The sequence below is a fragment of the Acomys russatus genome, chromosome 29 (assembly GCF_903995435.1).
Source record: "Acomys russatus chromosome 29, mAcoRus1.1, whole genome shotgun sequence".
NCBI lineage: Eukaryota > Metazoa > Chordata > Mammalia > Rodentia > Muridae > Acomys > Acomys russatus.
This window is the reverse complement of record NC_067165.1, coordinates 19,164,813-19,226,118: the sequence shown is the minus strand read 5'-3', so window position 1 is coordinate 19,226,118 and position 61,306 is coordinate 19,164,813. Positions and strand designations below refer to the sequence as shown.

General features: G+C 50.8%; 1 protein-coding gene across 1 annotated transcript; it reads right to left on the bottom strand.

Moving 5' to 3' along the window:
* Positions 1-17,125: 17,125 nt before the first annotated feature.
* On the bottom strand, positions 17,126-40,639 carry Rspo1 (R-spondin 1). Its single transcript, XM_051172048.1, is given in 6 exon segments — positions 17,126-17,298; positions 17,915-18,103; positions 18,382-18,531; positions 20,557-20,748; positions 35,662-36,007; positions 40,480-40,639. Coding segments are annotated over 5 exon segments (798 nt in total). The 5' UTR covers positions 35,756-36,007; positions 40,480-40,639.
* Between the last annotated feature and the right edge of the window lie 20,667 nt (positions 40,640-61,306).

Genomic DNA, 61,306 nt, shown 5'->3' with positions numbered 1-61,306 from the left:
AGGATCACCGGCATCAACATCACTTGGGGGAGGGATATAAAATGCAGCCTCCTGGCCGGGCGTGGTGGCGCACGCCTTTAATCCCAGCCCTCGGGAGGCAGAGGCAGGCAGATCACTGTGAGTTTGAGGCCAGCCTGGTCTACAAAGTAAGTCCAGGGCAACCAAAGCTGACACAGAGAGACCCTGTCTTGAAAATCAAAAAAAAAAAAAAAAAAAAAAAAAAAAAAAGAGCAGCCTCCTGAGCCTCTCCCCAGAACTTCCCAGCTCCACCTAACTGAAGATAGGGGTCAAATGTAAAATAATCTATCTTCGAATGCTATATTTTTCCCTCCGGCACTAGGGTCATCTACATGCTAGGCAAGTGCTCTGCCACTGAGCTACATGCTCATGTCTTAGTTACCCTAGTAATTGCTTTAGTGGGACTGGGCACTGGGGCCTCACCCATGTTCGGTAAACACTCTGCGTGCGACTGAGCTCTATGCCCAGATCCCCTTGCTATTCTTGTATGTTGAGACATTTTAGTCTTTTTTGTTCTTTATTGTCTTGTTGATACCGGATCTCAGATAGCCCAGGCTAGCCTCAGACTTGGCACGTAGCCGAGGATGACTTGGAACTTCGGATTCTCCTGCCTCTACCTCCCACGCTCTGGGATCAGAGGCGTACTATATACCACACCCAGTTTATAGGGAGCCGGGGATCAAACCCAAGACTGTGTGTTGCTAGTCGAGCACTCTACTAAGAGACTCACATGCCCCCAGGCCCCTGCATGGAAGTTTGAGATCTGAAAAGCAAACTTTTCCCGAAGTTCCCCGGGGGGCTCCCTGATGACCTGACCAGAAGCCGGTGCAGGAGGACCTGGTTCCCTTTGCACCGATGTTGCATCCTCTCATCCGCCAAGGTGGAGAAGGCTGGCGTGGGCTCTATTGCTCTCTGAAAGTATGTCTTGGCTCTGCCCCAAGTGTCTGTATTTATGCTGCAGCCCAGGGTCCTTATCCCTTGGCATTGCTCCCTTGTAAGGCCATTAGCTCTTAATTAGTGCCAGCTTGTTGGCTTACACTCCCCAGCTGAACTGCCTGCTGGAGACTCCTCACTCGTTTTCTTTAGGTCCCTCTCTGACAGCAGATTCCCACCCACTGGGGCAGAAGTTGCACCCTAGTAGAGCCAGGTGCCACAGGCTAGTGCTCCCAGAAGGCTGAAGGCTGAAGCAGGAAGATTGCTTTGAATTCAAAGCCAGCCTGAGCTACGTACAAATCTTCAAGCAAACAAACAAGTGAACGAAAACAGAACTGGAGGCATAGCTCAGGCAGTAGAGGTTTGCTTGGCATGTGCAAGACCCCAGGTTCCACCCCCGGCGCTGCATAAAACCTGCCAAGGTACTGTTTGCCTGTGAAACAGGAGAATCAGGACTTCAAGGTCATTTTTAATTTATTTTTTATTTTTTATTTTTTGGTTTTTCAAGACAGGGTTTCTCTGTGTTATCTTGGCTGTCCCGGACTCACTTTGTAGACCAGGCTGGCTTTGAACTTATAGCGATCCGCCAGACTCTGCCTCCCGAGTGCTGGGATTAAAGGCGTGTGCCACCACACCCGGCCTCAAGGTCATCCTTAGCTACATGTGCAGTTTGAGGCCAGCCTGGCATCCGCTAGAGTGACTGTCACTCAATGCAAGACAGACCAAGTGCCAAAGCTGGAGGTGCTAAACAGAGAAGACTTCTTCATGTGGCTCAGAGGTTTGTTGCTTTTTTTCATCTGAAGAAAATAAACAAACAAAACCCCCCACTGTACACAATCTGAACAGTTAATAATGTAAGGACAGGGTTTGTTAAATTAGGAGTTCACTGGTCAAATCGCCTTCCATTTCTTTTTCCTTTTGTTGTTCTGTTTTGTTTGTTTCCTTGTTTGTTTGTTTCAAGACAGGGTCTCACTAATGTAGTGCTGGCTGTCTGGGAACTCACTCTGTAGATCAGGCTGATCTCAAACTCACAGAGATCCACCTGCCTCTGCCTCTCAAGTGCTGGCAGTAAAGGTGGACGATGACGACAGCCCTGGCTACTCGCTCACTCTTTCCTGCCTTCCTTCCTTCTTTCTGTCTTTCTTTCCTTATAAGAATTTGTTTATTTTATTTGTGTGTGAGTGTTTAGCTGCATGTGTGCACCATGTGCATGCAGTGCCCCCGGAGAACAGAAGAGGGAATCAGATCCCCTGGAACTGCTCAGATGGTTGCGATCTGCCTGGCAACCAGTCCCCAGTCCTCTGCCAGAGCACCAAGTATTCTTAACCATGCGCTGAACCATCTCTCCAGCCCCATACCTCCATTTTCAATTTAGAATACCCAGGAGGTTTTTAGATAAGGACACAGCAAGCTGGCAGGCTGACTCCTTATGGAAAGTAGTGGAGAGACTTCTCTTTTTGACATCACTCGGATTTTAGGGTAAGGACTTCAAGAGACACCCGGAGGCCCCACCGGCCGCCTCGCACGGGCACCACTACCGTGAGAAAGAGAAGCAGGGCAGTTTGTGCACTATGAAGAGAGGTGGAGCTGGAGAAGCCTGCGCTGCTACCTGAAGTCACAGTGGTGTCCTGGCTGTACTGCCACCACAGAAGGCCATGTCTTTGCCCATATGAAAGCAGGGGGCTGTGTGAATGTCTGTGGTCCATGCTACCACCAGAGGCCATGCTGACGTCTGAGGTCTGAGCTGCAGCCCGAGACCGTGTAGATGGGCAAGGTCAGGACTGAGCTGGTCCTGCCCCTCATCAGGGTAGCAAGAGAGAGCTCCCCCTGGTGGCACAGGTGTGGGAGGGCTGGCAGGCTGTTCAACTCAGCCACAACCCAGGCCCAGATCCAGGGCTTTGAGCGTCTATCCCACCTAGGAGCTGCTGGAGCCCATGAAGGAACGGTCCTGTAGAACTAAAGCTGTAGGTTCTCCGTGACTCAGGGCAACAGCGGGGATCCAGGACTGACAGTGTAGCAGAAGGCAGAGGCCTCAACCAGACCAACGACTCATTGCAATGAACATTTTCATGTAAAGCTATTTGGGCAAAGGGTATACTGTGTGATAAACTATGACACACCACAGCTCCCATGGTGAGATGGTTTATTATTAATTTACACATATTTTTATTCTTTCTTTTTTACTTTCTTTTGGGGAGGAAGCTGCTAGTGTAGGACTGGGGAATGAGTGGTATTGGGGTTCATGATGTGAAGTTCACAAATGATTTTTTTTTCTCTTCAAGACAGGGTCTCTCTGTGTAGCCTTGACTGTCCTGGACTCACTTTGTAGACCAGGCTGGCCTCGAACGCACAGAGATCCTCCTGCCTCTGCCTCCCGAGTGCTGGGGTTAAAGGTGTGCACCCCCACCGCCTGGCAAAGTTCACAAATAATTAATGAAAAAAATTATGGGGGAAAAAAAAAGGTCTTCAATAAGGTCTCTAGATTAAGCTTTGGAATAACAAACAGGCCTTTTGCTCCTTCTTAGTCCTGGGTCCCTGTAGTCCCTTAGCTGCTTGCGAACAACCCCAGGAGCGGCTTCCTGAGATGCTGTTAACAGCCTTTCATTTTCAGCCTGGTTTAGATAACTCCAAGTGGCTGGCTACATCCTCAGAAAAATATCCAGGACACTCACCGATGTGGGAATTGGAAGTCCAATTCCAAATGGCAGATAATTGTTAAGCTCCAAGGAGGCTGGAGGCCCATATTAAGTCATCGCTGCAGGATCAGTGTGTTTCTTATTATGTTTGATATCTATCTGCCCAGTGATCCTTTTGATTTTTAAGCTGCTAGACTAAATCTTTGTGTAATTCTTCACCTCCTCTGCCTACCTCCCCCCTTTTCCTTAGGAAAACACTTAAAAAAAAAATAATGCTTACCAGGTCCCTTGGCTCATTTCTGGAAGAACTGTCACACTGAAGAGTCTGAGAAATCAAAAAAAAAAAAAAAAAAAAAAAAAGAGTCTGAGAAATCAACTCTTAAAACCCTCGAGGTCCCTGGGACACTCACTCAGATGGTTAGTTTTACTCTTAGGGCGGTAGCTACTCCCGCAAGAAGAGCAGGAGGTTTTCCATGCTCTCCTCCATCCTTCCTGCTGCCATGTCTGGTCTGGTCTCGATTGGGGGCAAACCCTGAATTGCAAAGTAAAGATGTGTGTCGATGTGTAGGGGGAAAGTTAAGGTGAATAACTCCTTAAGTGGCCAAGGAAAAAGTGGTCCAAACCCTTATTTGCGTACATTTTCATTTATTTCCATTGTATATGTATGGTGTGAGGATGGGATGCGATGTTGCCTGTGCCTATGTAGGGATTGGTGCTTGTGCACACATGTGCAAATGCGTTGTGGGGACCTCCAGGTTGACACTAGGGGTCTTCCTTGAGTGTTATCTCTTAGGTCTCAGAAATCCAGGACAAATGGCTAACTGAGGTACCCAGTAACACAGCAAAGCCAGGCCTTCCAGGATCACTCAGCACCTGTGGCTCCTCCCAGCACTTCTCGCCCCACCCTCTACCCTAAGCTCCTCCCTCCCTCCCTCCCTCTCAGGGGCTGGTTTCCCTGGCCCCAACCTGATCCCTTGATAACTCAGCCATTTTGGCTATGCCAGTCTCTGGACTTTTGGCCTGGGCCATCTCTCTTGGTCCTCCTTCCCTTCTCTCTTCTCACGGTCTGGTTTGATCTGCCAGCCGTGTTCAGCCTGGACTCTTCTTTCTGCCTGTTTTTTTTTTCCTTTACATCCACAATAAAAATCTTCCTCCTTTTATTTCATCCCCGCCCCATTCATTATCTATCTTACATTTTGAGTCAGGGGCTCTCAGTTGAACCCAGAGCTCACCAAGATGATGAAGCTAGCCAGTGAGTGTGCTCAGGAGATCTCACCTCCACCTTCTGAATGCTGGCATGCAGATGGCAGGCCACCAGCTGTTAGTGGGTGCTGAGATCTAAACTCTGACCTCACCATTGATGGCAATGGAAGCTCTATATCTGCCGAGTCATCTCCCAGCCCTTGCGTAACCCTGGCTGTCCTAGAACTCCTGTGTAGACCAGGCTGGCCTTGAATTCATAGAGATCCACCTGCCTCTGCCTCTGAGTGCTGGGATTAAAGGTGTGCACCACCACACCTGGCCTGTATGTAACTTTTGTTTGTTTTTCGAGACGGGGTTTCTCTGTGTAGTTTTGGCTGTCCCGGGGCTCACTTTGTAGACCAGGCTGGTCTCAAACTCACAGAAATCCATCTGCCTCTGCCACCCCAAGTACTGGGATTACAGGCATGCGCCACCATGCCTGGCTCTGTGTGAAATTTTCAAGAGCCCTGATTAGAAAATGATCACAAACAGACAAACCAAACCAACAAAACAAAACAAAACCAAAGCCTGTCCTCCTGACTCACCCTACAAACCAGGGGTGTTTGCCTCTATTAAGTCTGAAGGATTGAGAGTTGTCTGTGATCCTAGGATGCCTCTCCACTTTGTCAAGGACTCTGTACTCCGGTCTCCACCAAGATTCCCCCCTCCCACCCATCAGTGCTCATACAAAAAAAAAAAAAAAATCATGAACCAAATCATTTAGCCTATTTCCCAGCACAGGGATAGGCAGACTTACAATCCACTAGCCAAATCCCACCCACTGTCTATTTTTATATGGCCCTAAAGCTAAGAATGGATTTTTAGTTTCTTAAATGGTCGAAAAAGCCAAAATAAAAATAACGTTTTATGACGCATGAAAGTGATATGAAATTCAAATTTCAGGGTTCATAAATAAAGTTTTACTGGAACACCGCCACACCATTTGTTTACATATGGCCTTTGGCTGCTTTGCACTACAAGGCGGAGAGGGATTGCTGCAACAGACAACATATGGTGCACAGAGCCTACAAATATTTTTACTCCCTGGCCCTTCACAAGCCCACTTGAGCACATCCCTATCCGAGGACACTGGTGCGCGGTTCCCTGAGTTGACTAGACGTGTAACAGACAGCCGATGCTGTTGCCATTGTTCTCTGAGACTGTTCCCCATTCCCATATGGAATCCCTCCCAGCCTCCTCCTCCCTCCCCCCACACAACTGCGGGCACTGGAAATTCAAACCAGGCACCCCCTGTACAACGGAATGAAGCTAATGCTGCATTCGTGGGCCAGCAGAGGGCTCTCTGAAGAGGTTTAGGTTTCATGGAGAGGGGCAGAGAGGCTGTCTGGAAGCCAGCTAGGTCTATCGGGTGTGTGCACTCAGGAACCTGCAGGCAGGAACTGAAGCCAAGGCCGTGAAGGATTGTTGCTCATTGCCTTGGTCTCTATGGCTTGCTTAGCCTACTTACTTACATAACCCAAGACCACCTTCCCCAGGGGTGGCATCACCCACAGTAGACTGGATCCTGCCATATCAATCATTAACCAAAAGAATGCCTGTACAGGCCTGACTATAGGCCAGTCTGATGGAGACATGTTCTCAGCTGAGGTTCCTGTTCTCAGACAATTCTAGCTTGTATCAGTCAAGTTGACAAAAAACAAAAAACAAAACCAAAAACCAGCCAGTACAGTCCCTTTGTACTGGGCACCAGTGAGTAATGAGAAGACGGGGCAGAAGTGGGCAACACCCCTGGAACGCTGAGGTATTGTACTCCTGGCTTGTCAGAACTAGTACTTTCCAAAGACAAGGAGACAGAAGGTCAGGTTGCTTTGGGCCCAGTGTTCCAATGCTTTTCAAAACTGACTCTACCATCCTCCATCCTCCTCTGCCCCTTTATTCCTAGAAGGGGGAAAAAATCAGAACTGTCAAAAATTACCATCTCCAGTGACAGATGACAAATGAAAAAACAAAACAAAACAAAACAAACAAAAACAAAGGGAAAAAAGAAAACAAACCAAAAACCATTCTGTTCCAGACATGTAGCTCAGTCAATAAAGTGCTTGCCTTGCAAACACAAGGCCCTGAATTCAGTCCCCAGAGTCGACATAAAAATTCTGGATGTGGTGGCACATGCTTGTAGTCCCAGCACAGGGATTGTGGAGACAAGTGAGGACCTAGGGGCTCACCGGTCAGCCAGCCAGCTTAGCTTAATTAGCAAGTGCCAAGCCAATGAGAGACCTTGTCTCTAAAAACAAGGAATGACATGAAAGGTTGACCTCTGCCTTCCATGTGCATGTGCACACACCTGTGTGCACACCTGTACACACCATGCACACGAGAACAAAAAATAATGGGACTATATCATTAATTTTCTTTTTTTTTCCATCACCCACTATTTAGTCCATGATAGCATCTGTCACTGGTCAACTATCCAGGAGACATATGGACAAGGTAAGTCATGAGCCCATAGCCTGAAGAATTTCCAAGTGCACGTTTAGAAAAAATAAGGCAGATGAAGGCGTGTGGTGCACGGGACAGTCACAGCTCTCTCCAGAAGAGCAGAGAAGCCCAACCCAACCAGAGTGGAGAGGGCTCAGAAGGCTCAGAGGATGAAGCATGCTTGAAAAAAAAAAAAGAAATGGTGGAAACAGGAGAAGGATAAAGCGTGGGAATCAGCGAGAACGTGTTTGTGAGACATTGAGAGTCCAACGTCTGTGGACACTTTGTTGGTTTGGTGGCAGGGAAAGAATTGTAAATATGCGTGGTAGGCAAATACCTTGTACAATAAAATATCTTGGGAGAATGAATGTGAGGGCAGGAGAGAAATCAAGCACAGTCTATCGGCAACGATCCTGCCCTTGGGAGAGAGGCCAAGTGTACATTCAAGGTGGTTGTTGCCAGAGTCTCCGAGCCTCGGGGCCATAGCGGAGCTCTGAGCTGGATTTGTTGTGTGGATTTCAACCTGGCACAAGCAGCTTTTATCAGGCAGGGAGGCATGGCCGCTCTCCTCCAGGAACACAGCCCTTGAGCTGGTGCTGTGAGCTGGGGTTCCACTCCACTGCCCACAGACAATGGCTCCAGCTTCGCCTGGTTCCAGTGTCCCCACTTGGGACTTCTGAGTGATACAGTGAGTCTGGCCACATGAGTCAGGACCAGTCCAGTGCCCTTCAGGAAAAAGCAGTCAGATGTTGGCCATGGAACAGGAACCCTAATTCTTGTGTAGGGTTCTCAGAGACAAACCTAGTCATTAGCTATGTTCAGATTCAAATGTCAGGTTCCAGGCTGGGGAGATAGCTGGGTCAGTAAACTGCTTGCCTTGCAAGGATTAGGACCTGAGTTTTGTCACTAGAACCCACTTTAAAAGTCTGGGCTTAGCCGGGGCGTGGTGGCGCACGCCTTTAATCCCAGCACTTGGGAGGCAGAGGCAGGTGGGAGCGCTGTGAGTTCAAGGCCTGCCTGGTCTACAAAGCGAGTCCAGGACAGCCAGGGCTACACAGAAAAACCCTGTCTCGAAGGAAAAAAAAAAAAGAGTCTGGGCTTGGTGTCATGCATTTGTAAATTCTAGCCCTGGGGAGGCTGAGACAGGCAAGACCTCTGCACCTTTCTGGCTAGCCCACCTAACCTACTTAGTGAGTACTAGGCCAGGCAAGACCCTGTCTGTGAGAGCAAGGTGACTAGGCTCCTGAGGAGTGACACTAAGGTTATTCTCTAGCCTCCCTGCACATGTGCACACAAACATACACAAGTGCACACACACACACACACACACACACACACGTACATCTGCACACACACATGCACCTGACATGTACACAAATGTCATATTTTGTAACACTCACAAGGCTGCTCTGCCCTTGGCCTTGACACCCCATAATTCCCTGCTCCAATACTTGAAATGAGATGGTGGCACAACATTGCCCTCTGCCCAAATGTCTACCCTGGTGTACACCCCATCCCTCAAGCAGGCCTGAGGACAGCTGGGCCATAAGTCACTGGCCCTCACTGCAGCCTCCCTCCTATCCTTCTGCCTTGCTCCAGCTCCCAATCCTTAACAGAGTACTCTTCACGGTCTCTGGGGATGGGACGCCCTCGTTATCACCACTTTGCCCAAGGTTGTCTTCCAGGTCTGGTGTCAGAAAGTGCCTCTGCTGTCCTCTGAGCCACCACCTCTCTTGCCAGACTTGGATCTGGTCTGGCTGGCCCAGTATCACCCATCCCTTCTTCTGTGCCCAGTCTCCAGTCGGCCTTCTCCCGTCTCCATGCCCCGGGGGCTGCTGGCTTTTTCTTTTTGGAGATGAACTCATTGTTGACTTTAACTCACTTCACTGTTTCCCAGGGAAGCAAGCTGGCAGGAGGCCCACCCAGCTCCTTGAAGAAGACAGCCCAGGCTCGGGCCAGGACTGGGAGCCAGAGGCAATGGAACCGCCAAATGCTTCCCATTTTATGGACAGGCCTGGCTTAACCTGAAGACATTCCAAATACTCAGTCAACAGCCATGGAGGTTGGAGAGGGAGCCCCTAGGAACCATCATCCCTCTGACCGCACAAAAACCCAGCTTGAGGAAGCAGCTGGCCTTGTCCATGGACCAGGTTCAACAGATGGGGAAAGTGCACCACACCGTCACTGATCAATAACCCAAGGCTGGCAGCTTGCTTGGAGCTGGCCCCTGCTCTCTTTCCCCACACAGGAGTGGGCCCAGCCCAGAATCCATCTCACCCACCTCCCTGCACCAAGCCCCGGGGAGGGCAGGCGAGGGAGGAACCATTTTTCACATACTTTCTCTTTCAAAACGCAGCCTTGTTTCGCAATTTCCTACTTAAGTTCTGGAAGGCTCTGGGGGCACTAAACCCAAGCTACCTTCTCTTGCCACAGGCCAGTCCCTTATCAGCAGGCACCAACCTGGGTAGATGATGCATGCTGGAGCTCACAATGCCAGTTCTCCTGAATCCTGCCAATGAGAACTCATTCCAGACAGAGCAGGCCACTGACTCCTCAGCGAGGGATTCTAAGACACCTCCTTCCAAGTGTGTTTTCCTCACTCTCTTGGTTCTTCCTCTGGGAGAGCAGGGAGGCAAGCCACACCAAAGCAGGTGCACCAAGCCCTGGTGCGCTAGCATCTCAGCATCCCCCCAAGGCGATCAGCCTTCAGATCTCCTCCTCCCCCCTCCCTTAGAATAAGGTTTTTTGTTCGTGATCACTGCTACCTGCAGCACAGTCCATCCTCCTGCCCTTTCCAATGAATCCATTTAGCCTTGCCAGATAGAACCTGTTCTCACAGCCCGTTTCCCCCTTCTCTACCACCGTGAAGGTTTCCACCGCACGTCGGATCCATAGCTGGAGGGGTCTGAGGCCAAAAGCCAGTACCTGCGGGGCCTGGCCCTGTGTCAGAGCCATGGAGCAGGGCTTCAGAGCTGGCACTGGCCTTGAATTCTCTCCCAGTTTTCTTAAATCAAACCAAACAAACCAGAGATGAGGGGGAAATCCCCACTTAAAAAAAAAAATCCAGAAAACACATCACCCCAAACAAAGGGTTGGGAAACATACCAGAGCTAGAGGTGGGAAAGACGGCCAGAAATGTGTTGGTCTGGGTAAGAGCGTGACCCCATAGAGGAGAGAGCTAGCATTTTCCGAACTACTCAGGCGAATAAACACACAGAACTATGTGCTTTCGCCATCGCCATCTAAACCCGGAGCAGGGAGAGGCCTCTTGACACAGATAGATGGCTCCCTCCAGCACTTCTTCACCCCCAAAGCACCAAGTAAAGTACCATTTCAGGATCATCCATGGCTGTTGGCAGGCAGCCCTAAGGTTCCAGCCTCACATGGGTGTTTTAGGGCTGTGAGCAGATAACCGGGCCTCACTTTTAAGCCTCACCATCCCGCTCAGAAACAGACAAGAATAGGCACTGGGCTCACTATATTTACAATGTGCTAGGGGGTCACATCCAGAAGTTCACAAGGTACCAGGATGAGAACAAGAATACCCCCTGACCAGTCACCCTGCAGATGTGGAAACATCTATGTACTTAGGACTTCCTGGAGCCACAGATTCTCCCCTCACCCCCCTCCCCAGCTGCTCAGATTCCAGGGGCAGCTTCTAGGAGGATGGATGGCGGATGGGGACATAGAGGAGCTAATAAAGAGAAGCTGGGGGTGGGGTGCTCCCTAGCATCACCAGTGTGATACAGGCACTCAGGAGACACCCTCCCTCTTATTCTGGGTCTTGTTTGGGTGTGGTTTTAAAAGGAGAGTTCCTGCCAGTGTGGCACAAGTGCTTGAATTCCCCAGGGCTGTCTTGTTATAAGGCAGATTTGAGTTCTTTATATCTACATACGGTCTGAGATTCTGTGCTTTTAGCAAGTTCTCAGGCAAGACCATGATTGCAGGCTGATGGCCACACTTGGACCCACCTAAGGAGCTGGGAGATTGGGTGATACCACCTAGAGACCAAGGGAAACTGATGCATAAATGGAGTCCAAGACTCGGATGGGAGCACAGAAAAGACAGGGTAACAACAATAACAACAAAGGGACCTGAGGAGATGATTAAGAGAGACAGTGAGTCAATAACAACTGTGGAAAGCTGACCAGTATGGAAAGACTGCCAAAGACAGGAAAAGAGGCAAGGGAGACACTGTGCCTTGCTATGGGCAGCCTGGGACCAGCCATGCCAACACAGGCTCTCAATCTCAACCAGAGAAAGGGCTGGCAGATATGGGTAAAATGAGACCTGCAGGGTAGCAAGCGCACAGCCCTGAGTCCTAGCTTAATTGTTTGTAAGCTTTCCCATTCCTGTATCTTCCCTTCCAGTCCTGGAAGAATACACGTCTCTCTCAAACCTATTACCCATTCCCTCCTTTTCACCTATATATTTAACCCTTCCCTTCCCTGGACTCTTACAGAAGGTTTTAACTATGTTATAGTCTTTTCCATTTTTTAAAGACCAGGTATAGTGGCACACATTTTGAATCCCAGCACTGAGAAAGCAGAGGCAGGCAGATCTCTGAGTTCCAGGTCAGCCTAGGCTATATACACAGTGAGTTCCAGGGCAGCCAGCCCAGGAACCTTTTATTTATTTATTTATTTAGTTAGTTAGTTAGTTAGAGTTTTGAGACAAGGTTTCTCTGTGTAACAGCCCTGGCTATCCTGGACTCATTTTGTAGACCAGGCTAGGCTTGAACTTACAGAGATCTACCTGCTTCTGCCTCCCCAGTGCTGGGATTAAAGGTAGGTGCCACCATGCCTTGCATGTCCTGGAATTTATATAGTCAGACCTTATCTCAAAAACAAACAAACACAGGCTTCTTGGAGCCATGTCACACTTCTGTGGAATATTCCTCCCATTATCCCAGCTAAAGATCCTGAAGGAATTGGCTCCTTCCTCTGACTCCACAAACAGCCCTGGCTAGGAAGTTCCTTGGTGCAGCAAGTCCCTCGCCATCCCTAGCCCTCTTTTTTTTTTTTCTCCATTTCCCTGCAGCTTTGGGTACTCTCAGCTCTCCCTCCTTGCTGGGTCTGGAAATTGCTGTTCCTCTGTGTTTCCTTCTGCCTGCCCTTTTCAGGTTCCTTTGTCAGCCGGTCCTCCATGGTCTGATCTTCAGGGCGGCCTCAGCCAGGTCCCAAGGCCCCTCTTGACCAATTTTTTTCTTAGCTTCTTAAACACACACACCACACACACACACACACACACACACACACACACACGTGATCTTCCCTAGCCAGAACCCACGGGACCTTGGGACCTGTGTTTTGGTCGGGCAGTGTCTTCGCCTGCTGCAGACTCAACATAGTTAAAGCCGGACAAGTATTTCTCCTTCTCTCACACTGGCCTTCCTCTCAGGCTTCCATGTAAGCACACTGCACCACGTCTGTCCGGGTGTTTGAGCCATGGCCGTTGACATTTTGACCTTGGCACCACTCTCTGCACGCCCTCTCCCTCATATCCAGAGCATCATCAACCTGTTTATTCTCCAAACGCCCTCAACTTTGCTCATTTCTCTTAATTTCCAACACCATTTTCCTGGTCCAAGCCCCACCCCCACCCCCACCTTCCTGGGCGGCACCACAGCCTCCTGAGCAGCCTCTCCACTCACACAGTAGATGGCACTAGCTTTGCAAAATGCAAATACAGTCATGGAATCTGCTACCCATGACTTGGGCTTGCAGAGTTAAAGACTAGCTCCAGAGAATCTTTCCAGAATCACTTCCTTTCACTTGTACTCCTTATCTTCCTGGTTGCCTCCCCCCCACACCCCACCCTCCCACCTCCCCACAAACCTGCCCTGATCCTTGAACACCAATTTCCTTTCTGCCACAGGACATTTGATTATACTGCTCCCTCTGTATAAAACTGTGTTGTTGATGCCTGGCATGGTGGTACAGGCCTTTAATTCCAGCACTCAGGAAGCAAAGGCAGGCTGTCTCTGTGAGCTTGAGGCCAGCCTGGTCTGCATACTGAGTTTCAGGACAGCCAGGGCTACATAGAGAGAGAACCTGTCTAAAACAGGAACAACAACAACAACAAAAAAAAACCCAGAACTGTCTGTGGATGACTACTGGCAGGCCACCTGTGGCTGTTGAGCACTTGAAATATGGCCGCTGGGCAGCTGAAAAAAAAAAAAATGAATTTTTAGTGCTGATTGATGAAATTCAAAACCTAAAAATACTCAATTTAATTATTAGAGAATTACTTTAAAATTTTTTTGAGTATGCAAATCTCCTTATTCAATACTGGTTTTTATGAGCTCTAAATACAATTTAAGTTTTTGGCAAAAAAAAAAAAACATTAGCAACAGAATGATATTATATTGTACATGTAAAAATAAACACAGACTATGAAAGATTAAGTTAAAAATGTGAGCCAGTCACAGTGGTGCACGCCTGTAATCTCAGACCTCGGGGAGGTAGAGGCAGGCTGATCTCTGTGAGTTTGAGGCCAGCCTGGTCTACAAAGCGAGTCCAGGACAGCCAAAGCTACACAGAGAAGCCCTGTCTTGAAAAACCAAAAATAAATAAGAAAGAAAGAAAAGAAAAGAGAAAAAAAAGAGAATGATTTCTCTAATAATTGTTTATATTGGTGACATAATCAAAAGAGTATTTTGCCTGTATTTCCTTAGGTAACAGATACTGGGCAATATACATTGTGGCTAGCTACTAGGTGATTTAAATTCCATGTGGTTCACAAATTTCTACTCCAGAACACTTGTTTTTGGCTCAGGCACTCTCTGCTTCTTGGAACCACTGAGTGAGCAGGCCTGCTGTGCGGCCATCTTAGACTGATGCCTCCATAACCGGGAACAGAGCCCAGAACATCCAGTGTCGTCCAAGCAGCAGCTGGTGCCTCAAACAGGCCACCCGGAGTTCCCAGCTACCCCGGGAGCTGCCTGATATCCCTCCTCTCCACGGCTCCCTCTAGAACTCCTTGCCAGCAACCCAAAGGCAAGACGTCTTACACGATGCTATCTCACCCACTTTGTTTAGTTTGCCGGCTTGCTTTTGTAGACCATCAGACTTAGGTATTAGGAACCAAACTCAGCTTCTCTACTAGAGCGGCAGGCACCTTTAACTGTTGAACCCATCACTCCAGCCTCTAGCTTGCTTTTTAGTTGTTTGGTTGTTTGGCTGGTTGCTTGGTTGGTTTTCTGAGACCTCATGTAGCCCAGCCTGGCCTCATTCTCACTACGTTGTTGATGATGACTCTGAACTCCTATCCTCCCGCCTCTGACTCCCAAGTGCGGGCACTACAAGTGTTTGAGCCCCATGATGGGCTCAGCTTATATTTGTTATTTGTTTTTTCTGTGGTTCTGAGAGTTACTTTTGTGGTCTTAAGTAAGCATGCCAGGCAGGCGATCTACTATTGACCTGTAGCCTCAGGTTGCTGTTGGCTTCTTTTTCTGTATTCCTTATTCTTTTATTATTATCATTATTATTATTATTATTATTATTAATTATTATTATTATTATTATTATTTTCAAGACAGGGTTTCTCTGTGTAGCCTTGGCTGACCTAGACTCACTTTGTAGACCAGGCTAGCCTCAAACTCACAGCAATCGGCCTGCCTCTGCCTCCCAAGTGCTGGGATTAAAGGTGTGCGCCACCAACACCCTGCTAGTGGCCACTTACTCTTAAAGACTTTAACCTTGTAAAATTTTTTGAAGACTTTCTAAAAATGACATTCTACAAATTTATTTACTCATGTGTCTGTCTGTCTGTCTGTCTCTGTGTGTGTGTGTCTGTGTGTCCTTATGCATGTGGAGATCAGAGGACAACTTTCATGTAAGTTTCAGGTCATCTGGTTTGGTGGCAAGCACCTTCATTGGCTGAGCCCTCTTGCTGGCCCAAGACTTTAATCTCTATCTTAGATCCTTCTATTCATTCTTCAGAGCTGGTCTCAAACCTCCCCTGTTCTGAAAAGCCACCCTGGGATAAAGTCTTTGATTTTTGTTCGTCTTTCTTGTTGTTTTCTTCTCACTTTTACAAGCTCCATGTATACACCAGAATCTGCCTGCCCTTGACTCCCTCTGTTTGAACTTGGGGTCTTGCTTGCCCCTTCATTTGATGAACACCTGTCTCTCCCATAATGCTCTGAGCTTCATGAGATCAGGCTGAGTCTGGCTCCCTGTGGAAACCAACCACCTAGTGTTGTAATTTTTTTTTTTTTTATAAAACGGTTTGTTTCTTTTAGCTTACTTCTTAACCCGGCTATCACACAAATAATTTTGATACAATTATAATACAAGGCTTCACAACACAATCTGAGCAGTTTAAGTCTGTTCTTAACCCTCTATGCTATTTTGTCTCAGTCCCAGCAAACATCCCAGCAATGCTTGCGCTTTGTAGCTTTCCTTGGTGCCAGCTCCTTCCTCCTGATCTTCCTTGCACCTGCCCTGGTGGCCCGCTCCTCTCCTTCCCACCTTTTAGTCCAGGGCCTGACCTGCGCTGATGCCAGCAGATACCAGCATGCCACACAAAGTCATTCCACCTATTTTTGCACTTTTGGCCAGGACAGTCCCCAGTGGTCTGACAGTGGACAGTCTGACAATGGTTAGAGCGCCTGCTCTCTTCCTCCCTCCTTGGTAAGCAGACCCTGACCTCCCAGATGGAAGTCCTCCCATGGAGCTGGCGGGGACTCCTTCAGAGGAATGGCAGGAGTGCTTGTTGATTAATATGTGTGTGCCCACTACCTGGAGCCTGGTGAACACACGTGCTGTGGTACACTAGGTCTGGGAAGGCACCTGAGTCTCATTCCCAACAAGCTGCTCGCCAATGATGTCATAGCTGGTGTCACAGCTGGCCCTCAGCCCACAGCCTGATTTATAGAATGCAGATGGGGCTGGAGAGAGGACTCAGCCATTAAGACACCCGCTGCGTTTTGCTGAGGACCCAGGTTCAGTTCCCAGCTCCAACATCAGCAGGTCACACGCTCCTGTAAATGTGGCTTGTGGGAGGACCTGCGTGCATACGGTGCACATAAACTTACACATAAGTGATTTAAAAAAACTTTTTCAAAAATGCAGAGTATTTGGTGACCACCCTCCAGGTTTCCCTGAGGTTTTCTACCTGCCAGAGGCCATTAGGAAACTTTTAAAATTGGGTCCTGCCCAACCTCACACTCTAAAAATGAATTGAGTGCTGGCTTTTGTTTGTTTGTTTGTTTGTTTGTTTCTCTTTTTAATTTGAAATAAACCTTTAAGCAGTTTCCAAGTCAGGTAGCCCTGACGTGTACCACGGATGTATACTGACTCTTAATCTCCAACAATCAAGTCACACAGCTGGGAGTGCAACCCAGGGCAGGGGAAAGTGGTCTCCCCATTGGCGGCTGCTCCAGCTTTGGCTCCAATCTGGCATCCGTCTGGCAGACGCTGTCTGCTGTCCCCAGAAGTTCCTCCAGAAGATTCCACTCCTTGAAGTTTAGGTTCAGATGCTGGGAGAGGCTCTTTCAGATGTGTCTTCCAAGAGCATCATAAACTGAGTGTACAGCTGGGCCACAGAATGGAAGTGTCTTCAGCGACCTCAAGAGAGAGAAAGAGAGAGAGAGAGAGAGAGAGAGAGAGAGAGAGAGAGAGAGAGAGAGAGAGAGAGAGAGAGAGTGTGTGTGTGTGTGTGTGTGTGTGTGTGTGTGTTTTGTAGTTTTCAGATGTGGCCATATGTGCGCATGGATGTGCATGCATGGATGAATAGATGGATGGGTGGGTGGGTGGAGTAGGTGTGGACTTGTTGTCCCCGATGCTCCAGTACCAGGAAGTTCTCACTATTCAGTAAGACACTGGACTCTTCCACATGGATCTGGAGACAGGTCACTGTGCCTAGGTGGGTCTCACTGATGTGAGTGGCCCTGCTGTCCCTGGCTGTGGCTGCTGCTGTCCTTTGTGTCTCCGAGAGTTGGAGCCTGGCTCTTTGCTGTTCTTTCTGGCCAGGTGCCTATTGGTGTTTTCCCTCCGGCCCTGGCCCCCCTTCCTCCTCTTCTGCCCTGCAAGAATGAGATAGTGGGGGGAATTCAACAAAGGACGATCAGACACTCTGGGTGCCCAAGGGTCCTCAGAAAGCCATGGCAAGGAAGCAAAGTGGGAAGTCACCTCAAAGCCTCCTCAGGCTGCAGCGTCTTCAGGAGATCTTACAAGCATGAATACAAGAAACAGCCCCTAAAGACGCAGTCCCAGACCCCAGTGCACACTGGACATTCTCCTCCTCGTCACTTGGACCCCCAAAGACCCTAGAGCATTTCCTGGCTGTTCAGTGAGGCTATCAGGACAAATGGAACAGTCCCTACTCCTTGCCACCCACCAGAGAGCTCTGAAGCCAGGGAGGGTGGGCAACATCTACTTCGTTGCCAACTGCAGGCTCTGTGGCCTTGTCTGAGTGGATCCAGGTCTCTGGGGCTTAGCCTGTCCCCTCCCCAGGCCCCTCTGCTCTCCGAGAGCTCTTCTAAAAGAAACAGCTTAAAGAAACGGGACACATGCCTTCAGAAGTTACTAATTCCTGCCACACAGCATCCCATGGCACCGTCCTCAGCCAGGATATGCCCCCAGTTTCCCATGCAGGACACAGATGTAACTGTCCTCCAGGAGACCAGGGCTGCTGCTCACCTTCAGGACACGGCGTCCTGCGCACTGTACACTTCCGGGTCTCTTTAGTGTCGGAGCAGGTGGTGTGGTCTCCACCCGGAGCGTGGAGCACCCTGCGTGTCCGCTCTTCTAATCCCTTCCGGAAACCGCACAGCTTCCTCTTCTTAGAGCAGGGACCCCACGGGGACCACTCGCTCATTTCACATTGTGCTGACAGGAGGGGAGGTAGGATGGAGGGAAGCAAGAGGCAAAGGGGCCGCCCAACCCCTGGCCCTGAGTGCCCCAGGGCACCCTCGCTCACTCACCCACCCTCAGTCCAGACCTCAGGTCTAAGCTCTTTAGCCCAGAGGCAAAAGGCCACGGAGAAAGAACCCCCAACAGGTGCTTACAGAAAGTGAGCTTTCTCTTGTCCCCTCCCCTTCACGCTATGGCCAGAGTTCCTTCAACCTCTTGGCTCTGGGGTCTGGGCCCTGTGTCTCCGGCCTTACCAGGACTGCCACACTCCATGGTGCTGTTGGCTGGCGTGGAGCCCTCGGGACAGGCTGGATAGCAGCGGCCCTTGTGCAAGTACAAGCCCCCCTGACACTTGGTGCAGAAGTTGTGGCTGAAGCAGGCCTCACAGTGCTCGATCTTGCATTCTGGGGACAGGAAGAGAATGGAATCTGGCCCAGGCCAGGATGGGCACATTCTTTTATCCCCAGCCCCAAAGCCCACTACTCACAGAGGTCAGGATCTTGGTCTAGGGTTGAGATTCCTGCAGAGGAATCTCTCACAGGAGAGGGACAAGGAGAGAACACTCAAGTAGCCACTCCTGAGTACTGACTGGGACTCTTGCCAGCAACAGCCAACCAGGAACCCAAACCAAGTCTTAGATCCTGGAATTCAATATGAGGCCCAAGGGGTTCAAGGGAGGAGGTGGCCTTCTGGGCTTGGTGGACAAAGACAAGACAATTTCAGTATGTCTTGGCACCCCAGAGTGCCCCTAAAAAGAGTGGGACTGAATAGGAGAATAAACACCCAGGCAGCACCAGTGTGGCACCCCTTCCCACATTGCTGGGCACTCACAGCACCCCAGAGTTGGGTCTCCTCCTGCCAGAGCAGAAAGAATCTGCTCAGAAGAGTGGGAGCAATCTCAGGGCAAATTCCTCTCCCTGTGCAAATCCAAGTTCCAGGAACCCCTGGGTTGGACTCCTGGGGCCCTCCCTAGCTCCTCTTGCCAGCTCCCTCCTTTGCGGGAGATGGGTAGAACAGGGCTGGGCTGGGAACAGACAAGCCTTCCACCATCACCATCCCCTTCCAGACTGGGTGGTACTGGCTTCCTCCCAGTCTCTGGCACCTGAAGCCCCAGCTGTCAGTCTACCAGACTCTGGCACATCCAGGAATCTCATCTTCCCCCAATATTCTGAGACCGAGAGGGCAGCTCCCAGGATCCACCTCACCTTACCAAGCTACCCACCCAGCCTCTTTCTGCACCTTTGTCCCGGTGGCTTAATTTCAACTTTGCCTCCCTTCCTGGTTCCTCCCCTTTGTGCCCCTGCCCTGCTCCAGAAGCTTAGATTCCTAGGTTTGGTTGCCAGTACAGTAAGAACAAAATTAACAACAGCAACAGCAGCCACCATTTATTGAGTGCCAGACACCAAGAGCTTTATAGGTGTGCCTCACCACAACCTGAGGGGGAAAACCCAGCACCCTCAACTTAAGGATGAGCTGTCAGGGGGCTGAGATACACTCAACATCATGCAATGAGCAAGTAGCCAGGCTGAGATCAGAACTCAGCAGGCCAAGCTGGCACCAAGCATTTTCCCTCCACGCCTCTAAGTTATAAACTCGAAGAAAGCAGCAATGGCCCCTTCTGCCCAGCCTCCCTCCAAAGGCTTTAGTGAGGCTCAGTGATCTGAGATCTGGAAGTAACTTCTACAGTTCAAGGTACTGAACTGAGGAAGGAGACATTGGTGTGGCTCACATGTACCGGTTCACTGGGTGTCCCCTCCCCCAGAGCATCATGGGGATGGGATGGAGATAGGACAGCATTATGCCTTGCAACCCATGGAACTCTGGCTGGAGTGAAAAAAAGCAGAGCCAGTAGCTGAGGGGAGTCATAGAAGAACAGTATGGTAAGATAAGGGCTTCCCCGAAGCCAGGGTAGAGCTGACAGGGCGTGACTGGCAGCAGGAACATGTGCCAGGTTGTGGGTCTCAGAAGCATCTTGGTAGCTGCCATGCAGAGGGTGGGCTGGAAGACAGACAGATGGACAGGCTATGGAAATGGTGTAGGAGCCAGGTGTTGGGGGCCTAGATATGACAAGGGGAAGGAGGGAAACAGCAGCTGGGTTGTGGTTAGTGAGGGGGTTGGGCAGCACACTAAGAGACAAGCTTTTGGGTCTCTGGCTTGACAAATGAGTTGGGACACTCAGAGTGACCTGGTGGGAACAAAGGTAGGTGCAGATATGAAGAGAGAGGAGAATCGAGTTCTGGTTTGTACACAGTGGGATTATGGGTGGGGCATCTAGGAAGATGTCAGCCCGGCAGTTGTCTATCTGAGTCAAGAGTCTCCCTCCTCCTCTTCCCTTTGCCCCCTCAACACGTCCCACTGGCCCTCACTATCTAGTTCAAAGCACAGTCCTCCAGGGTCCAGAGCCTCTCTGGCGCCACACACACACTCACTGATGCATTTGTTCATGTCGGGGTTGCGGGCATCAAAGTATCCGGGCGGGCAGGATGGCAGGCAGACGCCCACCTGGCGGATGTCGTTCCTTTCCAGCAGAATGAACAGCTTGGGCGAGCACTTGAGGCAACCGTTGACTTCCGAGCAGAGCTCACAGCCCTTGGCACAAGCTTGGCTCCCCTCGGCGCTGACTGCAAGGCAGAGGAAGGATGGAAAGGTAGCTTTAGAGGAAAGCCCATATTTCCAGGCTCCCATGGGGATGGGACGTGATCCTTTGGGGGCTTCATTGCACAAACGGAATGTGTTTACCTCAGAAGTCAGGGCTGGGCGGAGAGCTCTCGGCAAGGCTACCTCAGGCGCAAGCCTGGAGCCCCTAACTAGATAGTTAGTGTAGATGTCTAGGTCTGTATCCCTAACTTCCTGGCTCTGGCACATCTTGAGCCTATAGATTTGTTTTTTTATTCCCAGAGATGGAAAAAATCTGTACCTTTTTGTAACTTATCCTGACCCTCTCCAAGAGGAGGGAACTTCAGCCTCCGGTACCCAAGGTAGCATTTCAATTGCTGCTAAGCAGGATCCTAGATTGAATGATTCAAGGAGAAAGACTGAAAGACAAGAATAACCTATGCCTAGAATAATGGTCTCAGCGTAAGAGAGTTTGCTTTCTAGGAGACATTTGACCAGACTTTTTTTTTTTTTTTTTTAAGACTGGGTCTCTCTCTCTCTCTCTCTTTCTTTTCTTCCAGAGCTGAGGACCGAACCCAGGGCCTTGTGCTTGCTAGGCAAGTGCTCTATCACTGAACTAAATCCCTAACCCCAAGACTGGGTCTCTTGTAGTCAGGAGATGACCTTGTACTGCTGTCCTCCTGCCTTCATCTCCTGAATACTGGGATCCCAAGGAGATGTCACCACACCTGGCTTATGTGTTACTGGGGCCAAACCCAGGTCTTTGTTCATGGGAGGTAAGCACTCTATGGAGTTAAATTACCAACCTTAGGGACTTAAAAAAAGTACTTATTTTCACTTTATGTGTATAAGTATTTTGCCTGCATGTGTATATGTGCATCATGTGCGTGCCTGGGGCCCTCAGAGGTCAGAGCAGGGCCTCAGACGGCTATGAGACATCATGTGGGTACTGGGAATGGAAGGCAGGCCCTCTGCATGAGCAACAAGTGCTCTTAACTGCTGAGCCATCTCCCCTAGGGACCTTTTTGATCAGTAGGACCAGAGAAGTGAGTTGCTACTGGCATCAAGGGAGTAGAGATAGGAGGAGCCTTTGATAGCTCAGTGGTGGCACATGTCTTTTAATCCCAGCACTTGGGAGGCAGAGGCAGGTGGATCTCTGAGTTGGAGGCCAGCCTGGTCTATACAGCAAGTTCGAGGACAGCCAGGGCTACACAGAGAAACCTTGCCTTGAAGAAAACAAAACAAACAAAAACAGAGAAACCCTTAAGGATCTTCCGGTGTGTGGATCAACTCAGGACAAAAAGAATCGTGTGGTCCAAAATGCCTGTGATGCTGAGGTTGTCGTTTAGGCACCACTGAGTCTCAGCTTTTATTCTGATCCTTCATTAACTGCTCAGGCCACACTCACCCATCATCTTCCATGGGCCACATGAAGGATGAATTCAGGGGCCAGGCCTCCAGTGGGGCAGACCGCCATCCCTCGGTGAGTGCTGGTATTCCTAAGCCATCAACACTGGACTCAAGAGTCTGGGAAAGGCCAACACGATGGGTGAGGCATGCAATAGCAGCATTGCAGGAACTGAGGCAAAAGGTTTGAGTTTCAGGCCAGACCAGGACAACAGAGTAAGAGACTGTTCAGGGAGACAGACAGACAGACACACAGACAGACAGATATACAGACAGATACATAGACAGAGAGAAAGAAGAGGAGGAAGAGGAGACAGAAATGAAAGGAGGAGGGAGAAGAGGAAGAAGAGGAGAGATAAAAGACTTTCAAAGAGGTGTCATGGGTCCCATCTTGAAAACTTAAGTAGAAGTTTGTCCTTTAGAGAACAGAATTAAGGGTGCTGGAAGAAACAGAACCAAAAGGAGGCAAGGGGACACGCAGATAATTTGGAGAGGAAATGGTGAGAGAGAAGGCATCTTTTCCCTCAGGAACTTAAGTCCTGTGGGCAGTGTTTCCCTAGAGAAGCCTTTACACAGGATTCCTTGCACAGGAGGATGTCGAGAAAGCTTACTGCAGTAGGTGTGACCAGGAACTAGTGTGGGAAATGGGTCGTGACAGGATTGCTGGCTTTAGGTGGTATACGTATATACAGTATCATATATATGTATGTGGCATATGTTGCTTGTTTTGTATGTGGTATGGTGTGTATGTTAGCGTGTAGGTCTACATCCCCATGAGGCCAGAGAAGGACACTGAGTCTCTTCCGCCATCACTCCCTGCTCCATGGCCTTGAGGCAGGGTCTCTCACTTGCCCTGAAGCTGGACATTTTGGCTAGGCTTCCTGACTGGTGAGTGCTCACAATCTGTCTGTCACTGCCCCACAATACTGGGGTTACAGGTGTGCATTTTTCTTTTCTTTCTTTCTTTCCTTCTTTCTTGTTTGCTTTGTTGTTGTTTTTCTTTTTGAGACAGGGTTTCTCTGTGTAGGCTTGGCTGGCCTGGCTGGCCTTGAACTCACAGCGATCTGCCTGCCTCTGCTTCCCTGAGTGCTGGGATCACAGGCATGTGCCATTGAGCCTGGCTAATTTTTTAAAAAATGCATGTGCTGTGGATTCAAACCCGGGTCCTCATGCCTCCAGAGCAAGGGCTTTTACCACTGAGCCAGCCCCATTCTCCCACCCCACCTCTGTTCATTTGGACTTTCAGGTTTATGACTATTGTTATTATTATTAGTAGTAGCTGTGGGTGGGTGGGGGTAGGGTAGGATAAGTGAGGGCTGTGCATGCATATGTCATTGCACTTGTGTGGTCAGGGGACAACCTTCTACCTTTAAGTGGCATCTGGGGATCTAAATCTGGTCATCAGGCTATGAAGCAAGTGCCTTTACCCACTGAGCCATCTTGCCTGGCCCAGGTTTTTGTTTGTTTGTTGGTTGGTTGTTTTTTGTTTGTTTTGTTTTTAACATTTAGAGTGTGTGTGTATGTATGTGCATGCATGTGTGTGTGTGTGTGTGTGTGTGTGAGAGAGAGAGAGAGAGAGAGAGAGAGAGAGAGAGAGAGAGAGAGAGAGAGAAAGAAAGAGACAGACAAAGTTCTTTCCTTCCACCATGTGGGTCCCAGGGATTAAATTATGGTCATCAGGCTTGGATGAGGCTTGGATGAGGCAGTGTCATCTTGCTGGCTCTGCTCCTCCATTTTTTTTCAAGCCCCCCCCCCCCCCCCCCCCCGCAAACAGAGTTTCTCTATGTCACCCTGGCTATCCTGGACTGGCTTTGTAGACCAGGCTGGCCTCGAACTCACAGAGATCCACCTGCCTCTGCCTCCCAAGTGCTGGGATTAAAGGTGTGAGCCACCACGGCCTGGCACTGGGTCTGCTCTTAAGTTTAATTTTTTTCCTATTATTTAATTTTAATTTTAAAAGCCTTTCTTCTGGGAGTAGTTGTTTTATTTTTGTTTGTTTGTTTGTTTTTGAGACAGGGTTTCTCTGTGTAGCTCTGGCTGTTCTGGGACTTGCTCTGTAGACCAGGCTGGCCTTGAACACAGAGATCCACCTGCTTCTACTTCCTGAGTGCTAAGATTAATCCTGCTCTTGTTTTTCTCTTTTTGAGACAGGGTCTATACTATAAAACCCAACTTTCCCAGGACTTGCTCTGTAGACCAGGCTGGCCTTGAACTCATAGAGATCCATCAACTTCTGCTTCCCAAGTGTTAGAATTAAAAGTGTGGCCCACCATGCCCAGCATTTTGAGAAAAAAGTTCACTGTATAGTTCAGGCTGGCCCCAAACTCATCTCTGGCCTGAGGCTTCAGCAGCCTGGGATGGCAGACATCACCACTTTAGCAGAAGCCTTTCCTGTAGGGCCTTTTACAACCCTGATCTCAGACCTGGGCAGTGACTCCCTGGGAAGGGGACAGAGTAAAGAAAGATGCACTTCCCAGACATTTTGGCTGCAGACCACTTGGCTTTGTTTACTTTTGAAATGTTTGCTCATGTAGCCCAAGCTTTGCTCAAACTCCCTAGGTAGCCAAGGCTAGACCTGAACTCTAGCTCCTTCTTCTAGTTCCTGAATGCTGGCATGACAGCATCCAGTTTAATGAAGCTCCAGGGGCTAAACACAATGCTTTGTACATGACAGGCAAGCCCTCTACCAATCAAGCTACTTCTTTGGCTTTCAAGAGGGGGGGGGTGTCTCTCACTGTAGCCCAGGCTATCCTGGAACTGCTAGGTAGCCCAGGCTTCCTTGAAGTTGAAACAATTCCTCCACCCCTGCCTTCCAAATGCTGGGATGACAGGTGTGCACCACTAAGCCCATCCCACTATTATTATCCATCCTCCTTTTGACAGATGAGGAGATGAAGAGGTTAAATTACTGGACCAACGCACGCCTTTAATCCCAGCACTCGGGAGGCAGAGGCAGGTGGATCGCTGTGAGTTCGAGGCCAGCCTGGTCTACAAAGTGAGTCCAGGACAGCCAAGGCTACACAGAGAAACCCTGTCTTGAAAAAAAAATTACTGGACCACAATGCCTCAACCAGTATGTGTTCCAGGCACAAAAATACAGCATATGAAAGGCAGATGGAGGCTGTTCCTGGGAGCATGGAAACTGAGAGTATAGCTGGATGACTTCTTTTATATGAAATTTGTTTGCATGGAATCAGTGGTACCAAGCTGGTCAAATTAAACACTGCTTTCGTTTTGTCTGGTCTGCTCACTGTAGGGGCAGATCTGCTGCAATGCTACCCTGCAACTCTATGAAGTCTTCAGGGCTTTGCTCAGCTGTGCGCCAAGCCTACGGGTCCTGTAGAGTGGAGGGACTGTCTCCTCTTCATGAAAGGCCCACTGACTTGACTTGTTTGTTTCCTAAACGAGTGTGTAGTTTTTTGGTTTTTTTTTTTTTTTTTTTCTGTTTGGCTGGTTGGTTGATTTGGTTTGCCTTACTTTCAATGGCTGAGATGACCCAGGTGTACTCCTGGTAGTCCTTATGGCTTTGGTTTATTCCTACTTTTTCTTTGGTTTTTGTTTTTAGCACCGGGGAATGAGGCAAGGCCTTCCGGTGCTAGGTAAACCCTTTGCCACTGAGCCACGTTCCCAGCCTTTGTTTCACTTTTTTACTTTGAGATGGGAACTCATGAAATTTTTCCAGGTTAACTCTGAACTCGCTTTATATTCCTGGCTAGCTTTGTCCTTTCCAAGCCTCTCGCCTCAACCTCTCATGTACTGGGACTCTGAGCCTGCGCAACAAGGCTCAGCTCTCAACAGTAAGACTTCAGTCTTCCCTCTCTCTTCTTACCCTCTCTGTTAAGAAAAGATTTGTGGCAGGTAGATTCCCTGTGAGTTTGAGGTCAGCCTGGTCTACAACGTGAGTAGCATTGATACACAGCAAGAGACACAGAGAAAGCCTGTCTTGAAAAACAAAACAAAGAAAAGATTTGTGTTAGGCGACGATGGCGCAAGCCTTTAGTTCCAGCACTTAGGAAACAGAGGTCAGCCTGGTCTACAGAGAAAGTTCTAGGATAGTCATGGCTACACAGAGAAACCCTGTCTGAAACAACACATATACACACAAACAAACAGATTTGCGTGGTCCTCCTCATGGCCTCAGTGTTCACTGTCTGCTCAACCAGTCACACTGCATTTTTCTCAGTTGACACTGGTATTGGCTAAGAAAGTGTGGCACATCCTGGGTCAGAATAAAAAGGAACATCGTGCGAATGGTAAGGTGGGAAGCTGAAAAAGAAGTGAGGCCACACCAGGAAGAACCTCAAGTCTCTAGAAGACATGAAGACACTAGCCCAAAGGCAGCAAGAGGGGCTGACAGGAGCCATGGTCAGGACCTCACTTTAGAAGGCTCCCTCAGCGCAGTGGACAATGGGCTGCAGAGGTGGCAACTGAGGAAGCAAGAAGATACGCAGGTAAAACTCTCAAACAGTGAAGGCAGAGGCCTCACACACCTGCGGTCCTCTCTGTAAGCCGAGGCAGGAGGCTTTCCGATCTTGAGGCTGGCATAGGATACTTAGTGAAAATTAGCTTCGAAATGGGGTCAGCTGGGGAAAGACGGAGAGTCAGGAAAGGGGCAGACAGACCTGAGATCTGCACATTCCCCCCAAGGCCAGGTGCTGGGATAAAACACAAGTTAAGGTTTGAGTACACGGAGCTTGTGTGTCAGGGTAATTGTGGACCCTCTACTAGGTCAGCGATCCCAGCCTTGGGGAAGAAAATGAGAAGGGACTTTGTCATGCTGAGTGGCCAGTTCCTGTGGGACCCTCGGGAAAGGTGGCTGTCAGGCTGTGGGGTTTGTAGGTCTGGAGCTCAAAGAGATGCAGTTTGTCAGTAGACTGTCAGTGGAAACAGCCGTCCAAGGCAAGTGGGACACTGGGCATGGTGCTGCAGAAGTGTAATCGCAGCATTTGGGAGGTAGAGGCAGGAGGCTCTGGAGCTCAAGGCCAGTGTTTGACTACACAGCAAGTTCTAAAGCTAGCCTCAGCTAGACTACACATGAAACCCTGTCTCAAAAAAAAAAAAAAAAAAAAAAAGAAAGAAAGAAAGAAAGAAAAGAAAAGAAAAGAAAAGAAACAAAAACCAAAAGCCGGAACAAAGCTACAGCAGTGGTTCTCAACCTGTGGGGCCTGACCTCTTTGGATCACATATCAGATGGCTACATTAAAATTCATAATAGTATCAAAACTCTAGTCATGAAGTAGTAACAAAATAGTTTTATGGTTGGGGGGGCAGGGTCACCACAACATGAGGAACTGTATTAAAGGGTCACAGTTGTTAGGAAGGTTGACAACCCCTGGGCTAGAATGTGAGATGAGAACTAGGGATCGGAAAGTCACAGAGGGAAGAGCTTAGCCCTGATGAGCCCAACTGAGCAACAGGGAAGGATTCTGAAAAGCATCCTGCAGCACAGGAGCCATGAGAGGAGAGCACACATCAGGAGAAAGAGGGACCAACAAGCTGAATGCCTGCGTCAAGTAGGCCAAGTATGGAATCCGCAGCAGGTAGGGTTGGTAAGCCCACTGGGGTGGCTTCCATCCTGGAGGTGAGCTGGGGACAGTGGCAGTGACATCCTCAGGAGTGCAAGGTAGAAGGATGAAGCCCAGTGTGGGAAGAAGTAGAGGGGAAATCTCGGGGAGGTGGAAGCTGGCAGAGTGGGAGAGGAACCATGTTAAAAGGGGGAAACCTTAAAGGGCAGGGCTGGGAGGGGGGCCAAGACATGCAGCCTTGAAACACACCTACAAGGCTGGATCATTAGTAGTCACTGACAGTGTGACCTTGAGAAGGAAAAAAACAGTCAAACTCCAATGAGCTGGGGAGCGAGTGAGTGGAAAAGAAGCTTCCAGAATAAAGAAGAATAAAGTGAGAGGATAAGAGGAATCAGCACCCAGGAAACCAAAGCAGGGAGACTATCATGAACTCCCTCTGGATCTTGGGGTACAGAGTGAGAGCCTGGCTCAAAGAAATGGGGGAGGGAAAGAAGAAGAAAACAGGAAGAGGAAAAACGAGAAAGAAGGAAAGGGGAAGAGAGGGAAAGAGAGAGGGAGAAGAAAAGAGGGCAAAGAGGGGTAGATATCAAAACTCAAATTGATGGAAATGGCCCAGTGGTTACAAGCACCGTCTGCTCTTCCAGAGGTCCTGAGTTCGATTCCCAGAAACCACATGGTGGCTCACAACCATCTGTAATGTTATCTGATGCCCTCTTCTGGCCTACAGGTGTACATGCAGGCAGAGCTCTGTATACATAATAAATAAATAAATAAATAAATAAATAAATAAATAAATAAATCTTTTTAAAAATTGATGGAGTTAAGACCTGAAGAGATGGGAGGGCCCAGTTACAGACATCAGGTGGTGGGATTGGCTGGGTTAGAGGAGGCCTCTGAAGAGGGCATGAGGGCTCTGAGGCCCAGGAGTGTTTGGAAGCTCAGAGGTGAGGAGTCAGTGATGGGCAGGAGTCAGCTTGGTGAGCCAGGAATGGTTTACCAGGGTGGAACAGGAGCCCCTGGACACACTCAGCTTAGAGGGTCCCGGAAGTGGCAGTGAGAGAACAGACAGCTGTGGGAGGGGCCTCCATGGAGGCTGGACAGTTGCTCACATGTGGGAATATGACCTTGAATGGAGGACCCAAGGAAGATGACGTGTGTTTGGGAACTACAGAAGGGAAGGGGTTGGGGCTGTAGATCAGCGGGTAGAGTGCTTGCATGCCCCCGCATTACACCAACGAGGTGTGCTAGTGCAAGCCCGTAACCCCAACACTTAGGAGGCGGAGGCAGAAGGATCAGGACTTTAAGATCTTTCTCAGAAGCCTGGGCTATTTGAGACTGTCTCAACAACAACAGCAACAACAACAACAACAGCAACAACAGCAAAGAGGATGCAGAGGCTTCTTCATTTCCCGGGTATTCCCTACACAGCTAATGGGTTCCCAGGACTGCTGGTAGCTGAATGCTAGGGTATGGTGGTGGCGAAGGTCTAGCCAGCGGTAGGGAAGCAGGATTGGCACTGTGACAGCTGCATAGGAGGGGTACATGGCGCTCAATCTCTGAGCCAGCTGGCTAGGGGAAGGGCATGGGCTTTGCAGAAGGACAGCCTGCGCAAAGGCCCTGAGGTTCTGGGTGCCCTGGAATGCCCCCCAGAAGGATGACAAGGCTTTGTCCCATTGGTGAGGAAAGGGAGCGGTAGACCTCCCTCCTGCTGCTTTCTGTGATGATGGGTGAGGTGGGGGTGGGGGTGGGGCTGCCGGCCTAGCTGGGGAGGCTTCTCAGACTTGGGTTGGGGAATCAGCTTAGAGAGGACACCAGCCTTTCCCACTTGCCCTTCTTCAGCCTCTGCTTTCCGTGCACATCTAAAGTCAAAACTAGGCATATGGATGTTTTTTGCCTACCATGTACATCTTTGTACCATGTGTGGTGCTGGAAGAGGTCAGAAGAGGCCAGGTGTTGGGCCTCCTGGAACCTGAGGTACAGATGGTTGTGAACTGACATCTGGGTGCTGGGAATCGAACCCAGATCTTCTGCAAGGGCAGCCACTGCTCCTGACGTCTAAGCCATCTCTCCAGATCCTTAAGCTTCTTTTTCTGGTCAGTCAGTTAAGGCTGGGCCTCCATCATGGTGCCCCCTGCCTCTGGCCTCTGTCAACCCTGTGTAAAGACCATTTAATCTCTAGTTGCAGGCTGGGGAGGTGGCTCAGTGCTTGAGGCCTGCCTAGCCTGTGTGAGGCTAGGTTCAGTGCTCAGGACAGAGATGAAGGGGGCTGCTGTTGCTATGACAGCCTGGCCGGGTGATTCAGCCAGCCCCTCTGTGAAACAGCTTCCTGCTCGTAGTCTCTCTTCCCCAGCTCACTTTCCCTCACTCCTCATAGCCTCATCACAAGGCATCCCTCTAGAACCAAACATCTGAAGAATCTTCCACTCTTGCCTGAAACACTGTATCACTTCTTTTTTTTTTTTTTTTTTAAGATTTATTTATTTATTATGTATACAGTGTTTTTCCTTCATATACAACTGCGCTACAGAAGAGGGCACCAGATCTCATCACAGATGGTTGTGAGCCACCATGTGGTTGCCGGGAATTGTATCACTTCTAAAAGTAAGATCTGTGCCCCAGTGGACCAAAAGGGTTTCTCTGAGCTAATCGCACTCACCTCCTTCCTCAGCAACCCTAAGCAGTAACCATTTCCTAAAACACACACTCTAGGATCAACTATGCCTTAGCCCTTTAGCCTAGAACACTGTGCAGCCTCCTAAGCCCCAGAACTACATTTCTCCTCCAGGAAATCCTACCTAATCACCTCCCTGCAAGTCTGGGTGGGGTCTTTTCCTGTGGTCGTCTCTCCCCAGCATTTAAATCCACCATGGCTGATAGAACCTCTTGTTGCTTTCGGCTAAGACATCTCCTCCTCTCCCCACCCCCCCACCCCCCGCTGGAAAGGGCTTGGAAGGGCAGAGTTGGTCTTGTTTCTGAATGGGAGCCCAGGGAAGGGTTGAGACTCATAAGAGGCAGAGTTATCCAGCGTAGGGTTGAGGGTCCTGTGTGTTGGAGAGTCTCAAGGAGGGTGTGGTGGGCATAGGCTGTGATGGGCACCCACTGAGTGTGGGGAGTGGAGCTGGGCACAAGTGGAGATTCAGATGGGCTAGGTCAATGGGGGACTTGGTGGGACTGATGACAGTGTTTGTGAGGTGAACTCCAGCCTTGGTACAGCTGGATTCAGTAAGAGAGGCATGGAACATGCTGGTGGGTAGAGGACAAGGGAGATGGTGGGTAGAGAATGAGGGGGATGGAGGGTAGAGGATGAGGGGGATGGTGGGTAGAGGATGAGGGGGATGGTGGGTAGAGGATGAGGGGGATGGTGGGTGGAGGACAAGGGGGATGGTGGGTAGAGGATGAGGGGGATGGTGGGTGGAGGACAAAGGGGATGGTGGGTAGAGGATGAGGGGGATAGTGGGTGGAGGACAAGGGGGATGGTGGGTAGAGGATGAGGGGGATGGTGAGTAGAGGACAAGGGGGATGAGGGTAGAGGATGAGGGGGATGGAGGGTGGAGGACAAGGGGGATGGAGGGTAGAGGATGAGGGGGATGGTGGGTGGAGGACAAGGGGGATGGTGGGTAGAGGATGAGGGGGATGGTGAGTGGAGGACAAGGGGGATGGTGGGTAGAGGATGGGAGGGATGGTAGGTAGAGGGTGAGGCCTGGGGAAGAAAAGCAGGAAAAGGCAACATGAGCTCTTCTTGGGAATGGGGTCTAATCCTGGATTCCTTGGACCAGAGGTTGTCTGTTGCATGCTCACTGAGCCCAAGGGGGTTGGGACTCTAATTCAACAGGAAGCCCAATGCAGACCCTCACTGACTCTCCCAAAGGCCAGCTTCCCTTCAGCGTGTTCCCTCTGTGCTTTCCTGAGGCTGGTCCAGATCTCCTATGGAAGCCTCTTGGTGGCCTCTGGGCAGCCACAGCTCAAGGGGAGGGCAAGCCCAGATTCCTTATCCTGGCAGGGAGAAAGAGCATGGCCAGCAGGCCTCGCCTCTCCCCCACAGCAGGTTGCAGCTCTAGGCAACCAGGTACAGGGAGCCTGAGCCAATGGTGAGGGGCTTCTTATCAATGAGTGGGGGCTCTATTCTGATGAGTGCTGGCTTCCTATGAGACAGAGCCCACCATGGGGAGGGGGTGGAGAATGCCCTGCACTCTCTGAAATCTGTGGCTAACCAGCTCCTTCTGGCTGCATCTACTTGTAGAGCAGACATCCAGGTCCACCCCAGCTCCTGGGGCTCTCTCAGCTGCTGTGCTCCCTAGTGTCACGACACTGGGTTGACTGGTCTCTTCCCCATCCCATCCTTTTCAAGATCCATCTGCCACAGGCAGGAAGCTCTCTCTTCCTCATCCTCCTCCTTTTTAGACAGGGTTTCTCTCTGTAGCCCAGGCTAGCCTTAAACTCACAATAATCAACAATACTCCTGCCTCAGCTTCCCAAGAGCTAGGATTACAGACTTTCCCAACCATGACTGTATCCATTGGTTTTTCCGGATACTTTCCAAGGAGTGAGAAGGCACTGCGTGAGGGGAGAGGGACAGGAGCATATGCAAGGGCCAGAGTGTGAGCAGGCGGTGAGGAGGGATAGGAAAGGCTCAGGGAAGGAAGGAGGGCTTCGCCTAACCAGGGTAGGACTGAGTAGAGAGTCCTGGAATCAGGAAAAGGAACTGAGGAAAGGTATGCTGGGTGTGAGGGCTAGGGGTGAAAGAGGGATTTGTGATGCAGGGAACCGAAAGCAGGTACAGCAAGAGAGATGGAAGGAAAGGGACCTTAGTGAGTGGGAGGAAGGCTTCCTGGGGCTTCATGACCCAGTCCAATGGGATGATCTTCTTGACCCTCCAACTCCATGAAGGGAGAGCATCTCTCAGATCTCAAGATTAGACACTTCCAGGTACAAAACACTAAAGGATCAGTTTTCACAAGTAGCTGTTGGTGACTGACATGTGTAAGAGGGATGACAGACAGGCAAGAGCCAGAGGCTCCTCCGGAGGTCAAACCTACCTCCTCAGCTGGGCACTGCCCAGTGCCCTCCCACACAGGCCCCAGTCTTCCTTGTCCCCTCCCCCATGCCCAGAAACCATAGCACAAAATGGTCCTCAGGAACTGAAGTTGGAATGGGACTTTATGCTATATAAAGGTTGCTTTAAAAAAGGAGGAGGAGGAGGAAGAGGAGGAAGAAGAGGAAGAGGAAGAAAGAAAAAGAAAAATAGGATGGGGTGGTGGCTTATCAGCCAAAAGAACTTCCCACACAAGCCTGATCCCTGAATTTGGACTTCTCAGAATCCATGTGAAAGCTGAATCCTGTATCAAAAGCATTTCTAGTCTCAGCACACCTGGGTAGAAAATGGGAGAAGACACTCCTAATGTTCATAGGCCAGCTAGACTGAGAGGTCCTGTCTCAGACAAGGGGAAAGCTGGGGACTGACATCTGAAGGTTGTCCTCTGACTTCCACACTCTGGTCATGTCCTATGTGCCCATGAACAACTATTATTATTATTATGATGATGATGATGATGATGTTTGTTTTTTGAAACAGGGTTTCTCTGTGTGTGGCCCTATAGCCCTGGCTTTCCTGGAACTCTCTTTGTAGACAAGGCTGGCCTTGAACTCACAGAGATCTGCCTGTCTCTGCCTCCCACGTGCCGTGATTAAGGGCGTGCACCACTGTGCCTGGCCACATACATTCTTTTTTTAACTATATAAATACATAAAACATTTGCATGTATATCTAAGGTTGGGATATGCATGCCTGAGGTCCTGGTCCAATGCCCAGCAGCACAAACAAGCCAGCAGTGTTCCCATACCTCTATCCAACATCCCCCAGACATTGGGTTGTGTAGGGACATCACAGCCTCACAGCCTCACAGGATCACCAAGTAACAAGTACCAACCGACATCATACACCCTCATGCCTGGTGAACCTCACAATACTGAGTTCTCTCCCTCTCTGCCCTAGACTCTGACATGTGTCAGTAATACAAGCTGGTGTACTCGCTGCTGAGGCACCAGATGTGGCTGGGTCAAAATCAAGCATATCGAAACTGCTATGTTTTATAGCCACAGCAAGAAGCCGGCTCTACTAAATCCCATGTCAGTGCTTGTGTGTCAGTTCCACTGACTTGAATCTGGATCTGATGGCCATCTGTATCAGTGGGCATGTGACTCTATGGGTGAGCAGAATCGCTATGCCTGTCACATGATTGAGGCCGAGCCTTCTCTTTGTCTCACTCTCTGCATGTCTCTCCCCCTCTGCACCCCCATTTCAGAAATAAACGCAACTGATTATAAACCACTAAACTGCATCTGGCCTATGGAGTCCAAAACACTGGCCACAACAGAGGCGTAAGGATGGGTCTGAAGGTTTTGCTGCTGCTGCTGCTGCTGCTGCTGCTGCTGCTGCTGCTGCTGCTGCTAGAACCTCACTGTCCCTAATTGTTTGTTAAGCTGGGGGGTTTTTGGCTCCACCAATTCCCTGAGCCTCCCTTCCACCCTGGCCGAGTCGCTCCTGTGGACAGCCTTGGCCCTCAGCCTTCCCTGGCCTGCAGGCCTTAGTCCCAGGAGAAAAGTGAAGCAAGGGGGAATTGGGCGAGACATCGGAAAGACTTCCTGACTGCATGACAGCCCTCGATGGGGGATGTCGAAAGAAGGACAAGGCCCTGGAAGCGAGAGGCCCCCACCCAACTCTCTGGCAGGGTCACTAGCGTACACTGGCCACTCCCAGTACATGATGCCCTCGTCACTGCAGCTGTTGCGCAGAGGGTGAGGGATGCCTGGGTCAGGCCAGGAGGCTGAGAAGCTTAACTCTGAACTCTAGCAAACTGTTTTAAAGGACACTGGGCTCGTTGGGCTTCATGATGAATAACTGCAAACCTAGCATTAGGGATACTGGGGCAGGAAGATGGATGCAAATTGGACACCTACATAGAGAGTTCGGGGCCAGCCAGGGCTACATAGCAAGACTGTGTCTCAAATGAATGAGTTGGGGGAGGAAAGGGAAAAAAAATTGGATTTGCCATTCTTTCCTTTCTTTTATAAAATGTTTATTTTTATTAAGTATATGCATTTTAATTATGTGTATGGTTATGTGCACATGAGCAGCCCAGGTGCCCACAGGACTCAGAGGTGTCATATCCCTTGGAGCTTGAGTTTCAGGTGGTTGTGATCTGCCCATCATGGGTGCTGGGAAACTTAGCCCTGGGTCTCCTGCAAGAGCAACACATGCTTTTAACCTTTGAACCATCCTCCCATCCTGTTCTTTCTTTCTTAGTTGTGAGTTTTAAAAGAGAGTCTCTTACTGTAGTCCATCAAACTGGCATTAGAGTCATGACAATCCTGTCGCAGGCCTCCCCCTGGGACTACAGGCTTTTCTTGTGCTCAGAGCTCTTGCCGGGGTCTCCTTACATGGTAAGGTCATTGCCACCTCTCTGAAGGTCGTGCTGGCTTCAGCTCAGGGGATGCCACAGGGCCTCACCTAAGTTACTGGAGAAAACCACCTACCCTTTTTCACTGTGTGATGTCTGTCTGTCACCTAGCAAGGAAAGCTGGGTGCCTAATGTACAAATGTGCACAGCCCCTGTCCAAAAGTTTGCAGTTCAGAGAGGTGCCCTGAATCTCTGAGCCTGGGAATGGGGGAAGGGGTATGCAGGGTAGTGTCTCTCTCCACCCTTGGACACATCACCATGGATACCCTCCAAAATTGGTGTTGGGTCAAAGGGCCTCCTAGAGAGGCGTTGAGCCAGAAAGCAGAGTCTAAAATAAGAAGGAGGGCCAATAATAGTGAGAGGGTTACAGGCCGGTACATCTCAACAAATGAAACCACCCACCGGATAATCCACAGTCCTCACAAAGCAGCAGCAAGCGAAATAGCCATCACAGGAGAAAGCCACAGTAGGTTTCCCCGGTCCCGCCCACACCAAGGCCCTCGGTGGCTCAGCCCAGTAGGGTACTCACTCCTCCTCTGCCTCTTGCCCTTGATCCCCCGGCTGCCCACAGCGAGGTGTGTCCAGCTCAGAACCAGGGCCACCACACACAGCCCAAGCCGCATAGTCACTGGCCAGCCCTGGGCCCCTGGCGGGAGGGGTGGTCTCTTGCTAAAGGCTCCGAGGCTGATTCAGCGGCAGGAGGCCCAGGCCCGGGCTGCAGCCCAAATCCACCATAACCTTGGCTGGGATCTGAAGGGGTATGGAGCCGGGTTGTCCATCTGCCCGAAGGGAGGTTCCTGTCCTGCTTGAAGCCACCGCAGAGGGTCACATGGGAGGTCTTCTCACTCCAGCAGAGAACTAGCCCCAAGACAGACCTGTGGGTTAAGAAAGAGAAGGGTTAAGTTCACGGTGCCTTGGAGCCCCTAATTTACATTTCCTTCCTTCTTTGGATTTCCCTGCTCTGGACTTTGTAGAACCCAGGAGGTCTGGACACTGCATATTTCCTACCAGGAAGCCCTGAAGAAGAAATCTTTTTTCTCCTGTCTCCAAGTACCCTGTATTCTAACCCTAGGGCCAGCTACCTGTGTAACTGGAAATACAATAGATACCCAAATCAAACCTGTGCATCCCTGGTGATTTCTCAGTAATAGGGACCAGCTGGCCCCAGTCCGGACTAATATTTGGCTAGTTCTAAGTGGAAGTCTGTCTTTAAGTCTACCCTACAGACCTCATGCTGCTAGAATATCCTGTCATTTGAAAAGGAGCTCTTTGTCCTCCCGAGTGAATCCTCAGCTTTCTCTGCCCAGTGCTGAGTCACCCATGTGCCTTTCACCTGTCCCAGCCCAGAAGTTATAGCAGCAGCCTCTAGTGAGCAGGCAGACTCTGCAGGGCCCTCTGGGGTTGGAGGGAGAAAAGGAAGTGAGGGTTACACACACACGCACACACACACACACACACACACACACACACACACACACCAGCAACAGAAACTCTGACACAGCAGGCCTGGCGGGCCTGGCTTTTGTGAGGGGATAAAAAACAGCAGCAATGCCAGGCCCTGGCCAGAGACACAGAGAATGGCGATAATCCCCCAGCCAGGAGAGAGCCAGGGCTCTGGACCCGGTGGCCAGGGTGACGGGGGCAGGGGCACCCATCCGTGCCTGATGCAGTGTGTCTGAGAAACTGGGCATCTGTGCTTCAGGGTTAAGGAGGCGCAACAGTGAGAGCTTCACTGTCCCCCCCCCAGCACCCCCCTCACAGGGTCACGCACTCACTCACAAGAGAGGGCTCACCCACACAAGTGCTAGGGTACACCCACTTAGGCTCACAGGGTGAGCATTTGACCTGTTCTCCCTGGAGGCTCTGTCCATCCGCCTAGCTGTCTTTGGACTAGTCATTTTGCCTCCTTGAACCACAGGCTCGTCATCTATGAAACGGGGATTGGTTCTAAAGTTATTTTGGCTTACTAATGAGAAATCTGAGATACTGGCAGGGAGCCTCCAGCCCCCTCTCCTCTCCCCTTCAGCTTCTCTGTGCCCAGTCCACCCCCTGGCCTCTCAAAGAGGCCCCAGCAGAGCCCACCTGCACTGGAGATAAATCATTACCCCCTGAGGGAGTTCGGTACCTCCTTCCTTCCCTCCTCCGTCTCTCCCCCTGGCTTTGAAGGCCAGACACACTCAAGTGGTTAAGCTGCCTGTGAGAAGTGTTTACATGAACCTGATGGATCCCACCTGGCGCTGGAGCTGGAGCCAGCAGAGATGCCCCCACCACCCCCTTGCCCGTCAGCTGTCACTGACTATGTGCCACTCCAACTTCCCAGCCCCTATGTCACACCCGAGCCCAGACAGCCATGGCTATACATGGCTATACATGGCTATACAGCCATGGCTAGCGTCCTCAGCCCCAACAGAGTCTCAGAGGCTGGGTATGGACCCTGACCGTGGTGGGTACAAACCTGAGTCAGGCTGCCTGGCTTGCAAGGCCAACCCTGATTGGAGAGTTAGCCGATTACTCTGGGTTACTGGCCTAGAACCTCTGAGCCTATTTTCTAACCTACAAGAATCTGGTTTAGATTTGGCACGTGCATCCATAATGTGCCAGGGTGGGCCATGGTGGTTCTGGTTAATGCCCGTTATGTTCTTCGTGAATGAGGTTCCATTGTGTGTTGGTGTTCCTATGGCCCTGAATAAAGGAATTTAATGTCCTCTGAATCATCTGGGTAGCGTGCTAAATGCAGAGCACCACCATGCCATTGTCACATTTGCATATGGCTCTGTGGTTGGTGGCCCTGGTCCTGAAGCTGTCACCTCTCTGGAAAGACTGTGTGAGATAGGGTGTTAAGACAGGACAGCTCTGACTGACCAGCCCTCAAGCCTAGGTCAAGCATGGTTTGTTGTTGTTTTTTACTTTGGCCTCATGGTGTGGGGTCTGCTGGCCAGGAAAGATCTCCTGGATGTCTCTGTACTTTTGGTACCCACGGAATGGCACCTGGTACTTCAAGGACAAGGGCTCAGCAATAGAAGGTGATGGCAACTCCTTCCTGGCCCTTCTCTCTCTCCACTCCTTCTCCATCCTCCAGCTTCCCCTCTGGCCTGACCTTGCCACACTCACCAAGTCGCTGGAGCCCCTGCCAGTGAGAGCCTCTTCCCATCCCCCACTAGGATTTCTAGGAAACCTGTCTTTGCTCGGTGTATAAGAGGAGGGGTAGGTGGGAATTTCATTGGCATAGGGGACGCTGGCTTTCTCCCCCACCCCACCTCCCATCCTAGAAGTGGAAAGAATTTCAAATTCTTTTGGGCACTGTGTATCTTTATCTCAAACCAAGCACATGAGCTAATAGTTCATCCACCGCAGGGAGTACAAGCAACAGACAGGAGCAAAGCAGTGTGGGTAAGGAGCAGGGCACTCATCCCTGGGAAGGTGCATATGCTGCAACTATAGCTGAGCTCAGACTGGGAACAATGGCCTGATACTGCCAGGCTATCTGACATTTTGCTGGAGTGACTGTTAAACCCAGGACAAGTCTTAGATCAGAGACTGTGGTACCAGGGGCGGGGGTGGGGGGAAGGAGCCACACAGAGTCCTGCCTCTGAGGCTCCCTTTCCATCCAGCTACTCTGAACCCCACCTGGTTACTCAAGGGGACAACTGACACTGTGGGGGAGGACAGGGAGAGGAGCTAGGAGCAAAGGGCAGACTTTTAAATACCTTTCCTTGTTTCTACCATAATTTCTGGTTTGCTTTGGAGGGCTCATTACAGGACTCTGTTGGAAAGAGCTATGAACAGGGTTGAAGGTCCCAGGCACTCACAGGTGTGAGAACAGCCTTGTTGGTTAGGGCAGAATCCCACTTACTGCACATCTCCTCCCAGCTGGCTGGGGCTAGACCTTCGTTTATTCCATCACAATGAAGGAGAAAGGGTGAGTTACAGGGAAACGCGGCCCTTTGGAGTTAAGGACAGGAGATCTTAAAATCAATATGCTAAACCGGGCGTGGTGGAACACGCCTTTAATTCCAGCACTCCGGAGGCAGAGGCAGGCGATCGCTATGAGTTCGAGGCTGGCCTGGTCTACAAAGCGAGTCCAGGACAGCCAAGGCTACACAGAGAGACCCTGTCTCGAAACTCCTCCTCCCCCCCAAAAAATCAATTTGCTACCGAGTATGGGGTGCCCAGACACTGGCCTCTGCAGAAGGCTAAGGAGTTTGGGCCACCACAGCTCTAGAGATGAGCCAGCGCGGGTCTGGGGACCAGAGGCTAAGCTGGCCAGAGATCACAAACTGAGGTCACATGGGTTAGGGAGGACCCACGCTGGGGAAGGGGACTCAGCTGCGGGTGGAGCTGAGGGCGGGAACTCAGCCTGAGCCGGAGGTTGGAATAACTTTCACCTCCTGGGCCGCAACAACACTGTTAGGATAAATTGGTATTCCATCAGATGTCGGATACAGACCCAAAAATGTAAACCATGTCCATGGTTTCTCATTAACTAACACTCCCATCCCGAGGATCCGAGGAACTGGCTGCCAGGAAGAAGCCGAAGTATTTCGGGGCGGCGGGGGGGGGGGGGGGTGGCAGGCCTGCGTGCGTGTGGGACCTGTAGGCATTGCAGAACCATGCTACGTGCGGGGACTAGTCCCACCCTGCCACCCCTAAATCCATGCGCCTGTGGCGCTCACATCCATTCATCCTCATATTCTCTCTCTCTCTCTCTCTCTCTCTCTCTCTCTCTCTCTCTCTCTCTCTCTCTCTCTCTCTCTGTCCCCCCCCCGACAGGTGCCTGGGGAGCTGCCCCCCCTTCCATGTCTTCGGCATCCCCAGGAGCACTGCAAATGCGCGGGATCCCGTCTCCTGAGCCCGGTCCACCCCTACCTCCCTGGGTGGCCGCAGCTCACCTCTCCCCAGGCTACCGAGCGTAGCATTGGCCTTCTACCACGTCGGGCAAGGAGGAGAAACTCGATTGACTAGAACCCGACTGGGGCGCTAGGGTCAGGGCTGGGTCCCAGCTGCATCGCAGCTAGGGTGCGTGGGTTGCGGCTGGGTTGCGTAGGTCGGGACTAGGGAATCCAGGTGGGGCTGGGTTGCAGCTGGGGTGCATGGAGACGGCTGGGGTGAGTGGGTTGCGGTTGGGCACTCGAGGCGGGGTTGGGTCGCATGGGTCAGGGTTGGGTCACAGATGGGTTGCAGCTGGGGTGCATGGGGGCACGCCTGGGGACTCGGGGCGGGGTGCCCCGGGCAGATGTGCAGCGGGACGACGGGATGGGGGTCGGGCTCTACGCTGCCTTCCCGGCTCCGGCTGCTCCCTGACTGGGACCCAGGACCTCGGGGCGGACAGCGCGGGCCGCGGACTCACCTGGCGCAGCGGCCGCGGCGGGGCAGCCCGGAGGGGCGAGGGCGCGGTCACTGGGTCCCGTGCTGCCGTCGGCCCCGCGCTCCGCCCGCCGCCCAGTTGCTCAATGCCCTCTTGGCCGCCAGCGCCCCGCCCGGCGCATTGGTGCTGGGGCGGCCGGCGCGGGCCCCGCAGTCCGCCCCCCGGGCTCTGCGCCCCGCGCACGGAGAGGGGCCGGTCCCCGGCTAGCACGAGGGAGGGAATCCCCCGGCGCCACCCCCGGCCGGCCCCCCTGCCCGATCCGCAAGAAAAAACGGACTGGAGCGCCGGGCCCGGGACTCCTAGCCCCCTCCCGCACACCCGTGCTAGGGACGCGCCGTCTGCACTGTGGCGAACGCCGCGAGCTCTCGTTGGTTGCCTTTCCCCGCCCCGCACCCGCTCTTCTTGGTTTAGGAGCTGGGGCTCAGGACGCTTGCCAAGGCCCGTGCCCTCCATCAAAATCTTCGAAAGGGGCCAGGTATAGAACTGGCAGGGCTTAATGGCCGGCCACACCCTTCTTCTCTTTAGGGTCAAACCTTCAGAGCATCTGACCAGTTAAGACCCGGGAGAGGAAAGTTTCCTGTCAGCTTGCAGCTGAAATCAGTGTGGGCCACGCCACAATACAGTCTCCATTCCAGTCCCTTCTCCCTCATCCATCGCCTGTGTGGCCAGGACTAAGTTACTTAACTTCTCTGAGCCTCCTGGTCCCTCATCTGTTTTTGAGGGTCCCGTGAAATGAAGGGACCGATGCCCAATTCCGAGCCGGAACCCGAAAAGTATTTGTGAGATGACCAAGTAAGAAAGGAAGAGTTACAGACACCTGCAACTACCTAGAAAAGGTTGAAGTCAAACCTGCAGGGAAGGAGGGAGCCACACGCCTGAGGGTGGCAAACAGCTGTGTTCCACCCTCACTTCAGACTGGATGGAGTGAAACTCTGAGTTTGCAGTGTGTTCAGTTCCAGCAGAGAGGATGGGCTGACTAGGGGGGTGGGGGGAGAGTAATGAAGACAGGCTGTGGAATCTCCTTAGTGGAGGAGGGAGCTCTGACAGTTGAGCCAAGGGCACAGGGTCGCTGGTAGTGACCAGGAGGTGGTGCTGATGGCAAAGATGGAATGACCCCTGGGGTGTCCCGATCTTTCGCCAGATGTTCAGGGAGTAGCAAGCAGGGTGGCTAGCCAGAGGAAGTGGAGGTACTGGCTCTCCAATGCAGAAACCTCCCCAAGACAGGGAAGCTAGTCCAGGGCCCTCCAGCCCCCTCCAGAGGCCCTCCCAGCTCCAGCTGCCCCAGCCTCCTGTGTCCGATCAGCCCTTGGCCATGCTCTGTACCTAATCAAACAGCCCCAAATGCCGAAAACACAATGTTTATTTTATTTTATTTTTTGTTACACACTTGCATAACTCCCTAACCAGCCACGCCAGGCAATGGGGCTTTTGTTTGGTTGGTTTTATTATGTTGCAGAGAGAGAGAGAGAGAGAGAGAGAGAGAGAGAGAGAGAGAGAGAGAGAGAGAGAGAGAGAGAGAGAAGAGAGAGAGGGGTACTAGAAGGCTAAGCTGTCTGTGCCTGTACTGGGCATAGGCTCAGGTTTCTTGCCTGAGGAAGTCGCTGGGAGTTGAGCAGCCTGACTCTGTGGCTCAGGAAAGGGGTGAGAAAGGGAGGAAGGCCCCTGACTGGGAGGAGGTAGGGGGGCTAGAGCATGTGACCCAATGGAAACATAAGGAAGAGCTTTCCCTGTGCATTTAATATATTTCACATATTAATTCGCAAATGTTCAGTCTATGGCCCAATTTCCCCACCACAGACTTTCTCTTTCCCTTTTTCCTCCCTCTGCCCCTTTCTTTTACACTTATTTATCTATTTATTTAGTGTGTGGAGGGGTGCACCCAGGCGCATGAACGTCAGATTTCATTTGGGTCCTGAGTATGGGACTCAGGTAGTCAGGCTTAGCAGCAAGCCCCTTTACCTGCTGAGCCATCTCCTCTGCCCCTCCTTCCGCCCCATCCTTACCCTAGTGCATGTGGCACTCTGAGATACCAGGTAAACTACTCAGAGATGCACAGCCTATACAGCAACTGGCCTATAAAAGAGTTAGAGCTCCCCCAGACAAGGCTGTGCTGCGTCAACACTGACACCTGTGGACTCTTCCAGAAGCATCTTTTTCCCTTACGCTTCTCAGCTTCACCATGTCAGCCTCATCTTGGCCTGCCCTTGGCTGTGCCAGAGCTCCCAACAGACAGGCTTTGTATCTCACTCACCCTTCAGACCCCAGCACCACGGAGGGACTCAGTGGCCTCTGTGCTTCTGCGAGCTTAGTCGGGTGACGCTCAGGTCGTATGGCCGAGTCACCATTTCCTCAGAAAACCAAGTCCATGTTAGCCAGTGTCCCCATGCTATGTGCCACTTTCTCCCCAGCAGGGACTCAAGACACCTTAGGAATAGAGAGATTTCTTTTTTTTTTTTTTTTTTTTTTAAGATTTATTTATTTTACATTTATGAGTACACTGTCTTTATGCACACCAGAAGAGGGCATTATATTACAGATGGTTGTGAGCCACCATGTAGTTGCTGGGAATTGAACTCAGGACCTTCAGAAGAGCAGTCAGTGCTCTTAACAACTAAGCCATCTCTCCAGCCCCTTTGTTTTGGTTTTTTCTTTTGCTTTGTTTGTTTTTGTTTGTTTTTGATACAGGGTTTCTCTATGTAGCTCTGTCTGTTCTAGAACTCGCTCTGTAAAACAGGGTGGCCTCCAACTCAAAGTGATCCTCCTGCCTCTGCCTCCTGAGTGTTGGGATTAAAGGCATGCGTCACCACTGCCCAGCCCTAGAGATTTCTTGTCTCTCCTGTGCAAAAGAGTTGATGTAAGAATGGTGGAGAAGGCCTGTCCTTTTCTCTCTCCCTCAGCCTCCCTCGCCAACAGCCACTGTGCCTCCCCCCCCCCCCACCCCCCCGCCCCGCCGAGGCTCTGTGCCTCATGGAAACACCTCTCCTCAGAGTCTCCACCTCCCTGTCCCGTGGTGGACCTCAGCTCTCTTCCCTCTCTTTGGTGACATTCCTGCTTTGTCCCACATCCCCTGCCAAGCTCAGGGAACATGGGGTTACCTGCTTGAAAGGCCTCTTGATGGCAGGCTTTCAAGGATCCTTCTCATGAGCCACCCTCCACTCTCTACCCTCTGGCTCTTCTGGGATGTTCTAGACTTGACCACACTCCTTCTGCCTCCCTCCCTCCTCCCTTCTCTTGGCCTCACCCTAATGATTCTTTCCCTGAACTCACAGACTTACAGGCCTCCAGCCCCATTCTTTTCCTAAATCCTCACACTGTCCTTGATTGATGACTCTTCTGCCATCATTTTGGGGACTCTGTCTCTCACTGTACCTAGAACCCCATAGAACCCACCAGTTGGCTACACTGCCTGGCCAGTAAACCTCTAGGATCGGCTGTCTTCACTCTTCCAAGAGCTGAGGTTCCAGGCGGCTGCTGTCACACCCAGCTTTTTAATGGATGTTGGGGATCCAAACTCAGGTCATCATGTTAATGCAGTGAGCTCATTACCCAGAAGCCATCTTCCAGGTCCTCTTCTGGTTTCCTTTTGAGACAGAGACTCACTATGTATCTCAGGTTGGCTTTGAAATCATGGCTTTCCTTCTGCCTCAGCTTCCCAAGTGCTGTGATGACAGAGTCGCACCATCACACCTGCGGGCTTCTCCTCACTCTGGTTGCTGACTTCCCTCGGCATCTCAGCTGTCTGCAGCCCCCAGCCAGCCCAAGCAAACCCACTGTGCTGAGGACTGGAAGAACTGGCCACAGGCTTCTCCGCTTCAGCCTCTCAACACCTCCAGACAACAGGTCAGAGGCTCAGAGCCTGACACAATTTGGTAAGGGCTCTACCACTGAGCTATTATCCGTCTACCGTCCAAACTGCCAGTGCTTTTCCATCCTGCTTAAAATCCTCCTGTCTCAGCCTCTAGAGTCCTGGCATGTGCCTCCTCACCTAGCCTGGGCAGATTGGTTTCTCTGCTGCTTGACACTCACTGGAGGCTGTCTGCATCCCTTGGCTTGTGGTTCCTTCCTGGCATCACTTCTGCCCTCACTCCCGTCATCACAACTCCTTTTCTGACTCAGACCCTCGAGCCTTGATCTTATAAGAATGCCTATGATGACACGGGGCCCACCTGGACAGCATAAGACAAACTTCCCATCAGCGAGATCCTTAACGACAGCTCCGAGATCCTTTTGGCAGGATGAAGGAGTGTGCTTGCAGGCTTTGGGGATGTGGATGGTGATGACTCTGCAGCGCTGCCTCCCACGGCATGCTCACATCCTTCCATCGGATCTGGCCACTTAACACCTGACTCATAAACCCTCTGGGGCGTGCCCCTGCTTGGCTACCTTGTTCTCTCTGACTATCCCTTGACCATACCAGAGCCAATGCTAGCTGGTGGAAGTTCTCTTCTTCCTTCCCTTCTTTTTCTTTTCCCCCTTTTCTTTTTTTTTTATTTTTTTCTTTTCCCCCTTTTCTTCCTGCTTTTCCTCTCTGTTCTCTTCCTCTTCCTCTTCTCCTTTTTCCTTTAAGATGTAGCCCAGGGTGATCTGGAACTCTATGAAGCCAATGATGACCTTGAATTTATTATTATTATTATTATTATTGTTGTTGCTGTTGTTGTTGTTGTTAGTATTATTATTATTATTAATTTATTTTATGGGCATTAGTGTTTTGCCTGCACATATGTCTGTGTGTCAAATCTTGGAGTTACAGAGATTGGTGAGCTGTCACATGGGGCTGGGAATTGAACCCCCGTCCTATGGAAGAGCAGTCAGTGCTCTTAACCACTGAGCCAACTCTTCAGGCCTTGAATTTCTGATCCTCCTGCCTCCACCTCCCAAGAGCCCTGCTTTGGTGTGCTGAGAATGGACGTTTATTTGTGTATGCTTAGCAACTGTTCTACCAACTGATCCTGTTCCCATCCATTAAAGGCTTTATTCTACTTTGATTTTTCTCCCAGGTCTGTACACAGCCCACTCCTTGACACTTGGGCCTTATGACACCCGCTACCTCCTCAGAGGGTCTTTCTTTCATCTCTAGTAGCTCTAGCAGATTGTTTTGGTATTTCCTTCTGGAAAGCACTTCATCTCAGCCTGATATTTCCTAGTATTTTGTTTAGTTTGACAACACTGGGGACCCCAGAACTTTGTTACACGTTAAACAAGCACTTGGCCACTGATGGACAGTCTTAGCATTCCCACACAAATACAAGGACCTGGGTTTGGATCTCAGCACCCACATAAAAAGCTAGACATGGCTGTACAGCTGTAACCCCAGTACTGTGAGGATAGAAACAGGAAGGTTTGCGGGCACCAGTCTGCTGAAAAAATGGTGAGTTCCAGGTTCATTAAGAGACCCTGTCTTAAAAAAAAAAAAAAAAAGAAAGAAAGAAAGAAAGAAAGAAAAAAGCCGGGCGGTGGTGGCACACTCCTTTAATTCCAGCACTTGGGAGGCAGAGGCAGGTGGATCGCTGTGAGTTCGAGGCCAGCCTGGTCTACAAAGCAAGTCCAGGACAGCCAGGGCTACACAGAGAAACCCTGTCTCAAAAAAAAAAAAAAAAAAAAGAAAGAAAGAAAGAAAGAAAGAAAGAGACCCTGTCTCAAGGGAACAAGGCAGGGATAGTGATAGAGAGAGCAGGACACCTGATGTCCCTCTTTGGTCTTCACATGCACATGGGTGTAGGCCCCTGCACACACATCTGCATATATCGCACACGTATAATGCGCACGTTTTATATTCATACATTATATACACATATGCACACATAATATTAATAATTATTATCTGTTGAGAGAATTTTCTGCAGAGTCCCTTCCTTTCTTACTTTTATTTTTGTATTTGTTTTTGAGACAGGGTCTCACTATGTAGTCCTGGATGGCCTCAAACTCATGGAGATTCACCTGCTTCTGCCTCCTGAGGACTGCAATCAAAGGTGTGTACCATCACACCTAGCTCGAAGGAGTCTATTTCTATTCACTCCAAAGAGAAGACAACAGCAAACCGGAGAAAATTCCATCCAGCTCCAGTGTGGTGAACCCCTGAGCTTACTGAGATGACTTACGGGCACATAGGAGACCCAGGCAGCTGAATCCCTGGAGCCCTCTGCACAGCTCGTCGGCATATCCACCAAAGAGACGGCCTCTCCTTCCGTAGTGGTTTATGGCACTATAGAACCTGGGTGTGGACAGTTCCAGGCCTTTGAGTCGTGTTAAGTTTCTAATGAGTTCCATGGGCCTCCTGTGTCTCTCTCCATGACAAATGTTGCGATCTCCAGGAAGTGCCTAGAAGATAATATTTTGATTATGTATTTATGGGATCCCATGTGATTATTTAATACATGTATAAGATATGATTTCAATAACTTTTGGAAAATGATCTCTTGCCTGGTAACTTCCCTCTGGCAATACATAATTATAATTAATGGTTAATTATGTCTTGAACATTAATTACATATGACTATACATTCGATACAATTATGTAATTATAGACAACTAGTTTCTAATTACTAGAGCAATTTATGAGTCTTTAGCAAACACTCAGGAGCAGCAGAATCCCCTTTAGTCCCCTCCTGTGGAAGAATTGTCCCTCCTAGGTAGGCTGTTTGGCAGCAGTTGTCACACGTTTGGAGCAGTCTGTCTCAAATGCTATTTTACAAGTGTTCAGCTCTGCCATTTCAGATCCTTGGTTTGCTTTTCTAATGGCTTCTCTGGGTGAGGTGCTGGAAAGTGACCATAGTGGCACTGATTTCCAGGCTCTTCATTGCTAGAGGTGCTAGTGCCTTTCCCCCAGGGAGAAACAGTGCCTGAAGAATATGGCTATTCAGAATAGGCTGTTCGGTGTGCCTGCTTCAGTCCTGGCATTTTTACTTTTTAAGATTTATTTTATGTATGATGCATACAGTGCTCTGTCTGCATATATGCCAGCAGGCCAGACGAGGATATTAGATCACATTATCGATGGTTGTGAGCCACCATGTGGTTGCTGGGAATTGAACTCAGGACCTCTGGAAGAGCAGTCAGTGCTCTTAACCTCTGAGCTATCTCTCCAGCCCCCAGTGCTGGCTTTGTATACTTGCCCTTTCTCTTCTCTTCATGCAGACATTGTGGCCTGGATATTATTCTCCTTATGCAGGCAAAGAGACCCAAGGGATCCATCCAGTAGTTCCCCTGAAGTGACACGGTCACCAATCGCAGGCTCTGGGGACTTCTTGCATTGCAGTCTAGTTTTGTTTGTTTGTTTGTTTGTTTGTTTTGGATTTTGGTTTTTCGAGACAGGGTTTCTCTGTGTAGCCTTGGCTATCCTGACCTCACTTTGTAGACCAGGCTAGCCTTGAACTCACAGAGATCCACTTGCCTTTGCCTCCCTGAGTACTGGGATTACAGGTGTGTGCCATTGGGCCCGGCTGTTTTTAAGGCTCCTGGGTAACCTCAGATCTTAAGACCAGTGAGGGTGTGCCACAGGATGGATGAAGAAGAGCGACAAGGTTGCCCTTTTCTCTGTATTACCTACATGGGCTATTCTCATTAGAGGAAAAACTTTTTTTGCCCACTAGATTGGCAGGGCTGTGCTCCTGGCTTCAATTCGCATGTCTCTGATTATGGAGCAGATGCTGCATGGCCTTATAAGTGCCTGATGTACCCAGTCATCTTTTCTTGCCTGTGGACTTTGTAATTAACCTACTGGGCTCTGTGTGGTGTGTCATCTCCACCCCCCAACCCCCCCCCCCCCGACTTAAGGTGAATACCAGTGTTAGAGGAAAAGGATATTAATTATTTGTTGGTCATATTCACTTCTACTGTCTCCCCCTGCCTGTTATTTTCTTTGTATCTCAGGCCACATTGTTTGGTGCACAAGGTGTTCATATATGTACCCATTGCCCTGGGCAACCATGAGTCTCAGGTCAGGCAGCACCCAAATTAGATTGTTGCTGTCTTACAGATCCCTGACAGAGGCCTGAACACATGGAGCTTTCCAATTAATTGTTTTTAGGCTCACACAACAGATAACGTGCTTCGTATGTACATTTTATCTTCCTCTTCCTCTTCCTCCTCCTTCTTGTTTTTCTTTTGTTTTGCTTTTCAAGACAGGGTTCCTGGTTCTCCTGGACTTCTTTTGTAGACCAGTCTGGCCTCGAACTCACAGCGATATGCCTGCCTCTGTCTCCCTGAGTGCTAGGATCACAGGTATGTGCCACTGTGCCTGGCTTCTTCCTCCTTCTTGAGATAAGTTTATTTCAGTTATTATTATGTATGTGCATGCACGCAGGCGCCACAGTGTCAGAAAACAACTTTGTGGAGTTGGTTCTCTCCTGCTTTTCTGTGGGATCAGGGTTTTGAACTCAGGTCGGCAGGCTTGCCCAGCAAGTTACCTGCTGAGCTGTCTTATCCAACTCTGCGTCTGGTATTTTCTCAATCCGGCACTGTAGGAAAGCTCTGCCAGTAACTCTTTCCCACTGAGTTAGTCTCACAGCCATAGCTGAACTTTTCTTTTTTCTAGTGTCTGGGGGAAAGAGAGAGAGAGAGAGAGACAGAGAGAGAGAGAGACAGAGACAGAGACAGAGAGACAGAGACACACACAGAGAGACAGAGAGACAAAGATACACTGACACAAAGAGAGAGAGAGACACAGACACACAGAGCACAGACATAGAGACAGAGAAGAGAGAAAGAGACAGGCTGTCATGGTGGTGGGAGGATAAAAGAAGCAGCCCCGAGTGGGGCTGACTGCACCATGGAAGGTCTTAAAAGCCGAGCCAGAGAGCCTGACTCCATTTTGCAAAATGAAGACAGTTCAGCTTCCTCACTGAGTCTTTGCTTCTCTCAGAAACCAAGGGCCAACTCCCTTTACTTGTAAGTCTCATGACCGGGACACCAAGGCTGTGAGCACAGGAGATAGGCAGGGTACGAGGACCTGTGGACACACCCCATCAGCTCTTGTTGACTGCTCAGAGAAAAGAACCAGGCCATAGGGCAAGCTGACTTTCCCAAGGTTACAATACAACACACAGCTTCCAACCCAACATGGTGCCAAGTGTGGTGGGGCACCCCTGTCATCCCAGCACTTGAGAGGTAGAGAGGATCAGGAGTTCGGGGTTATCCTCAACTACATAGCAAAGCTGGATACCAGCCTGGGCTACATGGAGTTGTCTCAACAACAACAACAAAAGAAGCAAAGCCAAAAACAAAACCAAACAACAACAAATCCAAGCTCTTTTCCAGTTCTCAGCTGCAGCGGACTGTGGGCTAAAGCCTGTTGCTCATTCGCTCACTCCTATCTTTATCTGACTGTGTTTCATTCGCTCATTTGTCCAGTTCATGTTTCCTACATGACTGTTATGTTGTTGGCACTCTGTCATCATGAATTCAGTCTGTCCATGGATTAAACAAATCAGAGATTGAGGATGCTGGGAAAGACTTGCATCTGTACTGATTCTGCATGCACTATTTCCTTCTTCTAGTGCCTGAAAAATACAATATACACCCATATGCATCATGTTAAGTATTATAAATAATCTGAGGGGTGGCAGCAGCTGCTTCTTCCTCACCCTTTCCCTATTTCTCCTCCTCTTCTTCATTTTTAATTATTTCTTTATACAAAGCCTTAGGTGCCCCAGGCTGGCTTGTCTGCTGTGTATCAGAGGATTGCCTTGAATTCCCAACTTTGAGGCCGGTCTTTTGTTTGTTTGTTTGTTTTTTGCGACAGGGTCTCTCTGTGTAGCCTTGGCTGTCCTGGACTTGCTTTGTAGACCAGGCTGGCCTTGAACTCATAGTGATCCACCTGCCTCTGCCTCCAGAGTGCTGGGATTAAAGGCATACACCACCATGCCTGACAAGGTCAGTGTTTTCTACAGAGTAAGTTCCAGGGCTACACAGAGAAACTCTGTCCTGAAAAGCAAAAAAAAAGAAAAAGAAAAAAGGTCGTGAGCAATGGAATAAGATGCTCAGCGCAGTCATCTTCCTCTGGCTGCTCCCACACACACACCAAAACAAACAAACACCCAATGGCTGAATTGGTTTCTGCCATGGAGGTACACAGGGAAGAGAGGTGAGCAATTGGCAGCTGGCACTGTGGCTAGAGGATGCTCCCTTTGAGGGGAACTGGAGTCTCTAAGCGCCTGAGCTGATGTGGACAGGCTATCAACATTTCCAGGCAAGTGTCTGTCAGCTGGGATGAGACATCACAAGGGTCAGAGCAAGTGAGAGGGAAGACTCATGTTGGGGGCAAGAACAGTGGGAAGTACTGGGACCACAGTAAGTCATCCCTGGAGACCCTAGAACAGTGTTTCTCAACCCATGGGTTGCAACCCCTTTGGGGTTCAAATGACCCTCTCACAAGGGTCACATCTCAGGTATGCACACTGTGACTCAAAACAGTAGCAAAACTAGGGTTATGAAGTAGCAACAAAAATAATTTTATGGTTGAGAGTCAGCATAACGTGAGGAACTATATTAAAGGGTCGCAGCATTAGGAAGGTTGAGAACCACTGGTCTAGAAAGAGGAGCCAGAGTAGGAGAAGGTGGTGGCAGGTGGGGGTCTTCAGGGTGGGAAAGGGAAGGAGCAGGAGGAGGAAGAGGGGGGAGAGGAAGTAGAGGAGGAAGTGGAAGAGGGCCAGGAGAAAGGGGAGGAGATGATGGGGTGTGCACTGAGGTGGATGGCGGCAGCAATGAACCATGCCAGGGAAGAAAGGTGGTCTTAGCGACCTTAAGGTGCCTAAAGGTTTAGCCTTAAGGGTTTCGAATCCAGCACTGGGGATGTTGCATGGATGGATCTCTGTGAGAGGCATGTCACCCTCACGGTAGGAGGCATGGGGTAGCATGCAGGCCAGGGGACACGCGAGACACAGGTGCCATGAGGCCAAGAGGAGGGGGCTTGGAGACAGCAGCTAGAGCTGGTCTGACCTAGGGTGACTGACTGAGAGTCCTTGAGCTCCATTCTAGCCCTCCTCCTGCCCCAGATGAAGAGTTGCTTACACAGGGGCCTGGCTGGACAGTTAATGAGGTTCAGGTGCTTCTAGCCCTGGACTCTGGGGAAGGGACCAGCAAGGATGCTCCCCACCCCCATCCGGTAGAGCAAACCTTGTGGCTACTGAGGTCAGTCTTCTCTAGTGAAGTTCAGAAAGAGAGCTCAGGTTCAAAGGAGGGGTGTGGGAGAGGATGGGGGGGCTGGGGGGGAGCAGGGTCAGGATGGCCTTTGGAGGTAGGAGTCAGATGGAGCTCCTAGGAGACTCAACAGTCTGCCCTCATATGCGTCTCTGTGTTTCCTGCTATCCATGAGTCTGTGTTGGAATGTATGGTTGTGAGTGTGCACGGGCATGTATGTGTGTGTGTGTTTGTGTGCTTGCCTCATTAATATGTGTGCATACGTGGTTTCTAATAGAGTCTGTCTTCTCACTTAACCCTAAGTGTACTGTACCCTCCCCCCCCCACCCCCCCCCACACCGATATGGTCATCTTGGTCTGCTCAGAAACACAGTGAACAAAAGGCTCTATTGAAGAGAGGTTTAACTCTGGCTTTGCGCCCTTGCACAAACCACAGAACTTCTCCGAGCCTCAGAAGATCATGTAGAAGGTAGATCAGGCTAACCTCAAATGTAGACCAGGCTAGCCTCAAACTCACATAGGTCTGCCTGCCTCTGCATGCTGAGTGCTGGGATTAAAGGTATACATACACCACGGGTACAGCAGGTGGATCAAACAGCAAGACCTCTGCCCTTGTAGAGTCTGCATTTTACACTTATTTATTTTTCTTTTTACACTTACTTATTTTGTGGCTCTGTGCACACACACACACACACACACACACACACACACATAGGTGACAATCAGAGGACAACTTGTAGGAGTCAGTTCTCTTCTTGCACTACGTGGGTCCTAGATATCAAACAGGCTGAACTATCTCGCCAGCTCGAGGTTCCCTCCTAATATGTGCACACAGGAGGAGCTTAGTAAAAGCTTCCTGCTCACCCATCCTTCCTGATAGACTCTTCCCAGGTGAGAAGCCAGGTAGACGTCTCTCCTCTCTCTTTTCCCCTCCAGACCTCAGCTGTAGCCCAGGTACCTCAGCAAACTCGCAGATGCATCCCTTCTGGGCTTGGCATGAAGTCGGAGGGTGCCCAGCTGCAAACACTGTAGCTATGTTTGGCCTTGGCCTTGGGAGGAAGAGGAGAGAGGTTTGCGGCCTGAACACCACCTTTGCAATCTGTGCTCTTTCCTCTTCGCACATGGAGGCCAAAGGGCAGTGCTTGCTGGACAGGCAGATTCTCCAGGTCCAGCCTGCCCCAGAATGGGGACAAATCACCTGCTCTCCCCCACTGCTTTGGGTTCTGGAGTGTGGAGCAGGGACCGCCCCCCCCCCCCCCCCCCGCAAGACAGATGAAGAGAATCAGAGGAAGGCAGGGGAATGCCTCTCCTCGCTCTGAAGGCCGGGATTGCTGGACAAGAGGTGCCAATCTAGAAACTCTCTGGACAGAGGAATCGTTCCTTCTAGTCCTCCTACTGCCTCCCCTTTATCCCAGAGCTTTTAGTTGGAGCCAGTCCCTTCAGCTACAGGGTGACAGTAATAGACACAGCCAGGTACTTGCCCACCCATCTCAGCTTGTCTACAAGTTGCGGATCATCGGCTCTAATTCAGCCAGTGGAGTCTGCAGGCCGGGTCTCCTGCACCTCTCCAGGCTTCAGCCAGGTCTTCCAGTGTGAAGGTGTGAGCAGAGGGGTGAGCACCCGTGTGCACTGTGGCAAGGCGTGCAGGTGTGAGCACGAGTGCACGTGTGCCTCGGCTCACCTTTTTCTGTGTGAGTGTGCGCTGCTGAGCAACATGACATCATGCAGCTGTGTCCCTGTGCTCTGTGTGAGGGTGAAGACTCACAGGAGAGCGATGTCCCGAGGGACCCTGGAGCCATTCCAGCCCCCTTCCACAGAAGCAACTTTGTGCAAGGGTATGAGTCTGTGCATAGGAGAAGGCGGACATGCCACAGGGATCACTGCTGGTCTCCCCAGAGACCAGCTCTTATTACCAGGCCAGACACCAACACACAAGGTCTTAAATGGTACAACAGCTCTATGAAGTAGGAGAGGTGATGACCTTCCAGGCTGCAGTGTCTGGGCTGGGCCTCCAACTCCAGGCAACATCCTCAGGCAATGTGACCCAACACCGTGACGCAGAGGATTGTACATGGGGCTCAGGGAGGGGACAGGTGTAGGGACACAGGAGCCTAGGGTGTTGGCAAGCCGGCTGTGGGATAGATGTCCTGAGGTGGTGGACTCAACAGGAGCAGGGGAAGGTGGGTGTGTGGACTAGAACCGGAGGGCATAGGCTCCTGCAGCCGGTGGGAGAGAGGGGGAGGGGACGTAAGAGTCGGTGTATGTGAGAGAGGCTGTGTGAAGCACAGAGACTTTTTCCTTGTTTCTTTCTCTTCTGACTTCAACCAGGAACAGATGTGTGAGGGGGCTGACGAATTGGAAACATCTGTAACAACTGTCCGAGCCGAAGTGTAATAAATAGGCCTTTCATCACATTCCCTGTAAGGGGGTCGCTGGGGACAGGCTCAGGGGAGCACCGAAAGGCTTTGGCGGTGCATAGTGGCCTGTGGATGGATGAGTAGAAAGGACAGAGCAGCTCCTGGCCTCTTCCAGCAGACATAAGCCTCAGTTTCCCAGCCTGTGTTGTGAGTTTGGCATTCATCTGAGACGGGACACCCGAGGAAGAGGCAGTTTTCACCTGACATAGGCTGATAGCTGGCTAGACCACAGGACTCAGAATAAACCGTAGCCCTCCTCTTGGCTGTGCCTCTTTCCCGAGCCGGGCCTCAGAAGAGGTCTTAGCCCCCGGGTGCTTACATGAATCAAGTTTTCTGAAGAAAGGCACACTGTCCCTGCAGCTAAGATATTGAATAGATACGAGCTGGTAGGGACATGGAGACAGGCGTCTACCACTGTAGACAGGGGATGCTGGGAGCCTTGTTCCATTCTTTATCGCTGCCTATCCCAGCTGCCAACACACTAACCAAATACCTCCCTGAGGAGTCGGGGGTCAAGAGCTGACAGCAATCTGATGGGGCACCCAGGAGCCCCAGGAAGGAGATGTGGCACAGTGACCCCAGTGAGCTGGGTCTTTCATGACAGGCTCTCCCTAGGTGAGATGTGAGAGGTAGTCAACCCCACCTCCTCAAGGCTCAGGAGGGTCAAGGGTCTCTCAGAAATTTGGGGTACAGAGATTTTTTTTTATCTCCCAGATCTCAGGAGCTGCTCCTCAAAAGGGAGGAGCTCAAGGGTCTGTCCCAGACTGCTGGCTTTGCCTGGGTCTTTTTTTTTTTTTTTTTTTAAGTGCAGCAAAGACATATTCCCCTGAGGCACCTGAAGGCAGAGAAGGGACAAAGATTCTTGTTTGCCACTGACCAATAGCCGTGTGACCTGGGTCACCTAAACAAGCTGCTGTGGCTCAGCTGCTCTGAGAAATGGGTGCAGGTTGCCTCCATCTGACAGCACTGTTATAAGGATACTGTGTGGGGATGGGTATGCAGGGGGTGGGGGTGGGGTTGGGGTGGGGTGGGGGTGGCGTGGGGTGAGGTTGGGGGTGATGGGTGGTGGTGAGTAGCTGTCAGTAAAGTGCCTGCCACACAAGCATGAAGATCCACATTTGTATTTCCAGCTCCCCCCTAAAAGGTAGGGCTAGTGGCCCAGAACTAGAACCCAGTGCTGGGAGGGTAGAGATGCAGGACCCCTGGAAGTTGCTGGAAGTCTGGCCAAGATGGCAATTAGCTTCAAGTTCCATACGGGAACCCTGGTTAAAACAACAACAACAACAAAAAAAAAAACCCACAACAACCAGGAGAGAGCAACTGAGGAAGATGTTTGGTGTCAATCTACACACACACACACACACACACACACACAAAGATGCCATGCCTAGGCCTTCCAGTTGAACCACAGAGACTAGGAAGCCTCTGTGCTTGATGTCCCTCTGGAATGTTCCCTTCCCCATCTTCCCCTGGCTGTTTCTGCATACCCTTTGGTTCCTGTCTTCTGAGGCCCTGCCCTAAGCCACTGCCCAGGCTGGGGTCCCCTGTTTGTGTGCTCTCATGAACACCCCAAAACTTTACCTTTTCCCCTCACAAATGCCGTCACACGGACCACTGCATTGTGGTTAACACCCACTCCATCGAGTGTCTCCAAGTCTTTGAACTCATTGAGGGCAGACACAGTGTCATCTTCTTCTCTGGTGACAGCTGCCACACCTGTCTGTGTCTGCTGTGGGCCTCTTACTCTTCTGAGTTAGCGTGTGGCATTTGTTTGTGCAAGGTGTGTTCTATGAGCTTTACACTTCATAACTCAGTCAACCCTAACTACCATTCAAGGAAGAGCCTGTCAGCCGTATTTGGAAAAAAAAAAAAAAAAAAAGATAAATAATGGCTGAATGGATGGATGGATGGATGAACGAATCTCACTGCCTAGTGAAGGTGATGACAGGTCGTTACTATAGAGACATGCAACATGGCCCAGCAGCCTCAGGAGCCTGGAGAAAGCTCTGCCTCCGAAGGAATGAAGGGCAGGTTAAAGCGGCCCTTGGCACCCCCAGCCAGGCCTCAGACTCCTGTGCAGGCAGGGCCTGTTCCGTTCACTTTTAGAGGATTGCTCTGGACCACAGGTTCCGGGGCAGGGCCTCGGGATGGAGCCTCTTACCCTTTGCTTCCTTCCTCTTCTATCCTTCAAATCCCAGACCCCATTCAGATGCCATTCTAGCCCAGGGGCTCAGTCCCGGCTTTCTGGGGTTTGCTTGGACCCTTCTTTCAGCTGAGGGCACCATAGGGACAAAGCACTTGGGCCCCTTGCCCCGCCTTCTTTTGTTTAAGCAAACAAACAGACTTAATGTTCCCAGCTTGGATGGGGTGAGGTGTCCTCCCTAACCCAAACCAACGTGTCTCTCTGGCAAGAACCCCCAGGGGGTCTCCCTCCCGCACCTCTGCACTCTCCACAGGCCTTCTCGTTGACAGCCTCAAGCTTCAGCGCCTGAGGTTTGGAGTCACCAGTGATTCACCTGATGGGTGTCATAGATTAGAGAACAGGTCCAGACTCCATTCATCCCGGGTGATAGGCTGGGTGATGCTTACGGCAGCCAGGGCAAGGGGGACCGGATGGGATGGGACAGACAGGCGAACTTTTAAGGTCCCTTTTGGGGAGTGAACTCCAAGGTTCTCCATGTGTGACCCAGGCCTGGAATGAGAAGACCCCCTAAGACTGTCTGCAGCAGTGTGGCTGGCCATGCAGACAGGTGTCAGTGTGTACGAGTGCGCATACTGACATGTGTACCACTTGCATGTGTAGTACTCGTGTGTTCATCAGGAATACAGACGTCTGCATGTCTGGGTGGGAATTTTGTTGGTTTGTTTAAAGACAAGGGGTCATGTAACCCAGGCTGGCCTTGTACTATTGATCCATCTTATTCCATATCCTGAGCACAGGGATCACAGCGCTTGTGTCATCTACACCCAGCTCGCGGGGAGTACATCTGTGACTGACGCCAAGGGCTCATGTGGGTCTCTGTGTGCCCACATGGCTGTGGCAAGGCATGTTTGCGGGAAGCAGGAAGTGATGGGGAGAGCTCCCAAGACTTGACATTCACACCCTGACCAGCCTGGGCCCCCCTCTGCCTCGTGGGGCCCTTGGCTGAGACTCTCAGAGAGGATTTGAGAAGGCAGCATCCTAGCCCTTCGCAGTCACCCAGACAGACCCACTGGGTGGGGAGGAAACTGGAGCCTTCAGAGGCTCCTGTGGGCCTAACTCAGTTACACGCTCATTATTCCGCCTTGAGCCTGTGGCTGCTGGGTTGGGCTGGATGAAGCCTGTGCCCCTCAGCTCCAGGCCCTCGGTGCCTGTGGTTTTCTCCTGTTGGGTGTGTCCCGTCCCATCCCGAGGCTCGCCAATCCCCCTGGAGCCTCAGTGTGAGCAGTCTCACCCTGCCTTCAGGGAACCCTGATCACACAGAGGCACCCAGAGGCGCCGAAGATAGGAGGTTGGTCAGTCCCAGGGAGCAGATAAAGACAGCAGGGCCCGTGGCACCCTGCCCTACCCTTTCCTCTGCCAAACTTGTCTCTGGACACCCATTCCTTAAAGCTCCACTCTGAGCTGGCAGAGGGTGAAGGCTGGGGCACAGCTGCCTGCAGTGTGCCAAGAGCCACCCTGGGGTTGGGGGAGGGGCTGACTGATCTCCCCCAACTCGAGATGTGCACTTACTCACACACACACACACACACACACACACACACACACACACACACACACACCCATATCCCAGCTTCACAATTAGACCTGCGGTTTGCAAAATCCAACGCCAGCTTAATGGGAAGCATATTGTCTCCCAGGAGAAGCTGAAGGGGAGCAGAGGGCACCACGCCTCCCTAGGGAGGGCCTCTGAGCCCATTGGAGCCTGGGGAAGAAGGCCAGCGGTCCCTCTGCCCTCCCCACCCCCAAGCCTTCCAGATCCCTTCCCTACAACAGGGTCCCCAGGCTTTGCCTTCCCTCCTGGGGGTGGGGGTGGGGTGGGGGGGTCATTTGGGAGCCAGATGTGGAACTCCAGCCTCTGGAAGGGAGGGAGGGGAGCTGAGGCAGAGAGAGGAAGAGTGGCCTTTGGAATTCAACAGATGGAGACGCAGGAATGTGGTCTCTACCATTTGCACACCAAACGTCCTCGTGATCTTGGGCAAGTGGTTGAACTTTCCTGGGCCTTCATGGCATCACCACTACACCCAAGGGTTCCCAGAGAGATATGGTAGGGCGCCCGAGCCAGCCCTGTACATAATAAGTGTTCCACATGAAGAGGCTCCGCAGCATGTCCTGGAAGGGAAACAACGGTGTTTCTGAGCTAAAAGCAAGGCGGGACAGCAGATACAGCATGTCCTACACCTTCCAGCCAGAGCTGGTGCTGGGAGAAGGAGGTCTGTGGTACCCTCAGTTTTCCCCTCATGCTCCCTAAACCTCAGGACAGACTGTTGTTAAATCACACCCTCCCTCCTTCTCAGAGTGGAGAATAGTGGCGAAGCGGCAGGGCTGATGCCAAGGTCTGGGCTTCCCTCCCACCCCACGTTCACTGGGTGTGAGCTCCAGGAGCCAGTCCACTTCCACGCCCTTCTCGGTCCCTTTGCAGAATCCTCATCGAAGATAACGATACCAGCCTCTCCAGAGCTGTGGTGTGAGCCGCCTGTGGCTGCAGAATACCTCCAACTATGCCAGGCACATGTGTGCCCACAAAGAAATGCCCCCTCCTAAATCTATTTAGGCTGATCTGATACTCACCAATCTGATCTCTTTCGCTTTGGTATCACATTTAACCCTTTCATTTTCTTTCTCAATTCGAAAAACTGAACTCAGGACCTTGTGCGTCCTAGGCCAGAGCTCTGCCACTGAGCCACACCCTGTGCCTTTACTTAAACCTTAAAGCACCCTGAGAGCAATCAGACCAACTGGTTGGTGGGAGAACATCATATGATGCATCAGTCAAGTGGAGTAAGACTGCAGGGCAAAGGATGAGGTGTGCTGATCCTCAGGCACCATGCTTGAGGAAAAAAGCCAGACCCAGAATGAGTGGCGGCTGCCTGGGGTCAGGATAGGGAGTAGGGACTGACTGCCAATGGATGAAGGACAGATTTTGGCATTGACAGGGATGTTTCAAATCATACCATAAAAATGCTTGCATACCTCTGTGATTCACTGAAAATCACTGACCCATACATACACTTTGAGAGGTTTCACAAATGAATTTTATTCCTTAAAAAAGCTGTTCAAACCAGGCATGGTAGTGCACTAAGGAGGCAGAGGCAGGTGGGTCTCTGTGAATTTGATGCTAGCCTGGTCTACATGGTATCTCAGGCCACCTAGAACTACAGAGTGAAACCCTTATTCTAAAGGGGAGATGGGGGTAGTGCTGGAGAAATGGCTTGGCAGTTACATAAGAGTAGTTGGTGCTCTTTCTGAGGACCCGGGTTTGGTTCTCAACATCCATATGGTGACTCACAACCATTCATAACTTCAGCTCTAAAGGATCTGATGCCCTCTTTCAGCCTCTGTGGGCACCGTACGCATATGTGGTACATAGACATACATGCGGGCAAAACACTCAGACACAAAAATATAAATTTTTTTAAAGTTTCTCAAGGGTAAAACAACAACAAAACGAAGACTAAGACAAACCATATTAGCCCTTATGCCTTTAGGAAATTCACAGCAATTTGGTGCCCGGTTGGTTTGCCTCCGGTTCCCCAGTATGAAATATGAAAATAGGTTGGTGGAGACATAGTGAGTTTCAGGCCAACCATGGTTACTTAGTAAGACCCTGCATCAAAATAAATAAGTTTGGGGGCCAGCCTGGTTTATATAGTGAGTTCCAGAACAGCCAGAGCTACATAAAAAAGAGATCTTTTTTTTTTTTTTTTTTAAACCCAAGCTGTCCTGGAACTCAAGGTGATCCTCCTGTCTCAGCATCTTAAGTGCTGAGATTACCGGCATAAGCCACCATCATGCCCAGCCTATCCACACTTTAAAGATAAGAAACTAGGGTACAAAGACATCCACAGAAGCGGTCTCTCCATGGCTCGTCGGATTTTGTTGTTTATTGTTTCCCTACTCGGTTGTCAAGAAAGTGAGGTGATGAGCAAGGAAGAGGAGAGCCAGACCCTGGAAACAGTCATTCTATGAGTCAGGGCCCTGACACCCTGCCCTGCCCCTGGTCACAGGCGACCTGGCATTACCAGGGACCCCAAGTTCTCTTGCCCACCATGTTCCCTGATCTTTCTGTGCTTGCTTGACTCTCATGGAATGTGGAGGTGTTTTGCATGTAACATAAAGCCACCCAGGGGATGCTATTTCCAGTGTTGCGAACCTACTGTGCTTCCTTCACAGTGGGACTACAAAAGAAAGCACTGCCATTCTGTTCTGCAGGTAACGGATGCCACGCGGAGGATGTGGGTTGCCCAAGGCTATACTCCTTACCAGGTATGGTTTTCAAGGCACAGATGCAAATTTCAAAGGCCCAGTCCTACCTTGAAGCCCTCTGTTTCTTCTATGTCTCGCCCTCCCTCCCCCCCCCCCGCCCCCCCCCCTGCTTTTCCCAGCTCTCTCTTCTGTCTTTGTATCCTTGCTTGTCTCTCTCTCTCTCTCTTGGTCTCTCTCTCCCTGTGTCTCTGTCTCTCTCGTTTATTTTTAATAACCACAATAATGAGAAAAGCTCCTTCCAGACCCTCCTGGGGAGGGAGACAAAAGGAGGGGAGCTCGGGAGGAGACGAGGGGGAGGGATAACCTCCCCTCTAGCTCCTGAGAAATTTAATAAAGGGCCTGAGAAAGTGCTGGGCTCCAGGGCCGGCCATACCCTGGGAAAGGGGGCGGCCCCCTCCCCCACCACAGACAGGGCTCTGTGTGGGCCTAAGGTCAAGGGAGGGAATGTCTCAGTGTTGGGCCCCCCTTCTCCAGCTCCAAGCCTTTATCTCTCCCCTCCCTGCTGGTGGGAGCAGTTCCCCCTGCTAATCCATCCCTGAATATGCGCCCTGCAGACCCCTCCCCTTACCCAGACCTGAGGCTTTCCCAGGAGAGCCAGGAGAGAATCAATCACAGCACTGAAGCCTCTGGACTCACAAGAGGTCAGGCAGCACTGCCCCTGCCTTGCTGTGTCCAACCAAGTCCCCCAGGAGGCCATCCATGGAGAAGGCTAGCGCCCTCCCCCCACCCCCGCCATCCTGGCACTTAAAGCACCTGTTGCCAAGGTGCTCTGTTGGTCCCTAGCAGAGAG